General features: G+C 43.3%; 1 long non-coding RNA gene across 1 annotated transcript; it reads right to left on the bottom strand.

Moving 5' to 3' along the window:
- Positions 1 to 32,592: 32,592 nt before the first annotated feature.
- Positions 32,593 to 35,613, bottom strand: LOC141279245 (uncharacterized). Its single transcript, XR_012333215.1, has 3 exons — positions 35,512 to 35,613; positions 33,415 to 33,468; positions 32,593 to 32,663 (listed from the first exon to the last, which is right to left on the bottom strand). It is a non-coding gene; the product is annotated as an uncharacterized lncRNA (long non-coding RNA).
- Between the last annotated feature and the right edge of the window lie 36,476 nt (positions 35,614 to 72,089).

Below are 72,089 nucleotides of genomic sequence, written 5' to 3'. Positions count from 1 at the left end.
TAAGCTGGTATAAATTTTTTACATACTCTAGATTAAAATTCTTTGTAAAATACATGTACTGAGAATATTTTCTCCTAGTCTGTGGCTTACCTTTTAATTTTCCTAACAGTGGACTTTGAAAAACAGGAGTTTTTAATTAGCAACTTTTTTCTTTAGGGTTTTTTTTTGTGTGTGTGTGTTTCATGCAAGAAATCTTTGCCTATCTCAAATTTATGAAGATTTTCTCCTACATTTTTTCTAAAAGTTTCATAATTTTAGCTTCTATATTTATGCCTATGATCTGTCTTGAGTTAATTTTTGTGTATGTTATGAAGTAAGTGTCACGGTTTACTTTTTTCTGGATATCCACTTATTCCAACATAATTTGTTGAAAAGATTTTCCTTTCTCCATTGATTTACCTTGTCACCTTTATTGAAAATCAATTTATCATAGATATGAAGGTCTATTTCTGGACCCTCTATTCTGTTCCACTGATCCTATAAATCCATTCTTATATGAATACTACTGTATTACTATAGCTTTATAGTAAGTCTGGAAATCAGGTAATATAATCTTTCAACATTGTTTATCTTTTTCAAAAAATTTTTGGCAATTCTAGGCCCACTGTATTTCCAAATAAATTTTAGAATGAGCTTGCCAATTTCAACAAAAAGAAGGCTTCTGGAATTTTCACAGGAATTGCTTGAATCTATAGATTAAATTGGAGAGAATTGACATCTTAATATTGAGTCTTCTGATTTATGAACATGGTATGTCATGCCATTTGTTTAGGTCTTTTTAAATTTCTCTCAGCATATTTTGTAATTTTCAAGGTACTGATCTTATACGTGTATTGTTATATTTATCTCCACATATTTTCATATGTGATACTACTATAAATGATATTATTTCTTACTTTACTTTCAAATTGTTGATTGCTATCATATAAAAATGCAATTGATATTCGTATATTGTCCTCACATCCTATAAACTTGCTAACATCGATTATTTTTTTCTATAGCTTTTATTGTAGATTCCTTGGAATTTTCTATATACAGTACAAAGTCATCTGCAAATAAAGAAATTATTGCTTCCTTCATTTCAATCTGTGTATCTTAAAAATAGTTTTTTGAGGTGTAATTGATATAAAATAAACTACACTTCTTTAAACTGTACAATTTGATGTTTTGATGCATGTATAAAAGCATGAAGCTATTACCAAAATCAAGAGCATAAAACATGTCCAACGTCCCCAAAAGTTTTCTCATGCCCCTTTGTACCCCTCTCACCCATCCCTATCTCCTGCAGACAACTACTGATCTGCTTTCTATCAGTATAGATCAGTTTGCATTTTCTGGAGTTTAATATAACTGAAGCATATAGTATGAACACTTTTTTTGTCTGGCTTCTTTCACTCAACATAATTATTTTGAGATTTAACCATATTGTTGTACCAATAGATTACTCCTTTTCATTGCTGAATAGTATTCTATTGTATACCAGGAAGATTTTCTTCTATGTTTTCTTTTATAAATTTTATAATTTAAAATGTTACAGTTTTTGCTTATACATTTAGGACTAGAATACATTTTAAATTAATTTTTGTATATGGTACAAGATATGGATCAAAGTTCTTTTTTTCACACATATGGGTATCCAAATGTTCTAGCATCATTTATTGAACAAACTATCCTTTCTCCACTGACTTGCAATGGCAACACTGTAAAAAAATCAGTTATCCATACATGTGTGGATTTATTTCTGGACTCTATTCTAGTTCATCAATCTATTTGTCTATCTTCTCACCAATACCACTGTATCTTTGTTACTGTTGACCAAGTCTTGAAATCAGGTAGTATTTGTCTTCCACATTTTTTTCTTTTCTAAATTGTTTTGGCTATTTCATGTCCTTTCCATTTCCACATGAATTTTAGAATCAAATTGTCAATTTCTTCAAAAAACGTTTGCCGAGATTATGATTTGGATGGCACTTAATCTACAGATCACTTTAGGGAGAATCAACATCTTAACAATATTGAGTCTTCCAACCCATGAATAAAGTATGCTGCTCTGTTTATTGGGGTTTCCTTAGTTACTCTTACTTATGTTTTGTAGTTTTTAGTGTGTAGGTCTTGCATATCTTTTGTCAGCTTTTTCCCTGTTTCACAAACTCTGTGCAATTTTAAAGAGTATATTTTTAAAATTTCAACTTCCATGTATACATTACTAGCATATATAATTGATTTTTTGTATATATTTTGTATACTTCAACATTTCCAAACTCACTAATGAGTTCTAGCAGCTTTTTTTTTTTAACATCTTTATTGGGGTATAATTGCTTTACAATGGTGTGTTAGTTTCTGCTTTATAACAAAGTGAATCAGTTATACATATACATATGTTCCCATATCTCTTCCCTCTTGCGTCTCCCTCCCTCCCACCTCCCCTATCCCACCTCTCCAGGCAGTCACAAAGCACTGAGCTAGCAGCTTTTTTATAGATTCCAAGAGATTCTCTACATAGATGATAATGTCATATGCAAATACAGAAAATCTTGTTTCTTCTTTCCAACTTGGATGCCTTTTCTTCTCTTGCATTATCATACTGGCTAGAACTTCTAGTTGAATAGAGGTGAAGAGAGTACACATCCTTGTGTTGTTCCTGATCTTAGGGAGAAAGCTTTCAGTCTTTTGCTGTTAAGTACCATGTTAGCTATGAGTTTTTCACGGATGCTTTCTGTCAGGTTGACAAACGTTCCTTCTGTTTTCATAGTTTGCTTACATTCTTATCAGAGATTAATATGAGACCTTATCAAATGCTTTTAGTGTATCTTCTGAGATTGTCATATGGCTTTTCTTTTTTAGTTTATTTATATAAATTTATACTGATTGATTTTCAAATCTAAATCCCACCTTGCATTCATGAGGTAAAACTTACTTGATCATAATATGTTTTGCTTTTTATATATTATTGGATTTAATTTGCTAAAGTGTTAAGAATTTTTGCCTTTACGTTCATAAGGCTGATACTAGTAAAAACTTGAGTGCTGGGCTTCCCTGGTGGCGCAGTGGTTGAGAGTCCGCCTGCCGATGCAGGGGACGAGGGTTCGTGACCCGGTCTGGGAGGATCCCACGTACCGCGGAGCGGCTGGGCCCGTGAGCCATGGCCGTTGGGCCTGTGCATCCGGAGCCTGTGCTCCGTGGCGGGAGAGGCTGCGATAGTGAGAGGTCCGCGTACCGCAAAAACAAAAACAAAAACAAAAACAAAAAAACTTGAGGGCTTTCTATGTAGATCTCTTCGCTTTAATGCTCTTTCTTCCCAACTCTAGTCTTTCTGGTCTTCTCTAATTCTCAGCTCCATCTCCTCATCTCAGGGAGTACCTTCTCCTTGCCTGGATATTCTCAAAGCAGTAAGCTAGTGCAAACATGCAACCACTGGGCTCAGGTTGTTTCTTCCCTATTTCTTTGAGATCATTGTTATTTTTTGCCCGATGTCCAGTGTTTCAAAAATTGATGTTTCATTTATTTTGTCAGTTTATTGGTTGTTTCTGGTGCGAGAGTGAATCCAGTTTCTATTATTCCACTTTGGCAGTAAGCAGACATCCTATATGCTATGTCATTCCTTTGTTTCTGCCTTCCTTATTGCAGTGGCTGAGCCGTTCAGTACAATGTTAAATAGAGGTGGCAATTGTGGTTATCTTTATTTCATCCCCAATCAAATGGGAGAAGTATTCAGTATTTCACCATTAAGTATCATGTTAGCTGTAACATTTTCACAGGTGACTTTCTGGAGGTTGAAAATTTTTCCACTATTTTTAGTATGCTGAAAATTAATTTTTCATAAATGGCTGTTGAATTTTATCAAATGCATTTTCCTGCATCTATTGAGGTGATTTTTTCTCATCTAATCTGTTATTTTAGTGAATTACTTTCATTAATTTTCAAATGATAAACCAATTTTGTATTCATGATGTATTATTCTTTTTAGCTATTGCTGGGTTCAGTTTGTTAATATTTGATTAATGACTCTTATTGGTCTGTAGTGTTTTTTTTTTCTCTCTTGTAAGGTCTTCCTGGTTTTCTGTATCAGGATTATTCTGCCTTGTAAAATGAGTTGGGAAGTTTTCCACTTGTATTTTCTGAGTCATATAGTATTGGTATTATTTTTTCCTTAAATATTTGTTTAAATTCACCTGTGAAATATCTGGGCTTGGGACAATTATTAGTGGGAAAGCTTTTACTTACAAATTTAAGTTCTTTAATAAATAACTTTTCAGATTTTCTATTCCATCTTGGGTCAGTCTGGTAATTTTTATCTTTCAAATAGTTTTTTCATTCATCCAAAATGGTTTAATTAATTTAAATTAATTTTAACACTATTAATTAATAGTTTTCTGTTATTTTCCCTTCAATATCTGTAAGACCTGTACTGTTGTCCTTTCTTTCCTTCCTGATATTGTTAATTTGTGTCTTCTCTTATTTTCTCAATTTGTCTAGCTAAAGATTTGTCAGTTGTATTGATCTTTTAAAAGTACCAGTTTTTTGTTTCATTGATTTTCCTCTATTGTTTATCCACTTCCTATTTTATTGATTTCTACTCTTATTTTTAATATTGCCTTCCTTCTCCCCACTCTAGGTTTAATTTGCTCATTTTCCCCCTTGATTCCTTCAGCTAGAAGTTGAAATAATTTCCTTCTTTACTAATGTAAACATTTAAAGGTATATATTTCCCTCTTAGCACACTTAAGCTGTATTCCACAGTTTTTAAATGTTATGTTTATTGAGGTCTCTTTTATACACAAAAAAATTGATACTTTTTGGCATACAGTTCAATGAATTTTTAAAATTTATATGGTCTTGTAACATCAACTGACCAATATATAGAATGTTTCAATCATGTCAAAAAGTTCCCTTGTGCCAGGACTCCCTGGTGGCTCAGTGGTTAAGAATCTGCCTGCCAATGCAGGGGACATGGGTTTGAGCCCTGCTCCAGGAAGATCCCACATGTTGCAGAGAACTAAGCCTGTGCTCCACAACTATTGAGCCTGCACTTTAGAGCCCGCGAGCCACAACTACTGAAACCCACGTGCCTAGAGCCTGTGCTCCACAACAAGAGAAGCCACCGCAATGAGAAACCTGTGCACCACAACAAAGAGTAGCCCCCACTCACCACAACTAGAGAAAGCCTGAGTACAGCAATGAAGATCCAATGCAACCAAAAATAAATAAATAAAAATTAAATTAAAAATTTAAAAAAAAAAATCCCTTGTGCCTCTTTGTAGTTAATCCTCTTCCTCTACCTCCAGCCCCTGACAACCACTGATCTGTCTTCTGTCTCTATAATTCTGCTTTTTCCAGAATGTCTTAAAAATACAATCATAGAACATGCATCTTTTTGAGGCTGCTTTCTTTCACCTAGAATAATGCCTTGACACATGTGTGAGTACTTCCTTTTTACTGCTGAGAAGTGTTATATTGTATGACTATACCACAATTTATTTAAGTATTGACCAGTTGGACACTTGTGTTGTTTCTGGGTTTTGGTGATTATTAATAAAGCTGCTATAAACATTTAAGTACAGGTTTTTATGTGAACTATAATTTTTTATTTATTTGGGTAAATACCTAAGAGTGAAACTGCTGGCTTGTATGGTAAGTGTATGTTTAACCTAATACAAAAATGCAAACTATTTTTCAAAGTGGCTATACCATTTTGCATTCCTATCGCCAATGTTTGAGAGATTCCGTTACTCCATATCTTCAGCAGCAACTGGTATTGTCAGATTTTATTCTTTTTTAAATGAAAGCCATTCTAATAGGTAGTGGTGTCTCTTTGTGGTTTTAAATTGCTTTCCCCTGATGTTGAGCACATTTTCAGGTGCTTATTTGCCATCTATATCTCGTCTTTGGTGTAGTGTCTGTTTAAGTATTTTCTAATTTCCTATTAGGTTGTATGGTTTATTTTAATTGACCTGTAAGGAATTGCTATATATTCTGTATACCAGAAATTTCTCTCAGTCCATGGGCTTTTATCTTCATCTAACTTAATAATATCTTTATTATTAAAGAGCAAAAATTGTTAATTTTGATGAAGTCTATACTTTTTGTGTTCTAATACATATTTTTCTAACCCAAGGCTACAGAGATTTTCACTTATTTTTTTCCTCTAGAAGTTTTATAGTTTAGATTTTTACATTTAGGCACATGCAATGTTTTCAACTTAGTTTTTGTATATGGTTCAATGTATAGGCTGAGATTTTTTTGGTTTTGTTTTTCATGTGGACTTTCAATTGTTCCAGTACCATTTGTTGAGAAGACTATCTTTGCTTCATTAAATGGCATTGGCAATTTGTCAAATCAGTTGACCATAAATTTTGGGTCTATTTCTGGACCCTCCAATCTGATTCATTGATCTATATTTCTATCTTTTTTACTTATATAGATCAAGACTACATGGTCTTGATTACTGTAGCTCTTTATAGTAAGCCTTTTAATGAGTCTTATAGTGAGTCCTCCAATTTTGCTCTTTCTCAAAATTGCTTTTATTATTCTAAGGATATTATTTATTCATGTTCGCATAACAATTTACCCAAAACGTAGAGACTTAAAACAACAAACATTTATTATCTCACAATTTCTGTGAGTCAGGAATTCAGAGAAGCTTAGCTGGGTTTTTCCAGATAAGGGTCTCTCATAGGTTGCAGTCAAGATGTTAGCCAGATATTACAATCGTCTGAAGGCCTGACTGGGTTAGAAGAGTCATTTCCAAGTTCATTTACATGGCTGTTGGTGAGAGACTTCAGTGAGGGTCTCACCACATCGAGTTCTTCATAAGGCTGCTCACATATTGCTACTGGCTTCTCCCAAACTGAACGGAGAAAGAAGGATGTGTGAGGGAGTAAAGAAAGGAAGTGACATGGTGCCTTTTGTAACCTACTCTTAGAAGGAATATACAATTATTTCTGCCACATTCTATTGGTCACACCAACTAACCTGAATACCAGGATCACTGGAGGTCATCTTGGAAGTTAGTTACCACAGGTCTTTTGCCTGTCTATATAAACTCCAGAATCAACTTGTTGACTGTTACAAAGAAACAAACAAAAACAAAACCCTATGGTGGTTTTGATTGAGATTCCATTGAATCTACAGATCAATTTGGGAAGAACTGATGTGTTAAAAATATTGAATCTTCCAAAACATGGACACAATATATCTCCATTTATTTAGGTCTTCCTTGATTCTTCTCATCAATATTTTAGAGTTTTCAGCAGAGAAATCTCACACACACACACACACACACACACATATATATATATAAGATTTTATGTTTTGTGTTGTTAGTATGTATGATACCCCTTTTATAAATTTAACCTATTAGTGCATTGCTAGGATATAGAATACAACTGATTGTTTAAAAACTATGCTGCAAACTTACTGACCTCAATTTTTAATTCTGATAGCTTTTTTGTAGATTTCTTAGAATTTTCTACATACTCATGTTGTCTTCAAACTAGAAGATTTTTACTTCTTTCCTTCTAATCTGTATGCCTTTTGTTTCTTTATTTAGTTCATTGCACTGATGAAGACCTCCAGTACAGTGTTTAATAGGAGCGATATCCTAGAATAAACTACTTTGTCAAATGTATTATCCTTTTTATATATTGCTGAATCAATGTTAATATTTCATTAAGGAGTTTTATATCCATGTTTATGAGGGGTATTAATCTGTAGGGATTTTTTTTTTCTTGTAATATTGGATTTGGTATCAGGAAAATGCCGACCTCATAAAACTATTTGGAAAGTGTTCTCTCTTCTTTCATTTTCTGGAAGAGTTTGTGTAGAATTTGGGTTTTTTATTTTCCTTAAATGTTTACTTAGAATTCACCAGTAAAATCATCTGAGCCTAGAGTTTTCTTTGTTGGGAGTTTTATAAATACAAATTCTACTGCTTTAATAAATATAGAGTTATTCAGGTTATCCATTATTTTCTTGAGTGAACGTTGCTAAATTTGTGTCTTTCATGGAATGTGTCCATTTCTTTTATGTTTTCAAATTTACTTTCATAACATAGTTCAAATATTCCTTTATTATCTTTTTAATGTCTGTAGGATCTGCATGATGTTTCCTCTTTCATTTGTGATACTGTCCATTTGTATCTTTCTTTTCTCCTTGATCAGGTCTGGCTAGAAGTTTATCAATTTTATTGATCTTTACAAAGAACCATCTTTTGATTTCATTGGGTTTTTTTCCCTCTATTGTTTTTCTGTTTTAATTTTTATGTATTCCTGCTCTTATGATTATTATTTTCTTCCTTCTCTTTGCTTTGTTTAATTTTATATTTTAATTTGGTTTCTTAAAGTGAAAACTCAGGTAATTTATTTGAGATTTTTCTCATTTTTTAATATAAACATTTAATGCTATAAATTTCCCTCTAAGCACTTGCTTTATCTGCATTCCACAAGTTATGCTTTAATTTTTATTAAATAAAAAATGTTTACTAATTTCCCCTGTGACTTTCTTTTTGATCCAATTAAATATCCAACATATTTAAAAGTATACTGTTTAATACCTTAGTATTTGGGGATTTTTCCAGGTGTCTTTCTATTACTGATTTCTATTTTAATTCCATTATGGTCAGAGAACATACTTCTTATGATTTGAATTCTTTTACATTATTTATTTTTATTGTTTTTGTGATCTATTTTAATGAACATTCCAGGTACACATGAAAAACACATGTACTTTGTTGTTGTTTGGAGGGATGCTGTATTCCCTGGTGGCGCAGTGCTTAAGAATCTGCCTGGGCTTCCCTGGTGGCGCAGTGGTTGAGAGTCCGCCTGCCGATGCAGGGGACACGGGTTCGTGTCCCGGTCCAGGAAGATCCCACATGCCGCGGAGTGGCTGGGCCTGTGAGCCATGGCCGCTGAGCCTGCACGTCCGGAGCCTGTGCTCCGCAATGGGAGAGGCCACAACAGTGAGAGGCCCGCATACCACAAAAAAAATAAAACTAAAAAAATAAAAGAATCTGCCTGACAATGCAGGGGACATGGGTTCAAGCCCTGGTCTGGGAAGGTCCCACATGCTACAGAGCAACTAAGCCCATGTGCCACAACTACTGACCCTGAGCTCTAGAGCCCATGGGCCACAACTACTGAAACTCACGTGCCTAGAGCCTGTGCTCCACAACAAGAGAAGCCACTGCAATGGGAAGCCCATGCACCACAACGAAGAGTAGCCCCCCTCTCCATAACTAGAGAAAGCCCCCGTGCAGCAATGAAGACCCAAAACAGCTATAAGTAAATAAATAAATAAATTTAAAATAATAAATAAATATCAGTTAGATTGTGCTTGTTCATATTTTTATTTGGGGCATCTATCCTTACTGATTTTTTGTCTATTCATTCTATTAATAATGAAAGAGTAAAGGTTTTGAATACAATTTAGATTTCTCTTTTTCTCCTTTCAGTTCTATCAGTTTTTGCTTCATTTGTTTTGAAATATATTATTAGACATGTAAACATTTAGAATTATTATGTCTTCTTGATAAATTGACCTCTTCATCATTATTAAATGTCTTTATTCCTTGTAATATTCCTTGTTCTGAAGTCTACTTTGGTATCAATATAGCCATTTCAGCTTTTTTATAATTGTTTTCATAGTATATGTTTTTCCATTCTTGTATTTTAACTTACCTGTATTTTTATAATTAAATTGTGTTTCTTGTAAACAGCATATAATTTAATCATCCTTTTTTATCCAGTTTTAGAATCTCTGTCTTTCAATTGGAGTGTTTAAGCCATTTATTTTAATGTATCTATTTATATGGTTGAATTGAGATTTACCATGTTGCTATTTGTTGTCTACTTGTTCATCCATTCTTTGCTAGTGCTTCCACTATGTTGAAATTTTTAAAATTTTAACTTTTTATTAATTGAGTACTTTTTATGCTTTCATTTTATCTCCTATTGTGGAGTATTGGGTTTTTTTTTATTTTTAATGATTGCATTATGTTTTACAACATACATTCTTAGCTTACCACAATCTACCTACAGTGGTATCATACTACTTCACATATAAGAATCTTGAATCATTAACCACATATAAATAAGAATCCCATTTTTCTCCTCCCATTCTTTATGCTTTTGTCATTATGTATGTAATTTTACACGGTGTAAATCCCAAAATAAACCATTATTTTTCTGTACACAATCAATAATATTAAAAACAACTTAAATGAGTAAAAAAATATATTTACCTACATATTTGCTATTTCCAGCACTCTACATTCCTTTATGTACATCTGTTTTATTTACTATCATTTTCCTTTTGGGTCTGTTTCTCTTGACTCATATTCCTTCTTCCATTTATGGGCCACACTTTCATGATTCTTCACATGTTTACTAGTTTTCAATTAGATATTGGAAATGGTAAATCTTACATTTTTCACTTCTGGATTTTGTTGTATTCCTTTAAAAAGTATTGGTTTTTATTTTGACAGGCAATTAAGTTACTTGGGAATCCATCTGATCTATTTAAAGCTTGTTTTTGAAATTTTCTTAAGGGCAGAGTCAGAGAAAGCTCCTGTAGTTTAGTTTATTCCCCTAGTAAAGCACAACATTTTGGTGTCTCTACTAAATTTTCTGTGTAATCAACAAAGTCCCTCCATTCTGGCTAGTGGGAACTCAAATGATTCCTGGCCTTGTGTGAGCTCTGTAAATTGTTCTTGACTTATATCCCCAGTAATTGTTCTTTCCCTAGGAGGTGATCTTTGCCCAATCTTGTGGAGTTTCACCCTATACATGTGAGGACTGGTTTTCAACCAACAATTCAAGGGAATCCCTATGCTGATTTATGGATCTCTTTCTCTGTGTATCTTCCCCTCTCCAGTACTCTGCCTCACAAATTCTTATTTTTTTAATATATATTTTTCTTAACATCTTTATTGGAGTATAACTGACTTACAATGTTGTGTTAGTTTCTATTGTATAGCAAAGTGAACCAGCTATATGTATACATATATCCCCATAGCTCCTCACTCTTGCGTCTCCCTCCCACCCTCCCTTTCCCACCCCTCTAGGTGGATACAAGCACCAAGCTGATCTCCCTGTGCTATGCGACTGCTTCCCACTAGCTATTGATTTTACATTTGGTAGCGTATATATGTCAATGCCACCCTCTCACTTCATCCCAGCTTACCCTTCCCCCTCCCCATGTCCTCAAGTCCATTATCTACGTCTACATCTTTATTCCTGTCCTCTCCTTAGGTCCTTCAGAACCTTTTTTTTTTTTTAAGACTCCATATATATGTATTAGCATATGATATTTTATTTTCTCTTTCTGACTTACTTCACTCTGTATGACAGATTCTAGGTCCATCCACCTCACTAAAAATAACTCAGTTTCTTTTCTTTCTATGGCTGAGTAATATTCCATTGTGTATATGTGCCACATCTTCTTTATCCATTCATCTGTCGATGGACACTTAGGTTGCTTCCATGTCCTGGCTATTGTAAATAGCGCTGCAATGAACATTGTGGTCCACGCCGACTCTTTTTGAATTATGGTTTTCTCAGGGTATATGCTCAGTAGTTGGATTGCTGGGTCATATGGTAGTCCTATTTTTAGTTTTTTAAGGAACCTCCATATAAATATAAATATCAGTTAAGTCCATCTTCCTTAATGTGTCATTTAAAGCTTGTATTTCCTTATTTATTTTCATTTTGGTTGATCTGTCCATTGGTGAAAGTAGCATGTTAAGGTCCCCTACTATTGTTGTGTTACTGTCTATTTCCTCTTTTATGGCTGTTAGCCTTTGCCTTATGTATTGAGGTGCTCCTATGTTGGGTGTATAAATATTTACAATTGTTATATCTTCTTCTTGGATTGATCCCTTGATCATTATGCAGTGTCCTTCTTTGTCTCTTGTAATAGTCCTTATTTTAAGGTCTATTTTGTCTGATGTGAGAATTGCTACTCCAGCTTTCTTTTGATTTCCATTTACATTGAATATCTTTTTCAATCCCCTCACTTTCAGTCTGTATGTGTCCCTAGGTCTGAAGTGGGTCTCTTGTAGACAGCATATACATGGGTCTTATTTTTTTTATCCACACAGCCAGTCTATGTCTTTTGGTTGGAGCATTTAATCCATTTACATTTAAGTTAATTATCGATATGTATGTTCCTATTACCATTTTCTTAATTATTTGGGTTTGTTATTGTAGGTCTTTTCCTTCTCTTGTGTTTCCTGCCGAGAGAAGTTCCTTTAGCATTTGTTGTAAAGATGGTTTGGTGGTGCTGAATTCTCTCAGCTTTTGCTTGTCTGTAAAGGTTTTAATTTCTCTGTCAAGTCTGAATGAGATCCTTGCTGGGTAGAGTAATCTTGGTTGTAGGTTTTTCCCTTTCATCACTTTAAATACGTCCTGCCACTCCCTTCTGGCTTGCAGAGTTTCTGCTGAAAGATCAGGTGATAACCTTATGGGGATTCCCTTTTATGTTATTTGTTGTTTTTCCCTTGCTGCTTTTAATATATTTTCTTTGTATTATTTTTGATAGTTTGATGAATATGTGTCTTGATGTGTTTCTTCTTGGATTTATCCTGTAAGGGACTCTCTGCATTTCCTGGTCTTGATTGACTATTTCCTTTCCCATATTAGGGAAGTTTTCAACTGTAATCTCTTCAAATATTTTGTCAGTCCCTTTCTTTTTCTCTTCTTCTTCTGAGACCCCTATAATTTGAATGTTGGTGCGTTTAATTTTTGTCCCAGAGGTCTCTGGGACTGTCCTCAATTCTTTTCATTCTTTTTTCTTTATTCTGCTCTGTGGTAGTTATTTCCACTATTTTATCTTCCTGGTCACTTATTCATTCCTCTGCCTCAGTTATTCTGCTATTGATTCCTTCTAGAGAATTTTAAATTTCATTTATTGTGTTGATCATCATTGTTTGTTTTCTCTTTAATTCTTCTAGGTCCTTGTTAACTGTTTCTTGTATTTTCTCCATTCTATTTCCAAGATTTTGAATCATCTTTACTATCATTACTCTGAATTCTTTTTTAGGTAGACTGCCTATTTCCTCTTCATTCTTTGATCTGGTGGGTTTTTACCTTGCTCCTTCATCTGCTGTGTATTTCTCTGTCTTCTCATTTTGCTAAACCTACTCTGTTTGGGGTATCCTCTTTGCAGGCTGCAGGTTTGTAGTTCCTGTTGTTTTTGATGTCTACCCCCAGTGGGTATGGTTGGTTCAGTGGGCTGTGTAGGCTTCCTGTTCCCCTCTTCCTGATGGAGGGGTCTGGTGCCTGTGTTCTGGTGGATGAGGCTGGATCTTGTCTTTCTGGTGGGTGGGTCCATGTCCAGTAGTGTGATTTGGGGTGTCTGTGAACTTATTATGATTTTAGGCAGCCTCTCTGATAATGGGTGGGTTTGTGTTCCTGTCTTGCTAGTTGTTTGGCATAGGGTGTCCAGCACTGTAGCTTGCTGGTTGTTGAGTGGAGCTGGGTCTTATCATTGAGATGGAGATCTCTGGGAGAGCTTTCACCATTTGATATTATGTGGAGCCAGAAGGTCTCTGGTGGTCCAATGTCCTGAACTCAGCTCTCCCACCTCAGAGGCTCAGGCCTGACACCTGGCTGGAGCACCAAGACCCTGAGTCATCAGCCACACGACTCAGAAGAAAAGTGAGAAAAAAAAAGAAAGAAAAAAAGAAAAAAGAAAAGAATTAAAATTAATAATGTTAAAAATATTATTAAAATAAAATAATTTATAAAGTAATAAAAAAGGAGAGCAACCAAACCAACAAACAAATCCACCAATGATAACATGCACTAAAAACTATATTAAGATAAATATAAAATTCAGAACCTAGTCAGTCGCATACAGCAAACCCCAATCTACAGTTGCTCCCAAATTCCACCATCTCAATTTTGGGATGATTCGTTTTCTGTTCAGGTATTCCCCAGATGCAGGGTACATCAAGTTGATTGTGGAGATTTAATCCGCTGCTCCTGAGGCTGCTGAGAGAAATTTCCCTTTCTCTTCTTTGTTCGCACAGCCTCTGGGGTTCAGCTTTGGATTTGGCCCTGCCTCTGCATATAGGTTGCCCTCTGGCATCCGTTCTTCCCCAGACATGAGGGGGTTAAAGAAGTGGCTGATTAGGGAGCTCTGGCTCCCTCAGGCTGGGGGGAAGGAGGGGTACGGTATGTGGGGTGACCCTGCGGTGGCAGAGGCCAGCATGACATTGCAACAGCCTGAGGCACGCCGTGTGTTCTCCTGGGGAAGTTGTCCCTGGATCACAGGACCCTGGCAGTGGCGGGCTGCACAGGCTCCCTGGAGGCGAGGGGTGGTTAGTGACCTGTGCTTGTACACAGGATTCTTGGTGGCTGTAGCAGCAGCCTTAACGTTTCATGCCGGTCTCGGGTGTCACGCTGATAGCCGTGGCTTGTGCCCATCTCTGGAGCTCGTTTAGGTGGTGCTCTGAATCCCCTCTCCTCGTGCACCCCGAAACGATGGTCTCTTGACTCTTAGGCAGGTCCAGACTTTTTCCAAGATTCCCTCCCAGCTAGCTGTGGTGCACTAGCCCCCTTCAGGCTGTGTTCATGCAACCAACCCCAGTCCTCTCCCTGGGATCTGACCTATGAAGCTGGAGCCTCAGCTCCTAGCCCCCACCCGCCCCAGTGGTTTAGCAGGCAAATCTCTCAGGCTGGTGAGTGCTGGTCGGCAGCAATCCTCTGTGGGGGTAACTCTCTGCTTTGCCCTTGCACCCCTGTTGCTGTGCACTCCTTCATGGCTCCAAACTTCCCCCCCTCCACCCCCTATCTCCGCAAGTGAAGGGGCTTCCTAGTGTGTGGAAACTTTTCCTCCTTCACAGCTCCCTCCCAGAGGTGCAAGTTCCTCCCTATTCTTTTGTCTCTGTTTTTTCTTTTGCCCTACCCAGGTATGTGGGGAGTTTCTCGCCTTTTTGGAAGTCTGAGGTCTTCTGCCAGTGTTCGGTAAGTGTTCTGTAGGAGATGTTCCACAGGTAGATGTATTTTTGATGTATTTGTGGGGAGGAAGGTGATCTCCACATCTTACTTCTCCACCATCTTGAAGGTCCTTTTTGGGCTTAAACTTTTAATCACATAAATTTGTTAGATCCCAGAGGCGAGTCACTGCATGCCATGCAGGGCCACAGAGGAAGCTCCAGGTTTTTGTCGGGTGGCAAAGACAGGAGCAAGAGGAAACTCTAGGCCAGAGCCTTTAATGGGGTTTCTGAACTTGAGTTTACTCGGGAATAGCAGAGGAACTGCAATTCTAGAAGGCACAACATTGCAAGTTACAGGTCAGTCTGTGGAGAGTTCAGGATGGGCTGTATTTATCCCTCACAAATTCTTATCACTTCAGTTTTGCTGGACTCTGGTATCTAACTTCTCAACTCATTGAGACTCTCAGATGTTTTTGGTTCCCCTTCCCACTGTCCAGAAATTGCTTCAAGGCAGAAAGCCAGGGTGATTTGGGGATCCACTTGTTTGTTTTCCTTCTCTCAGGGATTACAGTAGTGCCTGCCTCTTGTTCAAGGTCTGAAGAATGTTGTTTCACATATCTGTCCAGTTTTCCATTTGCTTACCCTGGGAAGCCAAGTCTGGACTCTTACTCCTTCAAAGCCAAAGTGGGTATTGCTTGATTATATATTCATATTTCACTTTATAATGTGTATTGCCCAATTACTTGCAATCCGTACCCCCCCAGGAATGTTTGAGTTTCTTCATCCCTCAATAACTCTTATTTTTGTAAATCAAATAGGTATCAAGTCACATCAGATTTTTAAAGTTTGTATTTCTTGATTACTAGTGAAGATAAGCACCATTGTCCTCATATGCTTTTTAAATATAAATTTTCCCTGTTTATATGCTTGGCAATGGTAACTAGACACTCTTGCTTACCTGACACAGTCTTAGGGTATATTGTAAGGTGCATAAACAGTATTAGATGTAGAGTATTTTTTGTGCTTACTTATGTTTGGATTTAATTGTACTTTTCATTGTTCTATTCTTCCCCAGACTTTCCTGCTTTCTATTTAATCGATTGCATTTCTTTTTAATTTACTTCTTTTATGCATTATTTTTCTCCTGTGTGTGTATGGGGGGAGTTAGCTTTAAATTTTTAACATGGTGGCTGACTTGAAAATTCTAAATTTAATCAATATTTCTACCCTTTTCCTGAACAAAACAAGGAAGTTTGAACACTTTAGCTTCCAACTATTATGCTATATTTTGCTTGATATTATAGTCCACTATTTTATTTTCCACCTTGTTTTGTAAACCCCAAGTAAAGTATTTCCATTATTTTTATTTTATATAGTCAATTTTTGTTTATGTTACCCACATGTTCACCAGTTTCTTTATTCACCATTTTGTTTTCCATCTTACTCTTTCCTTATGGGTTTAATTCCTTTCTAAAATTTTTCTCTCAGTGGGATTCCATGAGTTATAAACTCTTTTAATCTTTGCTTTTCTAAAGATATCTTTATTTTTCCTTCACTTTTGAATGATAGTTTACATCAGGATGGAATTTTGAGTTGCAGTTATTGTTCCTCAGCATTTTGAAGACATGTTCCATTATCCTCTGGGTTAAATATTGTCATTAAGAAGTCTGCTGCCCAAGTAACTATTGTTTGTCTACAGAAAACTGTCTTCTCTGTTTTATCTTTGACTGTTGTATTTAGCAGTTTCACTATGATGTGTTTAGTTATAGATTTTTTAAATTTATTTTGCCTGAATATTATGCATTTTTTAATATAATTAATCAAGTTTGTCATCAGTTCTGGACAGCTTTCCTCTTATGCATTCTCAGTTTTTTTCTTCTGGAACTCCTATTAGGCATTTATGGTGAGTTTATCATTCCATTCTTTATTTTTACATTTTTCATATTTTCCATCTTTTTCTCACATCATATTCAACTTTGGTTAAAGCCTCCTGATCCTACTTCTAATTCATTTATTATCTTTTCTCCTATTTCCAACATGCTTCCATTGAGCTTTTAGTTCCAAAGACTGTATTTAAAATTTTTTTTATTTGGTTCATTTTAAAACCTGCTTGTTCTAGTCATTTCATAATGACTTATGCATGTATTAGAATCTACATTACTTTTTAAAGGTCTTTATTCATTTTAAACATACTTATATTATCTTTCAGATTGCTATTCTATTATGTCAACTTTCTGATACTCAAAGCTTCCTGTTGTTCGTGTTTGCTGTGCCTCAGGATGGACTAGAAAGGTGTCAAGTGCCCAAGCAGGGCTCATTCTGGATGTCTGGCCTCACCTCTCTCTGTGCATCTGCCTTATTTTTCTCTACTTTCTTTCAGATTGGCTTTCCCTGCTTCACATGTATGTGGCCAAACTTGGCTATCAGCTTCCTGATAGCCCAGCTCACCTGTTTACTACTATCTGTTCAAGGGACCAGCTCAGGCTGAAACTAGTCTCTTAGTCTCCTTTCTCAACTTCCGGGGGAGAAGATTGGATTGGCCCTGCTGGGTCATGAGTCTACGCTGGTCCTCTCAGGTATGGACAAGGAATCAGGGCCACATAACATAAAGACGGTTTCTGGACCACACTCCTATATCAGGCAGTAGTCAAAGAACTGGATGACTGTGGATTGGGAAGATACCCCTCAAAAATACTTACTACATCCTTAAGCAGAAATGTTATCCTTTGCATCATTACTGACAAAGTGACCTGGAGGCTCATAGATAATAACAGTGAAGAGAGGCAGAAAAGGGTCTCAGCAGATGCTCTGAGCCTCAAATTGTCATTTGTGACATTTCCACATGAGAGAAAGAATAGTGATCTAGTAACAGAAATGACTAGGTAGCAAAAAGTTGACCCTTAAGTCCCCACCTTGTCTAGATGCTACAGGGTGGAGGATAAGAGTCCCCCATTAAGAGGACTCCAGAGGAAGCCATGACCTCTGGGAGATCTGGGTTTTTATTAGCGCCAGAAGATAGAGTATTGGTGACAGAGTTCGCATACAGGACTTTTTGGTTTTTTACAATGCAATAGGACTGGTTGGGTTACAGGGGAAAGGACTAGGGGAAAAGTAAATAGTGAGAGATCAGCTGGCAGGTGGGGGTGGGAGGTGCAGAGCAGTATGGAAAGAATTCACAGATGCACGTGAGCTGACACTGAGCAAGGAGGCAGGGATGAGCATGAGTGTAACTGATGAGAGTTGGTCACATGCTGGACCTGGTGCTCAGGGGTCACTGGGTTTCAATGCCTTTAAATATATCCTATATAGTCTTCCCCTTCCCTTTTTCCTGTTCTGTTCTTTCAGTTTTCATCAGCTCATTCTTTAAGATGCAACCCAATTCCCACTTCCCTTGGCAGGACTTCCCAGGGGCTCTCTAATCTACAGCGACCTCTCCTGCCTCCTGTGGCCCTTCTGGTCGCATCATTCATTTGATGATTACCTCTGCACTACTCTGTGCTATTGTTCCAAGCTTCCATCTACTCCTATATCATCATTTAACTACCCAGGGTTTATGTTGGGTTTTACCAGTGAGACTGGAAGCTCCAAGAGGAGGAACGTGTCTTACCCTTCTTTGTACCTGCTATAGCATGGTGGATAGTGACCTTCACATAGTAGGTGTTTAATATGTATTTATACTGACTTTCTGGGTTCTTGTTTATGACCTTCGGCACATCACTCTGTGACGTTCAGTTTACCTAATTGTAAAGTAGAGATAATAACCTCCTCTCTCCATTCATCTATTTTGTCTCTCAGTCGATATTTCTTGAGCACCTACTCTGTGTGAGGGTGAATGTGTGGAGTGAAAGCTTATTAACAGGATTGCTAAAAGCATCAAATAAGATATTGGATGTGAAAAATGCCAAGAAAAGCAAGAAGCACTTACAAAAGAAAGGCATTACTTAAACATTCACATTTAGACGTTGGAACGCTAAATTATTTTATAAGCTCCATCCTGAGTTCCTATAGGACTCTGAGTCTATAGTACCTATGGTATAGCACTTATCACATTGTATGATAATTATTTGTGTATATTTCTATCTCTGCCCCAGACTGTGAGCTTCAACATGGAATCCCCAGCACTTAGCACAGTGCTTGCCACGTAATAGGTCTCTGTAAATATTTTAAATAAATAAATGAATGAAAAAAAATCAGCTTCCAAACATGCTCAGCCTATAAAAATGTATTCAGACAGTAAGCACACTGACAAGAATTCTGTCCTAAGAATCTTGTGGAGAGGGTTACAAATGGAAAAAAAAAAAAAAGTATGGATTTTGCCCTGAAGGAGCTTATAAATGGAATGGAGCAGCAGAGAATATGCATCTAAAAATGCCTTAAGATGATTTATCAGATTACCTAAAAGCAGTTGTATTTTTAAACTAGGACACTAGCATTGATGGATTTCAGAATAACAGGCAGGTGGAGTTAATCAGGAGAAGCTTTTTGGAGAAACAGGGAATTACATAGGGTGGCATTGACAATACAAACAAAATTTACAGTCTGCCACTTCATGGATGGAGGGGTTACATGGACCACTGGCGGTTTGCAGGGGTATTTGAGAGCTCTAGGGCCATAGTGTTTGTGGGAGACTTTCTGTTCCTCTGTTGGATACACACACGCACACACACACATCTTTGTGGCTACAGTGGTGGAGTGATGGGCTTGAAGTGCTTCCCTTCTCTGGAAGGAAATCCTCTGTCCTCAAGTGTTTCTTTCTTTGCTTTCACGTCCACCCTTTGAAGGTAGCCACTTTGCAGCTCTCAAGAGCTCTCTCTCAGGACTGGGCCTGCTCTGAAAGTGCCCCCGTTTCCAGCATGGAACACAAAACTCATTCAATTATGATTCTTTGTTCCAATGCCTTTGATCATCTTAGGGAGAGGTCATTTGAGTAGGTCAGCTGAGGGCAGAGCCAGGGTGACAATTGTTTCTCTCACTCAAGATAAGAGGTGAAAGGCACAGGCCTCTGCTTTTGAAGATGTAACTTATTGCCTGGTTCACAGCCAGTCCTCCTCAAACAACATCCAGAAATATGGCCTCAGAGCTCACCCTACAATAGGTATTCTATGCTCATTGATTCAACAAATGTTTACTGTACTGCTGTGATGTGCTAGCTATTATTCTAGGTGCCAGGGATGGAGCTGCAGGCAAGAGAAAAAAGTTTACTAGTTTCACAGAGATTATATTTAAGCGAGAGAAAAAGAAAATCAGCAAGTTAATTTTATACAAAATAATGTATAGATACTATTAAGAAAATAAACAGTGGGGTCCTAGAGAAGTCTCAGGGAAAATGTCCCTGAAGTTGCAATATTTGAGCCAGGAGTTTAAGAATAATGAGGAACCAGCCATACAAAGAACTAAGGCAAGACTATTCCAGGCAGAGAGAAGAGTAAATGCAAAGTGCAGAGGCAGGAACAGAATTGGAGACTTCAAGACGTGTGCATGTGCTCACTCACACATGTGAGTAAGAGCATTTCAGGAATCAAGGTAGAAGACAGCAAAGGCCAGATCACACAGGCTTAGTGCCCCACGGTAACGCACTGGGATTTTATTCTGGGGCCAATGGGAAGCCACTGACCCACTGGAAGCAGGGGGACGATGGGACCCCCGCAGGAAAGGCTTCGTATCTAGCCTGTGTTGTGGGAAGCAGCAGCTGCTGTTGCAAGGTCTTAGAAGTGGTGAAACGCCCCATATGACCCTCAACCTTTCATCTCTCCTGAACCATGGCAATCGCCAAGTGGAGACATTGTCCACAATCCTCAAAGGCTGCTTTAAGACATGACTTTAAGATAAACTGCAAAGCCCAGAAACTTGAGGCTACTTCTGTCTTGTGGGCTCCTTTAGAAAGGCCAATGAGTGGACGGAAGACCAATCAAAACTCTTTATGTCACCAGGGATCACCCAAAATCACTGAAGTCACCTCGGAATTATTTCAGACATATCAGTGCCTCTTCTGCATTGAAATATTCCTAATAAGCATTTTGTCTTGTTGGTGTATTCCATTATTGTCCTTTCTGGGAATTTTCCATTAGCCCGAACTCTTCCCCTGATGACATAGCCCAGCTCCTTCCCCACAAACATAGAATGTTGGATCAAGAAGGCATCTTAGAGGATATCTCATCCAATATGCTTGGTTTGTAAATGAGTAAGTGGAGGTTCAGAGAAGGCAAATGACTTGATAAAAACCGTATAATCCGTATCTTTGGGTCTCAGTCTTATCTCCTTCCAGTAGACTTGGCTAGCATGAAGAAGGACAGATTAGGTAAGTTTAGACTGGCCTCTTGATTCAGAAAAAGAGTCTCCACATGAAGAAACCAATTCAAAGTTTGCCAACACGGAGAGTCTGGGAAGCAACATGAAATGTTTGTGATGGACGGGATAGCTCCTCAAGCTCCAGCATCTATAACTCAGAGCCTCCAAAACAAGGCGGGAGAGTGATGACCATGGGGCCTGAAAATCTCATCAGTGTTTTTACATCTGCAGGAGGTTTCAGGTGAAGTATCCTGGTGGGGGGTCGTGTTGACAGCAAGTCCTTGCTCTTCATTCATGGGAGCCAAGTGGCTCACCGTGGGGCCTGGGAAGACAGGTGCAGGGCAGGGGAGGGCCAGCTCTGTATGAGGGGTGAAGGGGATGGGCCCTGGTAATCCAATATCCTCTTGGAGCCACTCAGTGCTCCACTCCAAATCCATCACTGCAAATGAACCAGGTGACAGGATTAAATATCCCCTAATTGCAGTCCCCCGGGAGGGGCTGTGCCAGCTGTCTCTTCCACATGCCCAGCCCAGCAGATGGGAGATCAGATATCCAAGGGTCACTTCTGATGGCCCAGAAGACAGCCTGGGTCCTGGCCACCCGGGCTGAGTGGAAGGAGGAACAGAGGGCAGATTGGGGTGCTGTAATGGGTCTGAAAAACAGAATATTTACTACCATCTGCCCCTTAGCATCTATGTAGTAAGGTCTGCACTACTCTGTGCCTCCTGCTTCTTTGTCCTCCGCATTCACCAGGGCAGGATATGGGCTGCTGCACCTTCTCCTCCTGCCCTCTGCAACTCACTGCTAGAAATGGAGTTCTGCCTCAGAAAACCAGATATCCTCACGGGCATGTGGAAGTCCACCTGTCCAGCCCCTGTCTCTGGCCCAGTCTGCTCCTCACTAAACCCTCAGAGGCAAGGATTTCTCATTATTCCTTCCAGACCTCTTGGAAGAGAGGCTCTGTAGGGTTGCTGGGCTGTGTATTCTAGCATCCTGGGCTTCAATAAAGGGCGGGTTCTTCAAATTCCTTGAGGACCAGGGCAAGAAGAAGAGGGACTTACATTTGGGCTCAACAAATGGACTTGAGCGCCAAATAAAGCTCCTGACCAGGGGAAGCTGTCCGGGTGCAATTGGCTGGACTGAGAAAGCCTGGAGCAGGGGAAGAGCAGGGTGACTTTTGTCAGGCTCTAGGCTCTTTTCTTCTGAGACCTTTTCACTTGGGGTGATCTGCCATTGTCTTCCCTCAAGACTGCATTTACCCAAATCAGCTCCCATCCAAGAGCGCTGGGCAGTTCTGTGGGAATAAGATGCATTTTCATTGAGCTGAAATCATGATATTGTAAAATCAGCAGGAGCAGGTATAAGCCAAGAAAAGCTCTCCATCCAGGGAAGGCGCCAACTCACAGGTAGAAAGAAGGTCTGTGCGTCAAACCTCACTGGGGCTCAGGCAAAAGCTAGAAAAAGGCATCTAAAGGAGCCCTCAGCCCACGACGCCAGGACTGAAAAAGACTCTGGGGACCTTTGAAACAACACGATTGTTGAGAAAGACAAGACCTCAACAGAGGGGCCAGGATTCAGGTCAGTTTTCCTTGGGGCAGCTGGAGAGCTCTGAGGTCATGGGCCTCTGGACTTAGAAGAGGGTCTGATGCTGATCCAGCTCTAACTGATCGTTTTTCTCTTTTTAAAGTGTCTACCATGTCCTTAGAAATATGCTAAGGGCAAAGGTGATTAAGACCAATACTGTCTTTGCCCTCAGGGATCATGTTTGACTTAGGGAAGTCACTGCATTGCTCCAAACTTCAGTTTCACCATCCATCAAATGGAAGGTGTGACATCTACCCTAGGTCCTTCGGAGAGTTGCTGAGAGGCTCACATGAGATGACCGAGGGAAAACTGCTCTGGAAAAGCTCTTTGGCAGGTACTATAAAAGTGAGCAGTATTTGGAGTAATGCGTCAGCTGAGAGAACAATGTAGTTGAGTTACCACGAAGCTGAGACCTCCTTCCCTTTCTCCCTGGTTTCCCCTCCCTTTATTCTAAACAGAGACTTAGTCCAAAGAGAACCATCCTATGCTTGATGATAAAAGGGACGATGGGATTTCCGGGTGGTCCTCTGGGGCCACAGATAGGAGCCCTGCAGTCCAGGATGCCAAACAAACCAGGTGATTTGTGAGCGAGGCAGCAGCAGAGCTATAGGCTAAGAACAAAGGACTTGGCCCATTTCCGTGTCTCTGCAGTGGTCACACACCAGCTGAGCACATCAGCTTCTACTTGTGTCCCAATTTTAGGAAAACCAGAAATCTGGAATCTCGACATAACTCACAACCCCTGAAAAGGACAGGCGGTTAGAGCAGGATGGTTCCTGGTAATGGTGTCTTCGGGCTAATCATGTGTTCCCATATAGGCCAGTGAGCCCAAATGCTGGAATTACCTGGGAGATTTGTCAACATACAGATATCCAACTTCTACCGCGAGAGATTCTGATTTTGAAGGTTTTGGGGTGGGACCTCAGAAAGGATTCTGATCTACCAGAAAGCTTGAGAACCTCATATATGGACAATCCACCCATGTCTTGTCTGTTTTCATTATACGTTCAGGACGGAGCACAGAATAGACATTCAATAAATGTTTGTTGACTGAGTAAATGAATTTATTAAAATATATCCAAATACACTCAAGTAAAAAGCAATGAATGGCAAAAAGCAAACTTTTTTTTTTAGGATTTAGAAGTCTGCTAGGATCCAGCTGTATCTGATTGTCTTTCTGACTCTCAATTGTTCAGGGTACAAAATTGAGAAACCTAGATTTGACTCTTTTGTGCTTTCTATTAGGTTTGTTCTGAATAAATGAAACCTTGCTCCCATTGGCATAAGATACAGTTGATGTAAAAATGGTTTATTCTTGCTCCTTCCTTCAATATATTTTATTATTATTAATGCATTATCAGTAATAATAATAATAGTAAATGCCTTTATTTCATTTCCTCATTAGAGATCTTATGAAAGAGATAGGGAATTACTATCCCCACTTAACAAATGAAAAAGCTAATGCATAAAGAGGCCATAGAGCTCATCCCTGCAATCACCCAATTAGAAAACAGCAGGATTGGACTCTTGACTCCAAATCTGATATTCTTCATACTCTAGCAAGCTTCCCCTGCAGATGTGAATCCAGTGACCTCCCACGTATGTCACTCCAAATGTGCAAAACAGAATGACTGGAATCATCCACAAAGCACCAGGATGTGTTCCTTTACCAAAGAATCCCTTCTTACAAAAGCTCTTCATTTTATGTAGGATCATTAAGAGGTTAAGTAAGACAGATAATGTAAAGAATCACTCACTGCTAATTGAAATGCAGGCAAATCATCTCTGAAACGATAATGTAAGTTAATAGGAAAAAGGAACTCATTCTCAAAAAAATCTGGTTTATATGTGACTTTTCAGGAGTATATCTATCACGGGAAAGTCAGGTAAATGTATACACGCATATACCACACTTCTATAGGAAATACAGTCCTGAACTGAAAATAAATTGACAGATAAGCTGCTTTTCCTTTCTTCTCTCCCAGAGCCAGGTCCTCATTCCTCAGAATGTTCCAGCATCCCAGCCACGGCACTCAGTCAGACCATAGGCTCATGTATTTTCAACTAGGCAACTTTAGCTGAAAGAAGCTATCAATGGAGTCCAACAAAAGCAGCACAGCCTTAGGCTGGATCTAGATGAGGCCCAACTAATGAAAATGATGGCAATTTTCTGAATACTCTAAACTTCTGGATTTTGAAAACGTCATTTGCTCCAGAGGCAAAGATGATGACTGAATATTTAGCGCAACCTATTATCCTAAATATTTTAAACAATGCGTAAATCCATGACTTTCTTTAACTCCTGGCTTTGGCCATTTATTTTTTAACACCTTTATTGGAGTATAATTACTTTACAATGTTGTGTTAGTTTCTGCTGTATAACAAAGTGAATCAGCATATACCCAGAGAAAACCATAATTCAAAAAGAGACATGCACCCCAATGTTCATTGCAGCTCTATTTACAATAGCCAGGACATGGAAGCAACCTAAGTGCCCATCAACAGATGAATGGATAAAGAAGATGTGGCACTCATATACAATGGAATATTACTCAGCTTTGGCCATTTTGAGCGGAACTGATCCAGTAATTTATCCTAATGTCAATTTGATTAAATAGCCAATCAATTCAGTTTAACATCTGGCTATTCCAATGAATGGACTAACTGACGAAATAGACCAATAACCTTGACAATGGATTTTGGAGACTGTAGGAAGTAGGAAGTCACCAGCTTCCCAATGTGGGACCACTTGCTATAAAGCAAGGGCTGAAGCAGACATGAGTGGAATAAAAATGCCCTTTATTCTCTATAGGTGTCTCTGGGGCCCAGAGAGATGGACATCCTTTCCCCGGAGAAGCCTGGTTGCCTTATGGAGAAGCCTGGCTGCCCACCAGCTCTCCCAGCTGCCCCTCACCCGCAGCCAGCCCTCAGGCACGCAGGTCCCTGTCAGCTTTAGCAGAGGGTGGGGACTGGTCAGGTCATTCATTGGTTCTGAAGTTTCTTCTACTTAAACCAATTTGTTAGGTGCTTCGTGATTTACGGCCACAGTGGAAAATGAAGCTGGGTATTGATTCTCGGCCTTTTCTATTGCAAATGGGTGCAATGTCTTATAGTATGTCAGAATAATAGCAGTGGGCACTCTGTCAATGTCAAATGTTAAAAATGATCAGCTATTGTGATGTAGGAGATTAAATATGGAAGCGTGATGGGTATATACAAGTGAAACGGCAATAATAAAGGGATTTTTACGTTGGGCTCATTGCTCTCTAGAACCCACCTGGGGAGCTATTAGAACCTATTGTGCTGATCAGTGACATATCACCATGGGTTAAAGGACGGGACAGGTGTGCCCCTCCCCAGGTGCTGTTGAACCTGGCAAAGTGGAATTGGAGAACCCAGGTGAAGAGATCAGAGTTCACCTGGCCCTACCTTCCGGAGCTTGAGTGCAACTTCTAGGATGACTAGGAAGGAAAAGTACAAGGCAACCAAAAGCAATCAGAAATGCCGGAGGTCACTATATCCCTTCTTATTTTCTCCTGCGGTGATGGCTCAATCTTTAAAGTCAGCCAAGAGAATTTGTCCTCTTCTTTAAGGTCTCTGGAGAGATGGCAATCCCATTTTGTGCAACTACAGAGAGTTACAACTGGAATAGATCTCATTGATCACCTTGCATAGTCAACTTTCCCTTTTAAAATTCAGGGAATTGAGGCCCAGAGAAATAGAGATATGCCCAAGGTCACACAGGCGATGAGTGCCAGAGTTGGACCAAACCCAGGTCCAGGCTGGAAATCTCCTCACCGTCTGTCCTCATCTGCCATATGTGTCTGATGCCATCATGTCCTCTAGATCAGCACTGCCCAACAGAAATATAATGGAAGCCCTATCCGTGGCTTTAAATATTCAGTAGCCACATTAAAAAAGTGATAAAAAATAGGTGAAATTAATCTTAAGGTATTTTATTTAATCTAACATCTTAAATATCATTCAACATGTAATCAATATAAAAATTACTGATGTATTTTACATGATATGTTTCACACTAAGTGTCTGGGTGTATTTTATAATTGTGGCACGTGTCAGTTTGGACTAGCACATCAAGTGCTCCATAGCTGCGTGGGCTAGTGGCCTCAGCTCTAAATGGAGTTATCTGGGGCCTGGGGAATGTATCCATATCCCCTAGGGAGGTATGTAGGGCCTAGAGGAAGGCATGTGTACTTTGAAAAAGCAAATAAATACTACAATACACTTGGAAATTTTTTTTAAAAACTCATTTATAAGCACATACTACAGACCATAAACCTTGACAAAATCTTAGTGAGGGCACATTGAAGACAGGCTGTCAGTCACAGATGGGACGTTTCAGGGAGGTATGAAAAGTATATTTGAATTTCTGGACATTGTAAGGGGCCTTGGAAATTTTTTATGTTTGCCGAAAATAGACATGAATTTACAAAGACTAAGAAATGGACTAGCCTTCTGGGGCAGAGCAATTTCTCAGATGATGTTGTCATCAGCATATAAGTTACCAAACTCATTTTCTGAGAGCAAAACCAAGTTTGAGAACTGCAGAGTGTCATGCAGAGGTTGAATTAAACCTTAGACTTTATGTCAGAGACCAGGGAACCCTTGAAGCATCCATCTGCCTGAGTCACTGACGCCCCTTTCTCAAGCACACAGTGGAATGGCAACCTTGCCAGGCATGTCCTTTGCAGATGGGTCCATCCATGGCCTGGAATGTCCACTGGGTACACCCAGGGTTGGGGGAAGGAGAAGTCATGGTCCCCAGCTTCAACCTGGAGATCAGCCCATGGCCAGCAGGTGGGGAGGCAGGAGCTGGGGGAGAGCGGCGATCAGGGTACCATGCAGCTGCCTCCGTGTTGCCATTCCTGAGAGCAAGCCGACCACATAATGCACGCAAAGCCAGCCTGAGATCTAACACCAGGTCCCTTTCAGCCAGAGACAGGTTGTCACTCTGACAGCTATCAAACCAATCAAAAGGGTAAATTAAGGTGTCCTTGTTTTTTCTTTTTGGAGGGGTAAGGGGTAGTTAAAATGCTGATCTCCAAGTGACAGTTTTCTGAGCTGAGAGTGAACTCTCACTGCTGCCATCCTCACTCTGGAGGCTCTCCAGAGGAGCATATCAGGGAAACCAGGAGGCTTCTTCCAGACCTACTTACTCCCTAAGGGCATCCAGGCACAAGTCACACTGTGTGATCTGCCCCTTGGGACCCAGAAGGGGAGAGTGCCAGTCTCCACCCATTCCCACTGCACTGGGAGCCAGGGATCAACTTTCCACTTTTGGGGGAGAAACTCCTCCTTTTCGCCTTAATTGCAGCCTTAATAACTAAGTGGGTGCTTTCATGATGTGGGCGTCTCATTACAGAGTGACACTGGAAACGCACGCACACAGAGGCACACACCTTCATGCACACACGTGTATTCTGGAAGCCAGGCATTACATCATTTTAAAAAAATTATCATAAGCAAAAATTTTAAATAAAAAACAACAAGGGATATATGTGTGCTTAATTAAAAGAGAACTTTATTAGCTGGCACTAATTAAAGCACGTTATGATGTCTGACAAATGCCTAGAATAGTTTTGATGCAAGTAATTTGTTTACGACTAGAACTTGGTGGAAAAGTTCAAGCAATTTTATTTTTCCCTGGGTAGCACCGCGATGTCTGGGGGATAATTAACCATTAGTGGTTTAATAGCAGAGGCACATTCATTATCCCGCTTTCTGACTCCTGCCAAGACATTCATGTTGAGTGATCAAGCCCATTCCGCCTCCATGTACCTGACAGCTGACCTCCCACTGGCAGCTGAACCCATTTCACAGATGAGATTTCCGGAAGCCAAATGCCTGCTCTCTGGTCCATCCAAGATCTCAGATGTGTTCAAGATGGACTTCCTCACGGAAGAGGGGCATCTTCTAGTTGGCGTGTTCTTTATAATCCCTTCCTTATGTGGGTGTCCCTGGCCAGTGGACAGGCACTATCATGAGTGTGCTGTTTTGACTCTCTCCCAGGAGCTCTGGGGCTGACCCAGAGAACAGCAACTCCATTCCGAAGCTAGGAAGGCCTTGGCTGGCCCCCTCACAGGTCCTTGCCTGTTGGCCACCTCGTCTGTTCTTCCTTCTCCTCACACCACCAGGGCGAGGACAGAGCTATGCCGATATCCACACACTAAGCTGTCCACACATACAACCAGAAAAAGCCTCAGAGTTTAACCCCAAGTCATCATTTTGTAAAACGGAAGTATAGTTGATGTATAATGTTGTGTTAGTTTCAGGTGAGCACAAAGTTAGTTTCAGGTGTTAGTTTCAGGTGGCTCACAAAGTATTCTTTTTCAGATGCTTTTCCATGATAGGTTATTAAAAGATATTGAGTATAGTTCCCTGTGCTATCCAGTAGGTCCTTGTTGTTTATCTATTTTATATGTAGTAATGTGTATCTGTTAATCCCAAACTCCTAATTTATCCCTCCCCCCCACCCCAAATCATCTTAATTGTCTGCGCAAGCATGAATATATATACCACACTTTGCATTGGTTTTTATGTCTGCGCAGAATGGTTCAATGCCCTGCTCTGAGCAACATGCTTTTTGGGGGGCAGGGGAATGGACTAATTGACCTCCTGGGGCCCCATCTAGTCTGTAAATCTGAAACAAGGAAAGGTCACTTCTTAGTCAACTCTGTGGCTTGCCTCCCACTGTTCTTAACCTAGGCATACTTCCTGGAGGCAAGAAGACAGACTTGGAAGAAGATAGTAGTCAAAAACATTCTCTACTTCGTCACACAGACCCGCAGAGGATTCCCCCTCTTTCTCCTTCTTTTTTTTTTTTTTTTTTCCTTTTTCTTAAACCAAAGTTTGAAGCTAAATCCACTGTGGGCTTAAGGAGGCACTTTAAACTTCATTGACTTCAGAGTTTAAACGGGAAGACTTGACAGGTATGCTAATGCTCTTCTATTAAGTCTGCAGAAAATGACATTAAAGGTATTGGTTAAAGACACGGCTCAGTGTTTGAGCAATTTAATGAAGTGTTACACACAAGCTGACCTTGTAGAGGGAGAAGCTCACGGCTCTCTCTGCGTTTCAGGAGGCCCTGGCCACTCTGTTTGACATCTGAGCTTAACACCAACCCCAGACTCATTACTGTCTTCGAGGTTCTGGGAGCCGCCGAGGGGGAGACCAGCCTTTGCTTGTAAAGTCCAGTGACAGCAATGAGAGGTAAAAATAGTGGCTTCTGATCCTCGGCTGCGTGAAGCCAGAGGTGCTGATTTGAATGACATGTTCGGTTTTCATAAACATGGGCCGTGGTCCCCTGGAGGAGCCTGAACAGGGGAAAGGAGGGGCTCCTAGAGCAGGCAAGGTGGACAGGGTCAGCCGTGTGTAAAGGCCAGAGCTTCCTATGGCATCTGAACGCCAGGTGAGCTGGTGGAGCTCGGAAGGTGGGGGTGTCTCTGCCAGTAGAGTGGGCAGCCCCACAGGGAGTTCAGGTCAAGGTTCCCTGAGCATGCATCAGCACTAGAAAGATGTGAACCCCTAGAAAAGGGCAGGTTCCCCAGACTCCTACAGCAACCTCAATTCTTCACCAACTCATTCATTCATTCATTCATCATGAGTTTTTGAGCACCTGTTGTATATCACATCTCTCTCCAACTGCCCCCGATTCACTATGTTCCAGCCATGCTATGGTCTGCCAATTCCTAGAACGTTCAAAACTCCTCCCTACCACAGGGCCTTTGCACATACTTTCCCCTCTGCCTGCAATACTCTTCTGAGATTTTCATAAAGGTAGCCATTTTAATCCATCCAATATCAGCTTACACATATTCCTACCAGAGGGGCAGATGGGTTTAGAGAAGTATAAGGCCCACAGGTCTTGCTTGGTATATGGTAATTAATAATTGTTATTAGACTTATGATCCTTTGCTTTTGAGTGGCTCATTATACCTTTCAAAGTTCCCTCATATGTTATCCATTTGGGGTTTCCCCGCAACCTCCTAAGTCAGACAGAGGATTTGCTGGCTATTCTTATGTTGATCAGGTAGCCTGAGGCCATCAGAAACTGTGCGTGTCCAAGGCAACTGTGCTGACCCCAGACCAGGATCCAAGTCATCTGAGTTTCCGTCGCTGCAGATGGTCCACATATCTCTCTCTGTCGACAAAGTGGACACACATGTAAGGGCCAGGCCTGGAAAGCAGCTCTCAGAACCCCTCAGCATGGGGAGACGTGACAGGTGAATGAGCCGTGATTCCTGCGTCGGGCACGGTGCTGGCAGGGCGGACACACAGAGGGCAGCCCTGCCCTTAGGAACCTGTGCCCCTGGCCTGAGGGGCAATGAGAGGAATGTTTGACACGTCCCTTCTACTCTCTCCTATCTCTCCTTCCCTTCCCTCTGCCCCCCCTTAGCCTGTGCTCAGAGCTGCCACGTTTCCCTTGCTCTAGTCAAGCTGGCTTGTTCAAGCAGAATTCTTTGGAGGAAGAGCCCAGTCCAGGTTTTCCAGGAGAGATATTCATCCATCAGTGAACATCTGTTGAGCGTGACCTCTGCGCCCTCCCTTCTGTTCAAGCTCTAAAGATAATGCCTGACGTTACTGAGCTGTTGCCCATGCAGGCTCTGCTGCCTTCCTCCACCCTCACAGCAATCCTAGGAGAGAAGGCCAACCGTGTCCCCATCTTGCAGGTGAGGAAACTGGGATTGGAGAGGTAAATAATGTGTCTAACATCACACGGTAACAGTTGATACAAGCTGGCTGTGAACTCGGGGTTGTCTGACTCAGGGTTGCCCAGAGTCAGGGCCCAGAGGGCTCTGTGCAGTTGTAGTTGGTGAAAATGGTGCCCCCTAGAGGTGTGGGTGCACAAGATGGGCAGCTGCACACAGAGGTGCTGGCCAAGGGCTTAACCATCATAAGATTCTCCTGCTTATGATTCCCTTACAAAGCCACCAGACGACAGTACAGGCAGGGGGCACCTCCTCTACTGCTGGGCCGTGTGGCACCTTCAGAAAAGAGGGATCTTTGGGGTTGGAGCAGTCTCAGGGGGCTTCATGGAGAAAGCAGGGTTTGAGATGCCAGATCTCAGATGGACAGGACTCAATGGCCTAATGGTAAAGAAATCCTTTTCATTAACATGAATAATTTTGTGCCTGGCCCTACTGTGGGTATGTTACATTATTATCTCATTTAATTTTTTAATTGACATACAGCACTGTATAAGTTTAAGGTGTACAACATAATGATTTGACTTACATACATCATGAAATGATTATCACAGTAGGTTTGTTGTGTATATATCATCTCATATATATACAACATTAAAGAAATAGAAAAATATATTTTCTCCTTGTGATGAGCACTCTTAGTTACTCTCTTAAATTTCACATGTAACATACAGCAGTATCTTAATTATAGGTATCATGTTGTGTATTACATCCCTAGTACTTAGTTATCTTACACCTGGAAGTTGGTACCTTTTGACTGCCTTTATCCAATTCCCCCTTCCCCAACTCCTACCTCTGGTAACCACAAATCTGATCTCTTTTTCTATAAGTTCATTTGTATGTTAGTTCATTTTTTGTTGAAGTATAACTGACCTACGATACTATGTTAATTCCTGGTATACAACATAGTGATTCGATATTTCTATACATTTCAAAATGATCACCATGATAATCTAGTTACTGTCTGTCACCATACATAGATCTTACAGAATTATGGACTACATTCCCCACATTGTACATTTCGTACCCACGACTCATTTATTTTGTTCATAATGACCCTGTGAGGTAGGTGAGTGAAGACCTGAGACTCTGATCTTTCCTCTGCTGTTCTGACTCCTGTCCACTGTGATCTGGTGGAAAGAGTAAGGACTTTGGGTCTTGCAGACACACATCTGAAGCCTGTAGGATGCTGTGCTGTGCAATCCCAGGCCGGGTGTTGGGGAAGGTGTGTATAAGAACAGTATAAACATGGTTGAAACACACACACATACACACACATAGGCTAATGAATGGTCTTAGAGTTGGACTATTGAACATGATAAAATGTTGACTTGATTATTCTAACTGGACCCTAAGTAGCTGGTGAGGCTTTCAAGGACTGCATGTAGGGGTCAAACAAGCAGGTTTCAGCCCCAGATACCAGTTCAAATCCCCACTCCGCTACCTACAAGCTGCATGACCTTGGGCAAGTTCAATCACTGTAGCTCTGAAATGAGGACAACACAGCATCTCGTCCTGGGCTTGTTGTGAGAATTAGGAGTAACTCCGTCAAAGTGCTTGGAGCTCCGCCTGCCCTCCCATGGTGCGTGACGCATTGGCTACTCTTAGCAATTCACTGAGTCTTCCCATTGAGCACCTCTCCTGAACCAAACCCTGTGGGAAATAGAAAAAGGAAGTAGGCCTAGTCTTAGCCTTGGGTGTGTATTCAAATAACTAATTCAGCCCAGAAGGGGATCAGGTGCTGTTTCTGAAGTGCAAGTAAAGCATTTCTAGAAAGAGATCAGTCCTGACTGGGTGGAGAAAAAAACAGTGAGCTGGAGCTTGGGGAAGGGGCAGGGTTTTAATAGACGGAGAGAGAAGCAAGCAGTTTACTGTTCTCACCACATCCATCAGGCGTCAGCTAGTGGGGTGTCTGATGCACCCAGGTGACACCTGCTAAGAAGAAAAAGAAGTCAGTTAAACAGGTAAACTAGCATCGCCCCCTAACATGGCGGAACTCTCCATCCTAGCGCCAGTAAAGATCTCTCTGGCATGTTGACGGACAGAAGCGCATTCCTGTTTACTATTCATTTTGGAGCCCCTGTGCAGACCCAGCCTTACCCCACTCCATCCAGGACTTTATGCAAAGGGAAGGGCTAAACCAACACTGAGTGGCACCCACCTGACTCTTAGCTTTGAGTCAGGCATGATTAGAAATAGGACTGAAGGGGAAAGATTCTCGGAAAGACGGCATGAGGTGGAAGCCTGGGGCCCAGCCCTTAATCCCATGGTGCTTCTTAGACTAGGACACCCCTTCCCTTTCCCCCCCAACCTTTCTCTTTTTTAAATTGAAGTGTAGTTGATTTACAATGTTTCAGATGTACAGAAAAGTGGTTCATTTATACATATATATATATTCTTTTTCAGATTCTTTTCCATTATAGGTTATTACAAGATATTGAATATAATTCCCTGTGCTATTTAGTAGGTCCTTGGTGATTATCTATTTTATGTATAGTAGTATCTGTTAATCCCAAATCCCTCCCCCCACCTTTCCCCTTTGGTAACTGTAAGTTCGTTTTCTATGTCTGTGAGTCTATTTCTGTTTTGTAAATAAGTTCATTTGCATCATCTTTTTAGATTCCACATATAAGTCATATTATATGGCATTTGTCTTCCTCTGACTGACTTTACTCAGGATGATAATCTCTAGGTCCATCCATGTTGCTGCAAATGGCATTATTTCATTCCCCCTCCAACCATCCTTTACTTTTTCTTTCTTTTTTTTTTTTTTTTGCTTTTCTGGTCCTCTTCCTTCCTTTGCTGTCCTTCCCTCCCTCCAGCCTTCTCGCCCTCCTTCCCTTCTTTCTGGCTGAGTGCTATTTTTGGAATTGAATTAAGAACCCCTTCTGCCTCCTACAGACATACACTCTAACATCTTCGTCCCCAACCCACATCATGAGCCAGAGACTCAGCTTCCCTTTTTCCTGGAAGATGGACAGGTGATTTATAGCTGGGGGCAGAGAAGAGAGAGAAAGAACAGCAGAAATAATCCTCAGGCCAGGAGACAGTCTCGTCTCCTAAGGAGGAAAATCAACCCAGGAAAGAATTCACTCACAAACCTTTTGAAGGGACATGGAGGAAAGTGGAGAGATTTTTCCCTTCTCCTTCAGGAAAAAAGCTTTTAAAATAAATAGCTGACACGTCTCTTATTTGAGTAATTCTCTGCTGGTTATAAATGTGCCACTCTAGAATGCTTTATTTAGAAGTTAAAAAAAAAATGTATTCTCCAGAAGAGGGCTCAGCAACACCCAGGAGAGTCAGGCTCACCCTCGCCTGGCCCTCCCGATGCCCAGCTTTGGACATTTATATATTTGCCAATAATCTGATCTAGTTAATACTTTTTTTTAAAAAAAAAAAAAAAAGGAGAGACAGCTGGTTCTCCCACACACATCTGACATTTTCCTTTATGCCTGGCTTAACTTTTTTATGACAGCCTGGATTCACTCCATTGGAGAATTTCTCTCTTCAAATGAGCTTTGTGTTTTATGTTTGAAAATTTTTCTTTAGACAAACCTAGTAATTTTTCAAGTGAAAATGTGTACACTTGAAGCGCTTAGGAAGTTTCAGGATCCATCCGATCGGCACAGAAATCTGAGGTTATTCAGGCTAAAGTCCCCATGTCTAGCTGCAGTCTTAAAAAAGTAATAAAAAGCAAGTGATATATTTTAACTTGTTTTTTAAGCAAAAACCTCCAGACTGTCAGTTTCGTTAAGTAATTGATTAGTACCTCTGCACACTTCCCACTTTTCCCCTGTGAATACAGATATGAGGCTGCTCCTGGAGTGTACCAGGTACTTGTCTTGGAGTGGGAAAGGAAGATAGGCCAACTGGGTGTCCTTTCTCTTCCCAGTGGGGAGATAAATTTTTCCTCTGGTGGCTCATGTCTGCTTCTTCCCAAGGCAGGGGCTCTTTGCCAGGCCCATGTCCAGTACTTACACGGTGTCCTAGAAACATGTAGACTTTGGGAGTCCAGCACCCAACCTTGAACTTGACTTGCGCTTTACTGACTGAATCACCTGAGAATGCCTGCTTGACCGCTCTGTTTTATCCATCTGTAAAAAAAGGAGTTACTCAAAATCTCTACACTACACATTGTACTAAGTGAGATCATACGTGTGCTTGGTAAACACGCCATCTCTGTATGATTTTATTTGTTGGTTTAACTTGGAGGGAAACCAGATCGCTTAACAGCCCACTCCCTTCAGACCCTTTGGTGATCCAGCCAGAGGCAGAATGTCCAGTTCAACCTCTCATTCCTACCTCATCATACCCTTATTTACAGGGTTAAGGTAAATATACGTGGATAACAAAGACACCATCTGCACGCTTGGCCTTCCCCTGAACCCACCTGCTCTGAGGTTCAGGGGCATCTCTGACCCATAAGAACTGCATTCCTTGTTCGAACTACATCTTTTGATTTGGCCACACTGATACCATATAAGTAAACCCATCCATCAGTGGAGTATGGGTCCTTTTATCTCTAGTTGTGCTCAAAGCGTGGTCCCTAGACCAACAGCATTGGCATCGCCTGAGAGTTTGTCAGAAGTGCAGAATCCCAGACTCCCACCCCAGGCCTACCGAATCCTAATCTGCATATCGGCAAGACCCCAGGGAATTCGTACGCACATCAGCTTGAGGAGCATAGCCCCAGAGCACGGTAATATTGCGGGGGTGCAGGCTTCAGCCAGGGAAGGACCTTCCATCCCTCATATCCCGCTGCTAAGGGCCTGGAGCATCTAACCCATAAAGTGTTGCCAGACAGACACCAGCTCCTACAGTGGTTGCCTGGCCGCTGGAGACTCTTCAGCCTCTTTTCCTTTTTCTCCTCTAACACTTGCTACGACAAGGCACAAGGTTTGGGTAGACTCAGATATTCAAGGCCTGAGACTAAAGATGGAAGGTTCAGCTGAGTTCTGAACTGAGAATATTCCCAAGATTCCTTCCATCTCTACTGCACTTAATGTTTTGCATATATCACATGCTTGATCCTCTGAGCACCTGGATGGGGGAGGGGCCAGGTAGGTCTTCAGAGAAGGGAAAGAATCTGCTCCACCCACTCATGACGGTAGGATGGGGGCTAGAGCTCTGTCTGGTGTGCATAGCGATTTGCAAATTTGTGCCCCTTAGATGAAGCCTGGATAGAATTTGAAGGGCTTCTGCAACTAAGGGATCTGTGAATTCTAGAGATATCAGAGAGAGGTTTGCAGCCCAATCGCCACTATATCCATTAATTTAGCCTTCCAAATAGCCCTGTCCACTCACCCAGGGCTAGAGACTCAACTCCTGGAGTGGAGTCAAAACTGCAGATACCACTCGCCAATCAGCCCGCAGCATTGATTGAACGCCCACTGTGGGCAGCACATCACGCCAGGCCTGCGGGGGAGTGGGCAAGGATCACAGCAAAGAAATGTGCTTTGGGAGACATGAAGGAGGACAGTGTCCAAAATGCTGTTCAGTGTTCTGTAGAGAGAGATATGTCCAGTAAACGTTTACTTGAGTTTTGTGCCAGCAAAAATAAACTCTCCCCACAGTTGAGTCTGTATGCTTTTTTTTGTTAGAAAATTAAAAAAAACACTGTATAACTCAATGAATATCCCTCTTTTGCCTCAGCTGCCAGAAAACCCAGAGTAATTCTGCCCAAATCGTGTAATCGACTCATTTCAGAAGCCTGAGCGTGTCTACTGCTTCTGCACTCCTTCAATAGTCTCTCTTACTTTTTGTTTTGTGTTTTGGTGTGAAAATCACTTTGAATCCTTTTCTGGTAATAGATAAGGCACAGACACACACAACTTTGAGGCGTTTCCCACTTGGTTTCAGGTGGTGGAGGAAAGGCATGCATTATCTTCAAGAGGTGTCTTACACGGGGGCTAGATGCCCCGACTTACAATTGAGAGTCTGGGGTCTCAGGTATCCTACTGATTTGAGGGGTGATGTTGCACAAATCATTTTCCCTCTCTGGGCCACAATTTCCTCATTCACAAAATGGGGAGGTGAGACTGGCTCCGAAATTCCGCCAAGAGAAAAAGGGAAACAACAAAAGAACAGGCACAAGGTAGTAGAAATGCAGAGGATGAATGGCATGAGCATCATTGGGTGTTGTGTCCCAGAAGGAAGCTCTGCTGAAGCTTTGAACCAGGTGTAGAAGTCAAACATTAGTGTATGTGTCTCCACTGCGGGTGAGGGGACAGAGGCAAGAGGCTATTCAGGTTGTAGCCGATAAAGGGAAAAATGGCCACCAATTCCTCCCCTCTGGCTTCGTTTGCAGAGGTGGAATCCTGGAGGCTATTTCTCCACTCCTTGACCTGAGTAGGCCATAGGACATTAGCCTGTTTCTTTGGCCAATAGGACATTAGCAAATATGACCTAAATAGGACCAAATCTGTGCTTTGGGAACCCAGCTACCTGAGGCTTTTGGAGCCTGGCTACCTGAGCTAGCTGCTAGATGATGAGAGGCACATTGTCCCTTACTGTCATAACCAACCACCCAAAGTGTGATTGGGGCCATAAATCAGCCGCCAGCCTACAGATCTGCACAACACTGAGCCCAGCTGAGATCAGCCTAGCCCAGCCCAGATCAGAATTGCCCAGGAGAATCGTGATCTAAAGAAATGATGGTTGTTTCAAGCCACTAAGTATTAGGGTGGTTTATTTATTATACAGCAAAGGCTAACTGGTAATACCAGATGGGAGAGCAGGTCTATTTGAAGACATGAGAATTGGAACCAGCAAATCCTAGTTGAGCAGCCTGCTGGAGATAGAAGATAGCTGGGACCTTTTTCTCTACATTTGTAAGGCTGGATAACTTCACACCCTCCCAACCCTTATCCCTGTCACCACCGTCCTTTTTTCTCTCTTCATCCATCATGCTTCCAGCAGAGGCAGGAAGCAGGCGTTCTCATTCTTGGCTCCTTATACCAGCTAAAGGGAGAGAGGATTAGCTGTGGTAGACCAGACAGGGGAGCAGGACGCCTGATAATTAACCCATCCTCCTACATACCCTGGCTTCCAACAAAAGGAGCTGTACAAATGGACCCAACGAAATTATCAGCGCTAATCTCCCAGCCCCTCCTTACTGCTGTCCCTCTGTTGGCCAGCACCCGGCAGGGCCTGTTAAGCCATCACATTCTCCCCCCTCTACCCCCAGCCCTGTCCCCACTCACCTTTTCTCTCTTTCTCAAGTTGTTACCGCACAGGCATCACAGAAGGAATCAAACAGGGACAGGTTCTATTGTTCAGCAGAGGCAAGAAAAAAAAATAATCAAAAAAGCAGGGGACTTAAAAAAGACCAGAATTATTTCTCAAATAGAATGGGAAAATCTAACATGCCTTATCACTACAGAGAACAAGCACTGTGCAAACGCCCAGGCCTCTGACTGGCATGCTGGTTGTTTTGAATAGACGCATGACATTGTCAAAGAAACTGCCATTGTGTTGTTGAAAGGCACTTGCAACATTGCATAAAAATCAGGCATTCGTGTCACCCTTAGACTAGTCAAAGCCGCTGTTTTTTCTTTCTATCTATCTTTCTTTTTGAAAGAAGAAAGAAGGAAAATAAGAAATGTCCCTAGAATAAGACCTTCAAAGCCAGATAAACGTTATGTCTGAAAGACATCGGAATCTGGGCACCCAAGCAAAGCCATCAACTGAAGAGGTATTCTATTTGGAAAAGAGGCTGGTAGGGCAATGAGGAGGTAAGAGGCTGGTGTAGGGCTACAGTCATGGATGTTTGCAGAGATTGAATTCTTCAGCCTTGACTTGCTGGCCAATCCTCTTGCTGGCTCCTCTCTGCTCTATTCTTCCATCGTGAGAGGTTATGTAATTTATGCGTGTTGTTTTCCAAGACCCCTATAGAGTCCTTCTCAACTATCTCCCTTCTCAGTGAGGACATGAAATTTCAGATCCTTGGAATTCCAAAGGGATCTGAATTCATCTCCAGAGACCGTGCTTGTCTCCGGCCACTCTTCAACTGGGAAACTCAGAGAGATGTGACCAGGGCTCTTCCTCAGGCTCAACTCTTCATTGCAAAGAGCCTGCAGCGTTCACGGTTTGCCCGGAGCAATCAACGATGACTGTAGGTAAAGGGTTTGATGTTCTCCGGGTGAAACAGATAAATCTTATTCCGCAGACTAGAGATGCTGGAACTCGGAAAAGTCGTCAGAGAGGGGCATGATATGTTCTGTCTGGTCATCGCGTTGAGAGACAACTTTTCCAGTTCCCTTACCGCAGGAGAAAGCGAGCTTCAGGAGCCTATGAAGAAGGTGAGAGATTTGCACACGCACATAAAGCCCGTGCAGGGTTCTAATCAATTGCTGTCCCATACAGTTCCACAGATTTAACCTTTAAGAAGAGGGAAGAATTGAACTCTAACATTTATTTGACTTCCTGTGTGCCCATGGGAAGGGACCAGGCTGGGAAACTAGCTCTGGGTGGGCGTCTGGCTGATGGATGCTCCCTAATCACAAGCTTTGATTAGTTCAGCTGCTTCTAGATTTCTGGCTGTTAACAAATGGCCCTTACTCTGTGCCTGCTTCTTCGTACCAAAGGGCTGCCCCTACAGGCTGCCAGCTTCCTCTCACAAAGGGCTGGGTACAGGGAAAGAAGCTTGGACTGGAAGGGCAGGTCTCTACCCCCTGCCTGCCACATGCTCTTGGGTTGGCCACTTTTCCACTTTAAGTCTTAGCTTCTCCATAGGTAAAATTTACTTTATTTATTTATTAGTGTCCCACTTGTTCCAGAACCGATTTAAGGTGGCTTATCTGTAAAATGAAGGGATTAGACTAGATGATCCCTTCTAAGGTACGCTCCCAGCGCTAGGAAGCTCAGACAGTCTTGCCTGCCATTTGAATTTGCAGACTCTGCTGTTCAATTCCAAGTCAGAGGGATGCCAGCTGCCCCTTGAGTATGAGTGATTCATAGTCACAGAGGGACTGTGGGACTGACTGGGGAGATGTGTGCTTTGCGCTATGGTAACACTTTATACTTAGGGTTTCACACCAGCAAACCAAATTCTGGGTACTAACAAATTTCATATTCACACACCTTTAATAGCAAAGCATTTCTGTACTGAAGCAATTTCCAAACATGTCCCTACAAAGTACAATTCATTTTTAAATACTCGACAGAATAATTCAGAGCCTGACCAACTCTCAGGTCTGTGGAGTCTCTTTATGACATCCTGCAACTCTGCCTCACCCACAGGTCACAGGAGCATTAAGTCTGAAGAGTCCATTTGGGGCACTTCATTCTAAGAAAGACCCTGGCAAATGGGAGTTTGTGCTGAGGAGTATGATCAGGAAAAGAAAGGTCTAGAAAGAGTGCTTTATGAGGAATAATAGGGGAAGTGGGGATGTTTAGCTCAGAAAAGAGAAGACTTCCCAAGTTTGCAGAGTTGCCGTGATGAAGAGGGGCCCGTGGGGACCACTGTGGAACAGCTGCCCATCAGTGGGGTGGGAAATCTTAGGGGGTGGTGAGCTAGCAGCACTACAAGTGTCAACCAGAGGCAGGGTGAGGGCGCCACAGGAAGAACAAATGCCTCATTTGGTCCAATTTAGCAAACGCTTGCTGAGGGTCTACTAGGAAGCCAGCTCTGCCATGAGGTAGGTACAGTGGAAGATACAAAAGCGAACCCTGCACTATTAATTAGAATTCTCCTGGTTACAAGTAGCACAAACCAACTGGAGATCTTAGTCGAAAAAGGGCATTTATTATAAAGACACGGGGATGATCTTTATACAAAGGTACATAGGTGTTGCTGAAGCAAGCCAGACTCAGGTCTTCAAACACCAGCAAGATTCCTGTCTCTGCTCCCTTCTGCATGTCTTTTCATTCCTCTTCTCTCTCCTTCTTTGAGGAACCAGCTTTGTCTGCTTCTCAGGTCCACTTAATTGAAAATATGGCAGTTGACATGTCCCAGGTCTAACTTCCTGTCTCTCCCAGATCCTCAATTTTGACAAAAGTACACTAATTGGTCCAATTTGGGTCAGTTGCCCAGGTACTCACTATTGACAAGCACGGTTCCTGGAGGGCACTGCTGTCACATATGGGTTGGACTTGAGTTGGAGAGTTGCCAGAAAGGAGTCCAGATTAGAAAAGAAAGTAAAGAATGTCCACTATAAAGGCACGGTTCTTGGACTCAAGGAGATTGTAGTCCAGAAGGGAAAGCCAACACATCAGGCATGAACTCCAGTCTAGGATCGACTGTGATGCATGCTGGAACAGAGATGTCTGGTCCAGACAGTGCACAGAGGGAAGAATTCCGACAGGCAGAACCAGAAGGCTTCATGGCAGAGATAGCATTCCAGCAGGGCTGATGGTCTTCTTTTGTTGCTGTTGGTGGTAATGAATTTTTAATTTCACAAGTAGTAAATAAATACATTCTTCCTACTGAAAAAATTTACCATCTCCTCATGGTTAATCATGGGATATATCCTTTTAGACTATGTCCATAAATTTAATGGCAGTTGAAAAACTGGTCTACAAAGCAGCTGTCCCAATTTATCCTCCATCATCAGTGTATGAGGGTGTGTTTCACAACACCACATTTTATAAGTATGTGCCATTCTTGTGGGTGACAAGGGGTAACTCGATGTTGCTTTGATATTCATTTCCCTGATTACTACTGTGCTGAACGTCTTCAGTCTGCCCTTCCAGTTCCACTCTCCACATTTCTCCACCCCATTCCCTAGGAAGCTGACCTATAAGGACTACGTCAACAGGCTCTTCGCCAATAGAAAACTTAGAGGGCAAGAGAAAAATGAAGTTAGAGAAATTATTCTCTCTCCTTCTCTGCCAGTTCCCAATGGCATAGTGCACCCCAGTACTCAAAGCCACAGTTCCTGTCACAAGCCCTCTCCATAAAATTCTCCCAGGCTTCTACTCTTTCTCTTGTACCTTCAGGCCTTGGGGTGGTAACAGCTTCCTATATATCTTTGGTGTTATTTTGCTACTTGTTCTATCAATTACTGAGAAGTTGTTTAAAAAGCTATACTTATGGATTTCTCTATTTCTCCCTCTAGATTTGTCAATTTTTGCTTTCTGTATTTGAAACTGTTATTAGGTACATAGACATTTAAGATTATTAAGTTTTTTTAATGTATTGACCCATTATTTAATTTTTATTTCCAATAATGTTTTGTTTCAGAATCTATTTTTTTCTGATAGAAATATAGCCACACCAGCTTTTTTATGCTTATTCTTTGCAGTTTACAACTTTTATTTTTAACCTCTCTGTGCTTTTATATTGAAATATTTTTAAACACCATACAGTTGGGTTTTTAGTGCTTTTTTGGAGAGGGAGAATATACATGCTATTTATTGTGGTAAATATATATATATATATAACACAAAATCTTTGTAATGTAAAATTACTGGCCAAGGATACTGTACCATCCCTTGTTTGTTATTTAAGTCCAGTTCACACTTTGTAAACAGTTCCTTTGTTAAACTTTCCTCATATTGCCTACTTTTACCCTCTGTTTCCTGCTGGGTCTTTGAGTGATAAAAACCAGTGAGGCTGAGTATCTCTCCAGGTCTCTCTTGGTCATATTAATGTCTTCTGTGACTTTCCTGTTCATATCTTCTGCCCACTGTCTCTTTCTTGTTAGAGTGACTCCTTGATTTGTAAACAGTCTTCATATAACCTCGATACTAATAATCTATTGTCTGTTACATATGTTGAAAATGTTTTTCTCAAGTCTGTATTTTGCCTTTCAAACTTTGTTCTTGGCATTTTTGTAACTAATAAGTTTCTATTTTTGATGTAGTTATATTTAGCAATATTTTCACTCTGTGTCAGCGGTCAGCCATTTCTGTAATTGACCAGATAGTAAATATTTTGAGTTTTGTGAATTATCTGGTCTCTGTACTCAACACCACCACTGTAGCACAAATGCAGCCAGAGGCAATACATAAACGATGTGTCCCAATAATTTTTTTTATAAAAATAGGTGGTGAGCCAACCCTTGTTCTATATCTCTTGCATATTTTCATTTATTTAAGAAGACTCTTCCTACCCTGAGGTCATAAGCAAATTATTCTATTGTCTCTTCTAAATATTATGGATATTTTTATGTTTAGATTTTTAGGCTATTTGGAGTTGACTTTTGTGACTGGTAGAATCTAGCTCTATTTTTTTCCTCAATGAATAGTTAATTGTCCAGTCCAATTGATGTGAAATGCCACCTTTGTTTATTGACTCCAAAATATTTATTGTTTATTATGTGCCCAGCAAATATATGTACTTATTTCTGGACTCAATATTCTAGTCTGTCAACCTGTTTGTCTATTTATGAGTAAATAGCACAGAATTTTACTGTTTTAAATACCATACATATATAATATGTTTTGATATCTGAGAGGACAAATCCCCTTTCCTTTTTCTTTTAATTATCTTGTTTTTCTTGATAGTAATTTTTCAGTCTGGATTTCAAAATTAGCTTGTCAAGTTCTATGAAAAATCTTGTTGGGGTCTTGATTGGGAGAGCATTAAATATTTATAGACCATTTGGGAAACCACTGACTTCTTTGCAATATTGAATCTTATCAGGAGCATGGTAAATGTCTCCATTTTCCAAGTTTCCTTTTATGACAGTAAAGCCTGAAATATTCTTAGGAGGAGACTGGATTCTCTGACGTGTCTGCCAGCTGTGTATCAGAGTAGCCCCAGACTGATGGGTAGACTTTGCACCACCTCAAACTTCCCTTCTCATTTTCTGGGACCCTCTAGAAAGTCAGTGTGAAGTTTATTGATGTGTCAGAAGAGACTTTCTTATTCTAGGATCATTCTGCATATCTAAGAAGCAGAGGTTCCTTTGGTTCTCCAGGCCAGTTGGGCATATACGTATTTTTACATTGTGTCAGGAGTCATGCAAAATCTTCTGAGGTTATAGGTATTTAGGAAGATAGGCTCATACATTTGTGTCGTCAGCTAAACATAGTGATTTAGAGACCTTCAACAGATAGTTAATGAGGGATGACCATGAGCCAGGAAATGTGTTAGCTGCTGGGGCACAGCAAGAATGATCTAGTCTCTGCGTAATGAATTTGCATTCCAGGATTGGAGGGCGGGGCTAGAGACCACAGACACCTGAACAAGGAATTGTCCTCAGGGCAGTGCACAGGGGACTGTGGATCACAGGATAGGAGACTTAGCACACCTGAGATTCAGCAAAGGCCTCTGGAAAGGATGATGCCTAGGCTGAGCCTTGATGAGAAAGTAAGCAAGTCCAGCAAAGAAAAGTGGGGAGGGCACTCCAAAGAGAAGGAGAAGCTTTACATGAAAACACTGAGATGGGAGACCTCCTGGTGTTTGCAATAAAAGAATTATAAGCAGTTTAGCATAACTATGGAGTATAATGCAAGGGGAGAGGCAGAAGATGGGGCTTGCAAGATAAGCAGGGAATCACAGAAGACCTGGTCCAGTGCTCCACAGAGAGTGGCATTTTTTTTCTTCTTGTAAGTATTTGGGAGTTACTGAGCTTTTCTTGGAGCCTGGGAATGGCTTCGTCAGAGATGTTTATTAAGTCACCCACTGGCTGAGTATAAAGGATGGATTTAATGGATATAAGACCAAAATCAAGGAGACCATTAAGGAGGGAATTCTACAGTCCATTTCAGAGATGAGATTGAGCTGAACTGGGAGGGAAGGAAAGAAAGGGCCGTATTCCTGACCGGTCTGTGGCACAGTGGTTCGGAGCACAGGATCTGCAGCTGCAGGGCCTGAGTTCTAGTCCTTGCTGGAAGCAGAGACTTGGAGGGGGGGATTTTTTGCTCCTTTAAGCTCCAGTTCCTAATCCCTAAAATAGAAATATTAGTAGCTATTTCATTAATTTATTGTGAGGACCAAATGAGATAACAAATGTCTGGCACATAAACAGTTGCTCAATAAACATTCATTGTGCAAATGCTGACAAGGGTAACAAAAGTCACTGCCATATTTCCTGCACATGCCTAAGAAATGAGTCTGTTTGGCTTTATTTTAAAGTAAGGGCCAGGAAATTGAAATGAAAGTAGTTGCCTTGTTGGTCCTACAGGGAAAAGGTTTGGTAGACCAATGGAAAAAGTAAACTCTTGAGGGTATCCAACAATAATTTTTGTTTGCTGGTATTTAATAGGAAAGAGTGGCTTTGGTTTCTGGTAAAAGACAGGATGCATTCTGTCCATGGTTCTGGAGATAACACTTATGCCTAGACTTGTGGGAGGGAGAAAAAGGAATTGTCCTCTTTCCTGTGAACCACATGGGACCAGGAGAGCCAAGCCCATGTAGTAGTTAGGAAATGGGAGTCAGGTTGGATTGGGAAAAAACATCAAATTTGTCTCAGAAAACCTGGATCTGGATCTTGGTTCTCTAACCATTATGTGTTCCATGGTCTTGAGCACATCTTATAATTGCTCCGTGCCTCAGTCTCCTCATTTGTAAAAAGGGAATGATAATGATATATATATACTAGCTCAATAATAAACAAAAGTGGTACAAAATAGCTTACTCCGCCTAGTTGTAAAATTCAAAGGAGATGGGGGAAGTAGAAGCACCATGAACTATAAAATGGTGTTTAAATATTGGTTATTATTTTGCTAAGTGAAGCTGGGGCCCTGGAGCAAGGCTGAATATCTGGAAACTGGTCCACACCACAGCCCAGCAGGCTTCAAGTCCAGGAAAGAATTCAATTATTGCAGCGTGTAATTTTCTGTTTGCAAAGATCATATTGTGTATGTAATTGAATCAGAATAAAGAGATCCAAAGGCTGCGGGCTTGGGATAAGGCTTTGGAGCTGGACTCCAGGTGAAGCCAGGCTGGAGGGGGGTCAGCTGGAGGGGGGTGGCTGGGGGAGGGTGAGAATGTGGGTGGAGGCACTTTGAGAGCCAAGCAGACCTGGGAGCAGGGGAGCTGCTCCTCTTTTTGCTTGGTTCCCCTAAGCCTTCTTTTCCCCACAGATACAGAAGCTCATCTCTAAGTGCAACTCCACCTTGGCTGGACATCTCTTTTTTTTTCTCTTTTGCGGGTTGAAAAGGCCACGCTGTTCCAATCTGAAGGCTCTTTTCTTTCTCACCGAAACCCATCCTCTTGCACGCCCCTTACTGCCCGCTGCCTGTTCCAATAACACACGTTTAAAGCCAGGAAGGTACCTCTCAAAAATGGACATCAGAAGCCAGGTCAGGGGTCAGGGGGTGATTTGGGTCGGGTGACCAAGGGTCCTGGTTTGCCCAGGACTATCCCAGTGTTAGCCTCAAATCCGGGCACAATGGGTGTTAGGTTCTAATTTGGGGAGAGGGTGGATTTCAGAACAATGAGCCGTGAGATTCAGGGAACCAGGTAGGGAACCCTGGAAACTAAAGGACCCCTTCCTGGATGCGGCATCTTCCCTGAGGCCAGGAAACAGCCCCCGTCCCTGTGTGGGCTGTGGAGGACGATGCTGTGGCTTCTCTGAAGTCAGTGCTGCTGGAAGGACAGAAGACGGGGAGGAGGGAGGGAGGGAAGAAGTTCTGTCCCTGTTCTCTCTGCACTTGTCCATCACAGGCCTGGTCCTTTGTCCCAGCTGACTCTGACCGCTCTCAGTGCGCCTGCACACAGCCAGAGCCCCAGTTCCCCCTCCCCTGTTCTAGCCTTGCACCCTCCCTATCTCCTCTGCCAGCCTGCTCTAGCCCTTCCACTCCTCTCCAACCCTGGGGGAAGGGAGTGGGATTTGGCAGTTGGTCCAAGCCAGGGAGACTAAGAGATTGAATTCCAACAAGGAGCCAAGAGCAGGTCGGAGTCCAGCTTCCTAATGACATTTTCTGAGCACTAACAAATCCGACTCCAAGACCAACAGCCAGCAGCGCCTAGGAGAGGAGGCTGGCAGCTAGCAGAGGGGGAGGAAACGGGGACTGGGAGAGAGACAAAGTGAGGGGGAAAAAAAAAACACAGCACACCCAACCCAATGGCCCAGAATCTCTCCCACATCTGCAGAATCAGAAACACTTATTAATAGCCAGCAAAAGGCAAAGAGGAAGTGTCTCATTGTCTGCGGCTGTCATTCCTCACTCTGACGAGCACTTAAAATGTCAAGACCCCTTTCAGCAGCTATGCACAAGCAATCAGGCCCTCTCATCGGTCACTGCGATTTCGCAGCCGCCGCATCTCAGTCCTTACGACTTATTTCCACGCTGTGTTTGGAGACAAGGCAAGTGTGAGCGCATAAACAAGCACTGTCTTTTGGAAGGACAGCTTGCGTGGAGGGGGCCAGGGAGGCAGGAGAGGGCTGGGGTGGGAGGGAGAGACCAGATCCTGTGTAGCCCGCTCTGGGAGGTGGGAGATAGAGCCATCGCACACGGACATTCGGAGGATTGAGTCCGGACAGGGGGCGGGCGCATAGCACGGAAGGTTAACCTTCTTCTGGAGGGTGGGAGCAGTCAGCTGTTATGCAAAGGAGATTTTACACATGAAACTTTTAGGCAGCGAAGGGTTGTTCTCTGGAGGTGGGGATTCTGCTTAATCAGTATCTCTTCTGGGGGCAAAATAAGACTAAATGGGCTGCGGCAGGTGGAATTTAGGTGGACTAGAAGGAAGGACTTCCTGACCCATAACAACAGGTATAAAGGCAAGCGGGGCTGGAAGAATCACTTTCCCTGAGGGTGTTTACCTGCTCTCCTGGGCCCTCCACCTGACAGCATTGGGTGGAGTCCTGGGGTGGGCGCGGGGAGTAGAGAGGAGGGAATGGGAGATACAAGGCTTTCTGCAGCAGCTGTATCTATCTCTAATTGTACGAGTTTGCAAGGGCTGCTGTAACCAAGCACCACAGGCTGCATGGCCTAAACAACAGAAATGTATCGTCTCCCAGTTCTGGAGGCTAGAAGTCCAAGATCAAGGTGTCAGCAGGGTTGGCTCTGAGAATCTGTTGCATGTCAGTTCCCTAGCTTCTGGTGGTTGCTGGCAGTCTTTGGTGGTCCTTGGCTCGTAGAAGCATCACCCCAAGTCTGCCCTCATCTTCACATGATGTTCTCCCTCTGTGAGCGTCTGTGTCCAAGTTTCCCCCTTTTATAAGGATTCCAGTCGTGTTGGATTAGGGGTCCACTCTACTCCAGAATGCCCTCGTCTTAACTAATTACATCAGCAACAGCCCTATTTCCAAAGGTCACCTTCTAGGGTACTGGGGGTGAGGACCTCAGCATATGAATTTTAGGGTGACACATTCAACCCGTCACTCTTATCTATTAGAAAGAAATAAAAGATTATCAAGAGGGTGGGTGACCCAGGAAGTCCAGAGTTGGAGAAAGCATTCCAGTCTCCATTCCCCGTGGCTCCACAGAGACACATCCCTGTTATTTATTTCTGTTGGAAGAGCCAGGATCTGCTTCTCAAACTCAGATCTTTTCTTCCCCTCCCCACCCAGTTTTACTCCCCGAAGCAGCAGACAGTCCTGATGTTACGGCTGAAGGGAGTTCATGGTCTCCTCAGCTTAAAGGGCCGCCTAGTGCCCAAAGCATTCTAACCGCCAGAAACTCACAGCAGGACGAGGGGCTCACCTCCCAACTCCCCACCACAGGCTTCAGGACGGACTCAATGAATTTGCTCACTTAGGAAAGGGGAGAAGGTAAAATTATTTCATGTCGGGCTTTACGCTGACCTGATGATGACACTGCCCAGGGATCCAGTTAATGTTCAAAGAAAAATGACCTGTTGTTCAACATTCTCCATAATGTCCATCCAATTCAATTAGTTAATAGAATCATGAAATGTCAGTGCTGGAAGTGTAGAGATAATTCAATCTAAGCTCCTCATTTTTAGATGAAGAAAGCAATGCTGAGAAAAGGCACAGCACTGCCTGCACATATAGTCAGGGTCCTGTGTGGGAACAGTCAGGTTTGAGGGCTCCCAGCCCAGGGCTCTGAATTCAGTGCACATTTCCTGAGCACGTGCTGTAACCAGAGCCCAGGGCAGGGCTCTGTCCTGGAGGAAACAGGGTTGGGTATAGTCTAAAAGGACACAGCTGCTGCCCCTGGGGAGCAGTCTGATGGGGAAGCCAGGGGCGCACTGTTCCCCTCTGGCGGGGCTGTTCCGCATATGCCCCTCTCTCTTGTTGGTATTACTGATGCCCCTCCCACCTAAGGGCCAGGGCTGCAGGTCCAGCAAGAGGCCTGGGACATCTGAAGTTGACTAGCTGACGGGCAAAGGGACCCGTGGCTTGAGCGTCACTGGCCCATCCTCTAAAGGAAAGAACTAACGCAATGGAACACCTGTGAGCAGGAACAAGCACCCACAGCCTGGCCCATGTTTCTGCTCTCTCCTGGCAGTTCCCAGTCCCTCCAGCCTGCCCTTCACCCACTCACAAACTGGGCCAGGGACCAAGAGTGGTGTTTGAGGTGCGTGAAGGCCCGCCTGATGCAGCCTGGGACCAAGCTCTGTTGTCTCCCGTTCCCTCCGGCCTGGGCTGGCGAAGCAGCTCTTGGAAATCTGCAGCTTCCACTCCCGGCACCATCCTTAGCCTCCTATTCCAGACCCTGGCAGCCAGTTAATCAGAAGCTGAGCCAGGAGATCGGACCTGAAGACGAATAGGAGATCGTCCATCTTCCCTGGGCGCTCTGGTTTTCCAGCAGGGTCCTAAGCCACCCCCAGAGGTACCTGGACTTTGAGGATGGAGAGGGGGTTGGAACAATAGGGAGGCCGACTTCCTCTTACTTCCTGGCTGGAGACCGGGGGGGAAATGGACTATCATCCCCTGATCTAAAGGGAGGGAAGTGTGGAGGGAATGGGGTTTGAGTTTCAGAAGGAAGTATCACAGGGATGGGAATTTTAAAACAAACAGAGACACCAGCAGTGTCCTTTCAGTGATAGTCATGGTAACAGACCCTGCTGGAATCGCAGCCAGCACGGGGCCTGCTCCTGAGGCCCCAGAAGTGGACGCAGCGCTTGCTCTTTTCCGGTCCTCTTTGTCATGATTGTTGCTGTTTGAAATTCTCAGGGTTGTGAACACAGCAAACCCCAATTCAGGGTGGCACTGCACACACGCACCCTGACATTCTCACACGCATACCCAGGCCCTTCTTTTCCCGTGTGCTCCCAGAGCCCCAGGCACACTCACGAACGTGCACCTGACACAAAGACACACCCTGGGGTGTGACACAGAGACACAAATGTCCACATACGTACCTTTGTTAATTCCCACATCTGCTTAAAAATACTGGACTATCGTTGTCAGAGGTCGGCAGGGGACTTGGGCCCGGGTCTTCTGCTGCTTTTTCCGGGCTCCATAAGCCTTTTCACACCCTCACAGTTTCATCTGACATCTTTTCTGCACATGTATATTCCTGCTCACTGGCAAGTACATGGTTCATGGAGGTCTTCACAGCCAAGGTCTCTTCCAGGTCTGACCACATACCTGCACGCCAAGTACCTACAACTGACATATATCTCCTTGCTCAACAGGCTTGAACATCCACATAATTGTGTTCAGCATCTGCTCCCTCAAATGTACGCTCTTGACCACAAGCGAATGCGTGTTCACCCACCCTCTTTTGTGTCCCTGTAACGGTCTCTCGGCGTAACGGTCTCTTGGCGGGCTTGAATGTTCAGGCAGAGGTGCTCCAACAATGACTGGCCAAGACACACTCCAAAGTCCCCCTTCGCACCCCGCCTTTCTCTCTCACTCCCATGAGCTCTCTCTCTCTCTCTCTCTCTCTTCCTCTCTCTCTCTCTCTCTCATTCTCTACTTCAGTAAAACACACAGAGTGAGTATGTTTCATATGCCCCACGCAAGGTGAGAGAGGGAGCACAGACAGTCACAGACGGGGCTTTGAGCCCCTGGGTTCTTCAGCAGGCAAAAATGGGCAGTGATGTAGTACCGGAGCCAGTGTGTTTTTAAAAAATCGCGCACATCTCCCAAGGAGGCAGAAAAATCAAAGGCTCATCATTTAAAATCCCCACACAACAGAAGGAGAAATAAACACAGAGCTCTCAGAAAAGGCTGAGGCTCTCCCATGCATCCCTCCCTCCCCAGAAGAAAAGACAAACAGAAAGCAAACCAAAAAACAAATCTGGACTGAAAGGAGCGATTGTCGGATGAATAGCTCTGAGCTCACTTCTCGCACCGGGAATCTCACTCCCTACCCCGCGAGATGGGAATGAGAAGGACTTGGGCGGGAGCTGGTCAGAGGGGCAGCCTAGGTTAGGCTGATCCAGGGGATGGGGTCTTTGCTCCTGGGGAACAGGCCGGAAAGATCACAGGCCTGGGAGGGAAACAGACCCATCATGGAGGCCATGGTCTCTCATTTACTAGGTGTGTGACCTTGGACAGGGCTGTTGCCTTCTGAGCCTCAGTTTTCTCACCTGTAAAACCAGAGTGATGCAGGGTCCTTACGCCCAAGCCTGGCTGCGAGGGTCAAATGACCAAAGAAAGACCTCAGGATTCTAGAACAGGGGAGGGCTCCAGACTCCTGTATCCAATCACAACCAATGCCTGGGATACCCCCAAAGTACAAGGTGTGCCTTCACTCCTGGGAGAGGAAAGATGTCTAAGGGGAGGGAGTGAGTGGCCATAACTGGCTCCTTTTCCCACACTTTCCATGGTCTTATCCTAAGACCCCAGCTCCTCCCTGCTGCTGGTGAAGGTCTCCTCTCTCCTAGTTTCTCTCCTCAAGAAATGAATAGGTTTTGATTTTTTACCTACTCCGTGCTTGGCCTCATACTAAAGCCCCGGCCAGACCCATAGGTCTAAGATTGACTCTCTGCTCCTAAGTGCTACGGTTCAGCTGGGGAGAGCAGACCCTCGTCTGAGAAATATTACAGCATCCCTGTATCAGTTATCTTAGGCTGTTGTAATAAACTCCCACTGGCTGGATGACTTAAACAATAGAAGTTTATTTTCTTACAGTTCTGGAGACTAGAAGTCCAAGATCAAGGTGCTGGCATATTCAAGTCCTGGTCAGGGCTCTTCCTGGCTTGCAGACAGCCATCTTCTCCCTGTGTCCTCATGGGGCTTTTCCTCCATGTGCTCGCAGGGAGAGGGAGAGGTCTCTGGTATCTCTTCTTCTTCCTAAGGACCAGTCCTATGGGATTAGGGCTTCATATCTGTGACCACACTTAACCTTCATTAACCTTCTCATAAGCCCTATCTCCAAATACGTCACATGTTTGGACATGTACGGACACAATTCAGTTCATAACATTTCCTGTCCCTCATGCCATCTGTCCTTGAAGGTGGACAACATAGAAAGCAGGCCAGGCCAGGAGAGGGCTGCCCATGACAGGTGCTTTGGCATGAAAAACCTACATTCCACACTGGGGCAAGGAGAAAGCACTCAGAATTACTTCTTGGGTTATGCATGACGGGTTAGCAAATGTGACAAAAGACAGGGGCTAATACCTGGACTCCTTCCCATTCCAAGAAGACTAGACCCCAGTGAGCAGATGACAGAAAAGGCCAACCGCTGGCTCACACAAGAAGGGTGTTGGAAACCAAATAGGAACACTATCCTTCCCTTGAAGAAATAACTGTGCAGCCACACATAGACTGCCATGCAGGACCGAACTTGAAACTCCAGAAGGTAACTGTAAGCAACTTCCCTTGTCTGTTAGGAGAACTCCTGCCGTTCTTTCACTGCCTAGCTCAAATACCAGCTCATCTATAGACCGTCCTCTGTCCCACACACACATATATGCACATACACACATGCACATACACACACACATGCAACAATCATTGCTTTTTATTCTATACATTCATGGTAGTTGGTGCCAACCTTTTAATGGCATGCTCAAATTGTCTATTGCTTTTTTGGTCATTTCCCACTTTATAGGATGTGAGCTTCCTCAATCATTGAGGGTGTTACCAAGCAGGACCCTGTAGGGCTCCTGGGCACAGAAGCCTTTCTGTGTTCCCCCATTTCTTGAGTACAGGAAATAGGCTTCATTCAGTCTCCATAAAATTCCCTGAGTTCCAACAGGCAGGTTCAAACAGTTGCTAATTAGTGAAGGGAGAGTATGGGGGGAGACAAGGGAAGAATAGTCAAGAAACAATAGTGCAGGCTTGGGGCAGGGTCCTGGTTCCCCCTCAAGGAATACACATAACAATATCTTTGAGCTATTTTGCAGATATTCCCCCACCAGGTGGGTGAAATTAACAATATGCTGCCCACAAGCAGGTAGACCTCAGACCAGTTAGAACCAGAAGGTTGACTGATGCCGACTCCCACTTACCTCACCACCAACCAATCAGAAGAATGTCTAAGCTAATCACACCCTCTTTGAATCATTACTATAAAACTCCTCACTAGCCCCTCCAGGTAGGGACACACAGTTTTGAGGACATTAGCCCGCTGTGACCCCCTTTGCCTAGAAGAGCAATAAGGCTATTCTTTTCTACTTCACCCAAAACTCTGTCTCTGAGATTTAATTCGGTGTCAGAGTACAGAGGCCAGATTCGGCTTCAAGGGAAGGATCCTGTCCATCTGATTCATAACTTTAACTGCAGCATTTAACAAATGGAGCCTGGTAATAGGGTGACCAACCATCCCAATTTGCCAGGGACTGAATGGTTTCTCAGGACAGTGGACTTTCAGTTAAAGCCAGGAGAGTACCAGGCAAATGGGAATGATTGGTCACCCTACCTGGCACGTGGTAGGCATTTGGCAAATAGCTAACATGCAAATACTGCAATAAATAAGGAAAAGATCCAGGAAATCATTACAGAATGATGAAAGGGATGAGGGTAGTAATGGGAAGCACCTTAGCAGATTCCCCAAAGACAAGGCCTGGGAAGGAAGATGCTGAAAGTAGGTATAACCCAAATCTATAACATCACCAGCTGAAACAAAAGAAGATTTAAGAATGTTTGAATACATTATGGGTCACAGGGGCATAATGGGAGAAAACAGAGTGTTTGGGTCTATCTATAGCTTTTTAAGGATTGATGTACAAAATGGCAATATATTCCTCCAAACCCCTCACAGAGACAGACCCCCAAATTGCCTGGCTCATGAGCTGAATAGCTATTTCCTTTCTGCACATATTATCATAACAGCATTAAAAAGACATTTAAGGAAAGAAAATAAATCACTCTAGTTGACTAAACCCAGCCCAAAAACTAATTTTCTTTTTGTATATTCTCTTTTAGTCCTTGCTTATAATTCTACATAATTATAATCAGAGTGAACATACAACTTTGTATACCATTTTTTAAAACTATGGATTGTGTGGGAAACATTTTCTACATTGTTACACAGTCTCCATCGTTAGTCTTTTTAATGGCAAGAGAATAGTCTGTAACTCAGTTAACAATTCCCCCCTTGTCGGCATTTAGATTGCTTCCAGTTTTCTACTAATGAAGATAATCCTGAAACGAATATCTACATGCACATTTCTTGTTCCTTCTTTCGTAATATTTCCTTAGGTTAAATTCCTACAATTGAGATTATTACTAGGTCAAGGGATAGAATAACTTTAAGATTGACCCATGCTCTCACCAAATATTTATTGAACATGTACTGTGTGCCAGAGACTGTGTCAGACACTAAGGATCCAAAGGTGAAATAAAGTGTCTGCCCTCATGGGATTCGCAGGTGAGAGGGGACACAATCACATAAGTGATACAGTTTGATAAATGCTGCAACTGTGATAGAAACAGAGCTATGGGGTCCCAGGAAATTATTTCTAACAGCTGAGGAAGATGGGTGTGGTCATGCAAACTGCTCCAGGGTGGAATTTACTTGCAAATTACTTGGGAATTTTAGGAAATGTCAACCTGGTGGACAGGTTGAGGATGGAAATTCTGAACAGGGAAAACAGCAAGATCCAAGTGATAGCACAAGAAAATACAATGTATTCTAGGACTTGCTGGTGGCTTGATAATGTTGGGATATAGATGTGGACAAGGAGAGGGTTCCCAGAGGCTAATGAGGGGACATGAAACTGAACCTGAACAGGTAGGTGGGCAGCCTGTGTACTACACCAAGGAGTTTTTATTACCCTTAAGGTCATGGCAAGCCAGTAAGGGATTTTAAGCAGACTCTTGCTACATTTTTTCAATTTGTTTTGTAAATTCTTTGTATGTACCAACAATGAGAAAACCTTTTCTAGTTTTTCTCTTCTAGTTCTCCTTGGGATTCCTCACAGCTCTATTCCCATTTCTGCCAAAGGATGGGGGTGGGGCAGGGTGGGAGGGAACAAGTAGCCTCTGGCCTGAGGCTGTTATAGTTGAGTGGAGATGAACTTTACCCAAGGAGGAGGAAAGGGAGTTGATGAAGATCTTCCAGGACTGGAAACGGAAGCAAAGAGGGGATTAGAATGGGAGGTACCACCCTGCCACCTCCCTCAAAGCAAAGCTCACCAAGATGACAGACTCCCTAAAAGCCTCTTAAATAAGGGCCTCCTGGTCCCCTTATGCTTCTCTGAACCTTACCCTGGGTAGTGTGGCTTAGTCAGATTGACCAGTGTGGGGAGATGGATGTAATTCCTTTATCCCAGAAAGCTGGAAGCTTCTTGAACCTATTGCCATTCGTTGACAGGGGCCCTAGAGGGAACATCAGCTGCTAGCCTCTCCTGGTTTTCCCTCCTTTGCTCTTACATCCCCCATTTTCCCCCAAACACACCATACGCCCATTAATGACTCCAGGGCTCTGAACCATGACCTTCCTTCTGCTGGGATTACCCTTCCTCTCTGTACCTGTCTGGCTAACTCTGCCTTGTCTTCTGGGTCTGAAGCCAGGCTCTGGAAGCCCGCCAAGCCCTCTAGTAAGAGCCAAGCCAGCCCTGGACTTTGCACTGATCGCTTTCACTGTGCTTGTTAATTAGGGCATCCTTGTGTGGGCGTCTTCATCTTGCAGTAGCCTGTGAACGTCTTGAGGGCACGGACCGTGCATTACTCATCTCTGACTCCGGCACCCACCCAGAGGCTGGTACCTGTAAGTGCCAAAAACTACTGTTAAATGCTTAACTAATATTTGTTCATGTGACAAGCAGACTATGAGAAAGGGATAAAAGGGAGGAAGGATGAGCACTGCCAGCTACAAAGGACCCTGCGCTACGTCCTTTCATTGGGATTCATAAGAGATATTTGGAGCCCCCGAGGAAGCTAGCAGCTATTTGTCCCTTTTTCTCTTGCCTACATCTTCTTTCTGCCTCCTGTTACCTTCCCCTTGGCTTCTAAAGACACGATTAGGCATCCACCCCAGATGCCCTGTCTGCTCACCTTTCTTCCAACCCCGGGGCTGGAGCAGGGAGCGAAGAAGCTGGGCCGGCGATATTGCGTTTCCCTGCCGACTCTAATTCCTGTCCCTTAATACATTCAAGGCTGATTTGGGCTGTGTGAGTTTGCTGAATCACCTGCTGTCTGACCGATTCCTTTTCTTTTTCTCCTCCTGGTGACTAATAGCTTCTCTTTGCTCCCTTCGGAGTCTCAGAGTCTCCTCTCCCCCTTCTCCCCATCCTATTCGGACCCACATGATTCCCTGGAGCACAGATCTAGAAAGCAAGGCCACGCCCTCCAGGCAATTCCTCCTTTGGGTCCTGGGGTTCCTCTCTCCAGGGAGGGGTTGCTGTGGAAATGAGAGCATGGCTGGGAGGGACTGCAGGCCAAGGGAAGGAATAAGGGGAATAGAGAGGCTGGGACTGCCAAACCACTAGGGGAAACTTCAGGAAAGAGAGACAAAGTCTGAGAAGCACAGAGAGCCCAGGACAGATAATAGAGCCCCAGAGCAGGAGAGGACGAAACATGGGAGATAAGATGACAGTGTAAACCAAGGACACTGGAGAATGGTGTAGGAAGAGGTGGCTGGGTGACATGGGGACCCAAGACAGCAAAACTGTAACAAAACAAATTTTCACACTTGAGAACTTGCAACTTCTTGCCGTCTTCAGAGGAGTGAAAGCAGCTGGGAATCAGCTCAGGAACCCCTTGCTGCATAGATGAGCAGGGTGGCACTCGGACAAAATCTTCAGCCACAGAACCCAGGGCTGGGCAGGGGCCTCGTGAAGGCTGAGTGTGCTACACGCACACACACGTGTGCCCAGGGCATGAGCCCGAGGCCAGCTGAGGGAGTCACAGCCTGACCCTAACAGGGTCCAGGCTTCAGGCTGGTGACTGTGGAAACACAGATTGTGCTGATAGCTTGGGCGCCAGGCCAGGGGATCTGCACACCTACCTCTCAGTGAGGCGGGTATCACACTAGGAGTCGGGCAACTCGTGTGCGAGTCCCGACGCTTCGCACAGGGCCCTGTAACTAGTCACTGGACGTTGCCGAGCCTCTGTCCTCACCCGTGTTCACAGTCCCAGCTCTGCATCTTGTCATAACTAAAACCGATAAAACACGGGCATGGGAGCATTTCACAAACGGCAAAGCACTCCAGAAATAAGAAGAGTGACTGTCCCCTTCCCGGTCAGGAGATCACAGGAGGGAGCAGAGGGAGACCGTGGACACCCCAGGCCACCTGCTGCCTCTCTGTGTTAGTGGGTCTCCCCCCATTTATGCTCCAGCCACCCTGAATTTCTCTCCATTCTGGCCCACCATCCTGCCTCTCTCTCTCTGTCTCCCTCTCTTTCACCTCTGGGCGTTGGCACATTGATCCCTCTGCCTGTAATGTTTTCCCACCTTCCTTTTACTCAGCTAACTCCTACTCTGCCTTAGGGTCTCAGTTGAAACAACGCTTCTTCCAGGAGGCCTTCCCAGACCCACCAGTACTCCTGAATTCAGTGTTGCCGCTGTGTGCATTCATAGAAGCCTGTGTTTCTAGGAGTGTGTGTGTGAGAGAGAGAGAGAGACAGAGACAGTGTCTATGTGAGGGGGAGGTGGGTGTGAGTCTCTCAGTCCCAATTATAGCCGACTCCAGGCCCCGAGACCAGCATGGAGAACGGCCACAGCCACACGTGGGTGCCTGGCCACCTGGCCACCAGCTGCCACTCTCTTCACACTCTTGGGGAGAAGCCATGGGAGTCTGCAGCATTTTCTGGGTCACCGCCTGGCACTTGGTCTCTCACTGAGTGAGCCCTGAAACCCGCCTTCGCCTCATTCACGAGCACCCGTTGCCATGGTGGTGAGCCAGCCTTCCAGGCCCAGCTGAGGGGGAAGCCGTGGTCTCACCTGGCTCCCGGGACCCCAGGCACCCTGGCTGTGGCACCTCTGCCTCTGTGAGCGGGTGTCTGCTTGGCACACAGGGTGGTGGGACACGCCTGTGCCCGGCTCTGCCCTCAGACGTGCAGGGCACTCTGAGAACCTGCCTTCACTGGGGTCCTCCTCACTTTCCCAGATCAGGTTCTCTCTGCCCCCTGGAACTAGGCTGCCAGGCCCTTAAATGGGGACCAGGATCCAGTCCGTTGCCTCATCCAGGTCTCTGCACGATGTCACCTCCTCAGAGCCCCCCAGTCACTCTATTTAAAACAGCCCCTCCCACTTCTAATTCTGCACCTGCTCTGTTCTTCTCCACAGCACTCAATGTTACTGGGTCATATGCCCTTTTTTCATTTTCGGGAGTGGGTGGGGTGCGGGGTGTATCTACTGTCTGGTTCCCTCCAGAATGAAAGCTGGAGGAAGGCAGAGATTTTGTTGATTTTGCTCCACTCTTCTGGCTGATCTCCACGGGCTCCTGCCCCACTCTGGTCCATCCTCCGCCCTGCTCTGGCCTCAGGAAGCGACCTGTGGGCATTGTACCTCCCGGCCTCTCTTGTTGACCAGTGCCTGGCTGGGTGTGGCCAATGTGGGCACCAGAGAGAGACCGGAAGCCAGGGGAAAAGGGAGACGGGGAGTTTCTTCTCCACTCCTTCCCTTTGACGCCAGGAATCTAGCAGCTGCCTCCCTCCACGGCTGCAGCTCTTGCCAGACAGCTTCTCCCCTATGATTCCAGGGCTCACGAGCTCCACTCAGTAACTCTGCTTCTTCTGACTGCCCTGTTATTCCTGGTTTCAGAGCCCTCACCATGCTTTGGGGGTTCCCTTGGTCTGCTCACATCTCTGTAGCGAGTCCCTCCATTAGAGCCTTTTCATCTGAACGAATCCATGAATGGCAGGCGCCCCAGGCTGACGCCCCTGACCTGAAGCCCAGGCTCTGCTATGGAAGGATGGGGTGGGAGGCAGAGAAGTTCAAGGCAGACATGGGTTCTCCACATAGGACAACCCCGAAATTGTCCCAGACCAAGAGCAACACTCACATTTTTAAAGGTTATGAGTAAGAGAATTCCAGAGTCTCCCTCAGTGGGTTGTTCTTATGACTTATAACTTTCCCTGGCAGAAATATCTTCCTAATGTCTAACCCAAATCCCTTTTATTATAGTTGGAGACGCCTTCTTGATCTAAAGATAAAGGTTGCGTCTCTATGTTATTATTCTAGGAAATCATTACACTACATTTGCATGCAGTCATCTAGTATGTTAATATCTTAAATGGGAAATGCAATGAACACAAAATTTCAGTCCAGAAAAGCTAAAGTATAGGTTCTGACACATTATGCTGAGTAACTTCTAGCAACTCATTTAACCTCCCAAGTATCTTTTTGCCATCTATAAATTGGGTATAATGGTGAACCTTGCCCAGCCTACCTCCTGCCCTGCATTTGTGAACGTCAAGCGCAATGACTATGTTAATGGAAAGCATTCTATATCCAAGTGTTAGCTGATACTCTCATTCTCTTCAGAATATTTAATCCCAGGATCTGGGATTGTCTTAAAGTTGTCTTTTTCAAATCCTGCTGAAACTGAGCCAAGTTTTCCACAGGGTTCTTCCTGGTATATTGCCTATACCTGGGGCACGGGTTGGGGAGGGGGACCTCAGTTTCTCTTCCACGACCTTATTATATTTGTGGCCCATCCAAGCGTGGTGGGAGAGATGACAGTTTGTTCAGGCAAGAGCCTTGGTGAGGATGCTTGATTTCATAAGAGGATGCCAATTCTGCCACCCATTTGGTTGATTTATGAAGGACGTACGCTACCTTGTGCTGACAACACAGAATGCCAACACTCTACGTCCTCACTGGGAAACATAAATTCGAAGCGTCTGCTTCTGGCTGTCATGAAAAGCCCAGTGCAGGAAATACACATCATGGGGGATTATCTGAAGGACATGCAGCCCATCTACTCCTCCAGATATTCTAGATTTTTATCCCTGGATCAAGCCAGATGATCAGAGAACTGCATATCTGGACCAAATGGTTTTGGCTTCTCGTGGAAGCAGCTTTATTGACTTGTGTTTAGTCATACGGTTTTAAGTTTGCACTGAAGAAAGCTTGAAGGGAAATCTCCAAGTCTAGCTATTATATTTAATGGAAGAAGCCTATTTTTCAAATTGCCTGTTAGATCTCTGTGTTCCTTTTTGAAGTCCCACATGGGAAATTTCCCTTAGTTTCAGCTTCTCCGGGGAAACTGGTCTAATTTTGACTAATGGACAAGGCAAAATCTGTCACTGGTGGCTTTCCTTTTGTCTTTGGTTGCTAGGAAGTGCAGACCTTAGGGCATGAATTTCTGTGTTCTAGCTTTTCCTTGGTCTCATATCTCTATTTCTCTTCATCTTCACTTTATCCCAACCACTTATCTGTGTTTTTTTTCTTATTGTGGCATGTCATTATTTTTTGTAATGCTGCAAAATAAAAAGACTGGTGGTTCAGAGTATTATGAAAGTTTGGCAAAGGGGTAAGAGTAGCCTAGACAAAAGCAAAATAAACATATGAGTCTATTGAGAGATGGACAGCAACACACATTTTTTCATTAATTTGTCATACATCCTTTGTGATTTACTGAATGTTTACTATAATACTAGGTCCGAGGCATATAAAAGCAAATAATATTCATTAATTTAGCAAATATTTATTAGGACTTGCCAGGTGATAGACATATAACAGGGAATAACGTGGCTACAGCCCTTGTCTCCATGAAGCTTTACAGATGGTGGAGAAGGCAAATGATTTCACCAAAACCTGCCTTCAAATGTGAGGAACGTGTTCACTGGAGGAAGTACCAGCTGGGTAACCTAATTCTGTCTGGAGTCTGAGGGGTCTCCCAAGGGAAGGAATGTTTAACCTGCTATCTGAAGAGGGATAAGGAATTAGACAGGCAAGAAGGAGGAAGAAAGGAGGGAAGGATGTCTCCAGAAGAAGGAACAACATGTACAAATGTCAGGAGACAAAAAGGGTCATGTCCTCAGATGAGCAGCTAGACAAACCTATCTTCATGTATAAAATGGAATACTACTCAGCCATAAAAAAGAAAAACCTATTGATATACACAACAACTTGGATGGATCGCAAAGATACCACACTGAGTGAAAGAAGCTGGGCTCATCTCAAAAGGTTACATAGTGTGTTTATGATTGCATGGATATCCCATCTTTCAAAGAAAACTATAGTGATGGAGAACAGATTAGTGCATGGTAGGACTTAGAAAAAGGGAAGAGTATGACCACAAGGCAGATTTTACAGGAGTGATGGGACTCTTTTTACTCTGATTGCGATGGTGGTGTAGACCTCTACCCATGTATTACAATTTATAGAACTGTACACCAAAAACAGCAGTCAATTTTCCTGTTGGCTAATTTAAACAATACAATTTTAAGTCACAAAAGAAAAAGTTTATAGCTGAAGACCTCAGAAAGGAAAAATGGGGCTGGAGAAAGGTAGACAGTGGATCTCAACAGTATCTGCGGTATTTTGTTTCTTACAAGATCTGAAAGAAAACACTAGTCAGCCGAGGCTGTGTTTGCACATTATCCTGATGGTGGTGGGGAGACACTGAGTGGCTGTGAGCACGGGAAGGACATAACCGGCTTTACACGTTAACACAGTTCCTCTGGGTGCAGTATACAGAGTGGATCAAAAGGAGCCCCAAGTGGCTATGGGGAGGCTAGTGAGGGGCGGTTAGGGAGGTCCTGGTGGGTGAAAGTGACTTGAAGTAGGAGGATGAAGACAAACAGGTTCACACACAGCAATAGCCTCTGCACAGGTCCAAAGGGAAGGGGAGGGAAGAGGGTCGGAGATCCCGGTGGGGCCATGGGCCTCTCTGAGCAGAGTCCTGGAGCATTGCCCATCCATGAAGATGAGATGTATAATCCCCTTCCTAATCTGGTCACTTGGGTTAGAACCCTGTGGCTCTCCTAGTCAGTTGGTCCCATTTCCCCAGCTTTGGAGTAACAGCTACCTCTTAGGGCTGATGGAAAGGCCAGTCCAGGTGGTGGGCCTGGCCCCGGGAGGGGAGCAGCTGTTCACTTCAGGGTCTTTTCTCTCTCATCCCATCTCCTTCCTCTTCTGGGTCAGTTTAAATTTGGGAGAGGAGGGGTGCGGGTCCAAGGGCAGAGAAGGAAGGGAGGAAAGGCAAGTTGTAATACTGTTCCCCCCAAGGCCTGCTGAGAAATGGCTTCCGAGTGCTTTATCTGCCCTGGATATCGGCTGCAGGGATCTTATCAAGCTGTAATTACCCAGCCTGGGTTTGTGCTAATTGGTTCTCTGGAGTAAAGTTACCTCCAATCTGTGTGTTACGGGTGCACAGCAGGAAATGATTTGAGCCAAGGAAGTTGTCTGTGATGCTATGTCAGGGAATCACTGTGGTGACTACAAGGACACAGGGCTGAGACGTGGCTTAGAGGGAAGGAATCATTCCGTGTGTTCTAATTCCAACCTGAAATGACCAGCCTCACGTCACCTAGGGTCCAGGGCTCCCTCAGAGGACAGCCAGTGTGAGATAGCTTTCCTCCATTGTAGAAAGAGGTGGGGGTCGGGAGGAGGGAGGGAAGGAAAGAAGGAAGGAAGGAAGGAAGGAGGGAAGGAAGGAAAGAAGGAAGGAAGGAAGGAGGGAAGGAGGGAGGGAGGGAGGGAGGAAGGAAGGAAGGAGGGAAGGAGGGAGGGAGGGAGGGAGGAAGGAAGGAAGGAGGGAAGGAGGGAGGGAGGGAGGGAGGGAAGGAGGGAAGGAAGGAAGGAAGGAAGGGAGGGAGGAAGGAAGGAAGGAGGGAGGGAGGTAAGGAAGGAACTAAGGAGGGAAGGAAGGAAGGAAGGGGGAAGGAAGAAAGGAAGGAAGGAAGGGAGGAAGGGAAGAGAGGGAGGGAGGGAGGAAGGGAGGAAGGAGAGAAGGAAGGAAGGGAGGGAGGAAGGAGAGAGAGAGAAAGCAGGAAAAAACCCTCTCTGACCCCACTGACTTCCCTGGTTATGAGATTCTTGACAATTATTTCAATTACTAGATCTCTAGGCACAGCCTTATTACCTTACTAACCGCTTCTGTAATCTGGATTCTGTCTCAATCTGCGACAGATACTCTATTTGCAAAAGCCTCCAAAGACCTAGGATGAAAGAGTCGGAGGGTTGGCAAGGATCTTAAAGATCATCCAGTCCAACATGTATCTTCCCCTTGACAGCCTCACCAAGGGGGTGCGCAGTTCCCACACACCCTCTGATGGGAGCCCTTTCCATGCTCATAATGACTCTATTAGAAAGATTTCTTTGTTGATTTTTTTAAAATATGGAGCTCAAACTTGTCTCCTTACAGTTTCATCTGCCCCTCTGGTGGCTCTAAGCAAGGATAATACTTCTTCCCCCGACAGCACTTCAGCTATTTTCCCCTAAAAGTATCAGAACCCGACACCACCATGCACTCTGTACCTAAAGACAAGATCCTAGGTGTCACATACAATCCCCTTTCACCACCTCCTATGCACATAACACATCATGTCAGCTGTTTGCCTCCAAAAAGCTTTCATTTGGCCACTTCTCTCCACCGCTGCTGGCATCATTCCGGTCCAAGGCACCGTCATCTCCACAACACCATGTGACAGAACCCCCATGCCCACTGCTGGTCTTCTGCTTCTTCCCACTCTCCCCACCCCCAGGAAGCCCCACATCTATTCTCCACTCTGTAGCTAGAGTAATTCGTTTGCCATTCTTTTTACCGTGGCAAGATTTACATAACATAAAGTTTGCCATTTTAGCATTTTTAAGTGTATAGCTTAGTGGCATTAAATACATTTTGAATGTTGTACAACCATCACAACTGTCCATCTCCAGACATTTTTCATGACCCCAGACAAAAGTTCTGTACCCATTAAGCAGTAACCTCTCCTTCCTTTCCCCCAGCCCCTGGTCATCTCTGATCTACTTTGTCTCTGTGAATTTGCCCCCTCCGGGTACATAAATGGAAGCACATAATGTCCGTTCCTTTGTGTCTGGCTTATCTCAGTCCATTCTTTTGTGTCAGGCTTAGCATCAGGGTTTCAAAGCTCATCCTTGTTGCAGCAGGTATCAAAACTTTATTTCCTTATAAGGCTAAATAATATTCCGTTGTAGGTACATACCACATTGTGTTTATCTGTTCAGCTGTTGATCTGTGTGGTCTTAGGATGGTTACTTGATCCTTCTGAACTTAATTTCCTCAACTGTAAAATAAAATGAATAGTATCTTCTTTTTAAGACGGCTGTAAGAAAACAAAAAACTTCATTTAAAAAATTTGGCAGAAACCCGAATAGACTTTTTTCCAAAGACATACAGATGGCCAACAGGCACATGAAAAGATGCTCAACATCATTAATCATCAGAGAAATGCGAATTAAAACCACAATGAGATATCATCTCACACCTGTCAGAATGGCCATCATCAAAAAGACAACAAATAACAAATGCTGGTAAGGATGTAGAGAAGAGGGAACCTTCATACACTGTTGGTGGGAAAATAAATTATTGCAGTCACTGTGGAAAATAGTATGGAGATTCCTCAAAAAACTAAAAATAGAACTACCATATGACCCAGCAATTCCAATCCTGTGTATAGATCTGAAAAAAACAAAAACACTAACTCAAAAAGATACATGCACCCCAATGTTCATAGCAGCATTATTTACAATTGCCAAGATATGGAAGCAACCTAAGTGTCCAACAACAGACGAATGGATAAAGATGTTACATATATGTATAATGGAATACTACTCAGCCATAAAGAAGAATGGAATTTTGCCCTTTGCAACAACATGGGTGGACTTGGAGCATATTATGCTAAGTGAAATAAGTCAGACAGAGAAAGACAATTGCTGTATGATATCACTTGTATGTGGAATCTGAGAAATACAACAAACTAGTGGGTGCAACAAAAAAGAAATAGACTCATCGATATAGAAAACAAACTAGTGGTTACCAGTGGAAAGAGACAAGGGGGGAGGAACAAGATAGGAATAGAGTATTGAGAGGTACAAACTACTATGCATAAAATACATAAGCTACAAGGATGTATTGTACAGCACAGGGAATATAGCCAATATTTTATAATAACCATAAATGGAATAACCTGTAAAACCCGTGAATTACTGTGTTGTATGCCTGTGACTTATATAATGTTGTACATCAATTATATCTCAATTTTTAAAAGGTAAAAACAAAGTGGTTATAAGGGCTAAACAAGATAGTATAACAAATGCACACTATAATACATTAATACATTAATTAATCCATTAATTATAAAATTAATGAATGTGGGTATAAATAGATACTTCATTTGAAGAAGTGAATAATGTTTGAATACCAAGCAAATTACTGTGTGTGTGTGAGAGGGAGTGGGGATGTATGTTTTGGCATCCCACAGAGCATACTAAGAATTTTGTTGTCTACTACTCCTCTGCATATCAACAGTACTGGCCAGTGCTATTCTGCATAGTCTTCAATAGAATCGAACTTCAGAACTCATTTTTTTAAAAGAACTCTTTAGATTAAGGAACTATATCACCTTCTAGTCTTACAAATTCAATTAAAATTCAAAAAGCATTTATTAAGCACGTTGTGGGAAATACAAAAATGATAAATAAGACTTAATCTCTTCCTTCAAGATGCTCACAGTCTAGTTGGGGGATAGGACAAGAGCATCAGTGACTATAAAATCTGTGCCATAAGAGAAGTGAAAGTGCTATGGTGGGCCAGAGAGAGAGAGGCTATGTAAAGAAGGGAAGGGTCTGCAGAAGGACTGGAGGAACAGGCATTGGGACGGGCAAATGCACACATGTGCAGACAACACAGTCATGTTGGGGAAACTTGAATGGTCCAGTTGGTACTCAGTGCCTGATTATCAGACCTCTGCCATTTATGAAAGAGGAAATCTCCCGTGGCCAAGAGATCTCATCAATACACAGCCACTAAGCATTTGTTGAGCATGAACTTGGGCATGATAGATGGAGAGAAGGCACTTTGTGCAACTGTCCCTTGTCAAACTTGACATGGAATAAATTGTCCACCTTCTCCTTCACAAAGGGACAAAAGCCAGGAAGAGTGTTTTACATTCAGTGAAAGTTTGAATATATTATTACATTTTATTAATAAATGTATTCTATATTCATTAAATACTGATATAAATAATGAACAGATTCTGTATTTTATTTTTATCTCACGTTGAAAGCACTGTTTTTTTTTACTCCTATCCCGCCTCTGAGACCTGCAGAAGCTAGAAATTTTTCTCGTTACCTGCCATCTGGTTTTAGATTTAGGAACTAAGTGTATGTATTTACCTAGACAAAGAGAGATTGAATGTATTCTGCATGGCTATCATACTATTATTTGAGTTGATAATGGAAGAGATCTCAGCCAGCAGTTGCTGGAACCATCCCATGCCAGCTCAGGAGAGCTGGTCGTGGGCATTTCTTCCCAGTTCCTTGTTCAGTGACGTCAGATTGGCAGCTTGAAATTGGCCATGGTGGGTATATTTACACCGTGGAGATAGGCAAAAGCTGTAAATAAAGGCTTTTCCTCCCTGGAGAGCTGGTTAACTATTTCCCAGCACACCCCTGGACCACACTGTACAGAAGAGGAAATGGAAGCAGAGAGGTAAAGTGACTTGTCCAAGATCACAAAACCAACTGTGCTCGCGAAGCTGGTACTAGTCAGGTCACCTGATGCCTATATATTATCACTCTTTTCACTGGAAACTGCAGAACTGATTAGGATTTAAAGGGTGGCTCTAAATAAGAATATAGACACCAGCACAGATTATTATGCAAAAGAAGTAGATGCCGTGGTCTTCAAGTTAATAGTTTGCCGGGGCTAAAAGAAGAACATCCAAGCTTCTCTCCCCAGATGGCTCTTTTGTACCTCTTCCCCCATACTCCTACCCTCCTGGGCGGAGGGGTTCTAAGAGCGGAGAAGCAGGAGAGGATACTTCTATGTCTTCCAGCTTTGCACTGGAGGGAGTGACGGAAGGCATTTCTCAGCCAAGTGCCTGGATGCTTTGGACTCCACTTTGCTCTGTAATTAGTGTCTATTTGTCTCCTTAAGTCGAACTGGTTTTCAGCAATTTAGAGCCGGGGAACCCATGTTATTTCAGTGAAGTGATAAAAAAAATGGATATGTAATTGAAATCCTGTTCTACTCCTCCGGGAACCTGAGATGTTGCTTCACTCGGCTGAATGATAAAGATTCGGGGCCCTGATCACAGGCAGATAAGTAGGTTGGTTGATTAGGATGAATCCCACAGGCAATCCCTAATCTAGTAGTCTGTTTGTTAACTATCTGTCTTTTTAGAATATTTGGTTTGCGTAATATGATAATATAATAATGCACACGCTCTTTAAAGGTGGAAATGAACCCAAATTGAGGACAAAATAGCCACAGCTGGCATCTCTCCTCCCTGCTGCAACAGATCAATTATCAATTAGCCACAAGTTTTTATTGAGTGCCCATTGTTTGCACGGCACTAGGTTAGGGAAGAAGAGGTGTCAAACGTCCAGTTTCTGGCCTTCCGGGGCTGGCAAAGGCAGCAAGGCACGCCCACAGGAAATTCATAAGTGCTGTAAAAAAGTGAATGCTTTGGTCCTAAATGTGTGAGTCAGACCAAAGGAGTGGGTGGAACAGGGAATTTGGCTCTTGGCTGGAGAAAGCCATGCAAAGCTGCAGAACCTCACGAACCCCCCAGTCCTCTCCTGTAAAAAGCAAAGCACTGAAGTGTCTGGCTCAATGTCAACCTTTGTGGTTAAATGGCATCTCTTTATACCCCCGATCCAGGGAGTTCCAGGCACATCCAGAACACAGACTGGCTCCTCCCTCCCTGTGAGATGAAGTTGGTGGAAGTGGCTTGATGGGTGGACTGGTAACTTCTGCCTTCTGTGTTTCTCCTACGCTTCAGTAAACATACGAAGAATGCCCACCACCCGCTGAGCTCCTGTGCCAGGCTAGACTCTGTGCCAGCTGCTTTACCCATGCTGTTCCAATGTCACTCCTGCCACAAATGCATGAGCATGTTCAATAAAGAAGGTAACTGAGAAAAACAGACAAAGACTGCATGGTCTCACTTATACGTGGGCTCTAAAAAAAAAGTTAAATTCCAAGAAACGGAGAGTAGAAGAATGGTTGTTGGGGGCTGGGGGGTGGGGGAAAACGGGAGAGGTTGGTAAGAGGATATAAACCCTCAGCTATAAGATGCATATGGTCTGAGGATGAAAGTAAATCATGGTGACTACAGTGGATAACAGTGGATTGTATAGTTGAAATTCGCTAGGAGAGCAGAACTTAAATATTCTCACCAAAAAGGAAAAAAAAAAAGAGAGCTAAGTACATGAGGTGATGGATGTGTTAATTAACTAGATGGGGGAATCCTTTCACGATGTGTATATATATCAAATCATCACGTCATACCTTTCAAATATCTTACAATTCCATCAATTGTGCCTCAGTAAAGATGGGGGGAAAAAAGAAGCTAAGCATCGGAGTGAGGGAAGCCTTGTCCAGGGTCAGCCAGCCAACATTCCTACTCCAAAGTGCATGCTTTTCCCATCAGTCCTATCCATGTAAATAAGTAATTTCTCAATCTAGTCACACACCATAGTATACAGTTGCCGGGGCCCCACTCCCTAGATTCTTTTTCTTGAAATCTAGGCTGGAAACCAGGCAAATGAACTTTTAACCAACTTCCCAGGTGATACTGTCCAAAAGTGCAGGAAAATAAGTGCTGTTACCTGTTGACATGCTGTCTCTCATCCCCTCCCTGCCCCAGTCCAAGGGCACCTCAAGGTCAGGAAGTAGGTCTGAGTCACCCCTGGGTCTCCAGCATCAGTGCAGTGCCTGCACAGTTGAAGCACCCAGTGCATTTTTTGTGGCCATGCTGCGTCACGCTGCATGGTTTCTCTGTCTTTGCGGCTCTTCTACAAATAGGGGCTGGCTTATCACACCTGCTAAGGCTTCCGGAGACCCAGCTCACTGAGTGCCTGGGGAGCTAGTTTGCAACACGTGCATCCTGCCAGTACCTGCAGGCACCCCCAGTTACCACTCGGGGCTCCCTATCTGCTGGATCCTCAGCCGCCAGCCTTTCCCTCTGTTGGGTGTTTCTGCTCAGAGAAAGCTGGCTGAAAGTCAACCAACCAGAAAAAGCATGATCGGGAAGAAGGAGATTGGCAGACAGACTCTATAGGACATTCCAAAATCACCCAGTGTGACCACTGGCTCTTCCTTGGTGTGAGATTGGATGCTCTCCCCTCCCCTACTCCCCTCACCTTCGTGTAGAATTGCTGTGTGAGAGGCACAAAATATTTGACGGAGTGAAACCCAAGAGACTATTTTGTCACAGACCCCCAAAAGCATATTCCTGTAATCATCAACATCCATGGGACGTTAATAAGTGTTCTGCAAAATTTAAGCCAAAACAGGTTGAACAGAAACAGTTCTCCCTATTATAGGCCTTTTAAGCATTGCATTATGTTTATCTGTCAGTTAATTATCTTTATATATTAGGCAGCATTTCTCACACATTTTCTTGAATTTTTTTTTTCTGGAACTCTTTTCTGTCTTGAAATTTTTCACTAATGTTCTGAGGTATAGCGTTTTTGAAAACTGATGATCTGGGACAATTCTCTTCGCTCCAACACCCAACGTCCACTTTGCAGGTCAAGAAACAGAGTCAAGAAAGGAAAAGGGAGTTGTCAAAACCTCAGAGCTGGGGACTTCCCTGGTGGCGCAGTAGTTAAGAATCTGCCTGCCAATGCAGGGGACACAGGTTTGAGCCCTGGTCCGGGAAGATCTCACAGGCCGCGGAGCAACTAAGCCCGTGTGCCACAACTACTGAGCCTGTGCTCTAAAGCCCGAGAGCCACAACTACTGAGCCCACACGCCTAAAGTCCGCGCTCCACAACAGAAGCCACCGCACTGAGAAGCCCGCACACCGCAACGAAGAGTAGCCCTCTCTTGCCACAACTAGAGAAAGCCCGCGCACAGCAACAAAGACCCAACACAGCCAAAAATAAATAAATAAATTTATTTTTAAAAAAAGACCTCACAGCTAGTTATGCAGGATGCAGGCCTGGGTCTCAGGGATGCTGAGTCACTTCTGCTCCCAGGATCTCACCTGAGATCACCACATGCCCACAGGATGGGCCTTGTAGCCAAGATCAATGCCGGCAGCTTTAGACTGTAAGCTTCTGAGGAGCATCCTCTCTTCAGCATCCAGCCTTTGACTACACCCAAAGGTGAGAAACAAGATGAGTGTGCATGGAACACTCAGTCCTTCACATCCTATAGCTTGACAAGGTCCACTTCCAGAGCCTCTCCACAGCCTAGGCAGGAGAAACACACAGGATTTGTGGGTTTCAGGGAGTCGGAGGCTGTGAGAGGTTAACAAATATATCTGAATAGTTCAGCTGACAAAAGGACAGACCCAGGATTTGAATCCAAGGCTTCCACCTTATTCTCCAGCCACCCTTTGATGACAAATCCATCACTGGTGCCAGGAAGCTAGTTCTCAGCTCACTATGTGGTAAGTGAGCACATTACCTGGCTGGGGCCCCTTAACAGGCTGAGAAGCTCTTTGCTACCCATCTCAGGGCAGGGCTTACTCACCTTGCCCTCCAGGGATGGGGAAGCAGAGTGAGTGATTCATTCTCTCTAGTGTGACTACATGTCTAATTCCTTCTCCGGTCCTTCTCAAGCCCTTGGCCTCAATTACGTTCTACGACCAGCAAGTGACACAAATTAATTATCTGCTGGGAAAAGAAGGGCTTTCTTTTATCTGTTTGAAAGTAGTCACCTTCTCATTTCAGGGATTGGCCTCATAAATTCCAAGGAAGGACAAAGAAGATGGCTGCCAGTAGGAGGGAGGGAGAGAGAGAAAGAAGAGAAAGGGGAAGAGGGAGAGGGGAAAGAGGAGAAAGGAGGAAAGAAAGACAGGCAAAGAGGATGAGGGAGACGGGAAAGAGGAGGGTGGGGCAGAGTGTGTAACAGTTAGTGCAATATTAAAGACATTATGATAGAAGAACTGTAGACACTGGCGTGTACAAAGGAGATGACACTTAAATCTGCTGAGGGAGGATGGATATCAGGAAAGGCTGTAATACTTAAGCCGAGCATTCAGTCATTCAGAAAACATAAGCTCCATGAGGAAAGGAACCATCTTTGTTTAGTTCACCACTGTGTCCCCAGCACCTGTCACAGTGATTGGCACACAGTGGAAGCTCAGTAAGCATCCATCTGTTGAATGGATGGATTCATCAGTAAACGTTGGCCAGGCAAATGGAACAGGAAAAGCCATTCAGGGAAGAGCTAGTAGTGGGAGTAAAGACAGCTGCGATGACCAGCAGTTTTCCAGGACTAGAGCACCATGTGTGTGTCGAGGGATGGAGAGGCAGATGCG

The sequence above is a fragment of the Tursiops truncatus genome, chromosome 8 (assembly GCF_011762595.2).
Source record: "Tursiops truncatus isolate mTurTru1 chromosome 8, mTurTru1.mat.Y, whole genome shotgun sequence".
NCBI classification, from domain to species: Eukaryota; Metazoa; Chordata; class Mammalia; order Artiodactyla; family Delphinidae; genus Tursiops; species Tursiops truncatus.
Note: the sequence above shows the minus strand (reverse complement) of the source record. Positions and strands in the feature narration are given on the sequence as shown.